Source organism: Balaenoptera ricei, chromosome 2, assembly GCF_028023285.1.
Source record: "Balaenoptera ricei isolate mBalRic1 chromosome 2, mBalRic1.hap2, whole genome shotgun sequence".
NCBI lineage: Eukaryota > Metazoa > Chordata > Mammalia > Artiodactyla > Balaenopteridae > Balaenoptera > Balaenoptera ricei.
Genome location: NC_082640.1, coordinates 66,194,605 through 66,266,693, shown reverse-complemented (window position 1 = coordinate 66,266,693; position 72,089 = coordinate 66,194,605). Strand labels below are relative to the sequence as shown.

The following is a 72,089-nucleotide window of genomic DNA, read 5'->3' as shown; positions in this document are numbered from 1 at the left end:
GGGCTGAGGGGAAGCAAGGGTTGGCCGGGCAGTGAGGCAGGGCCTGGTGAGCTTTGGTGTGGCCACCACAGGTTTTCTGGCCAACGAGTAGCAAAGTCAAAGCTCCGAGTAGAACGCCAGGTTCATAGTCTGAGGGTGCCCCTAACAAGAGCATGATGACGATTGGGGGAAGTGGGTGGTCCAAGTCTTAAAGCTAAGAGGATGTCTCCAGAGTTGTCTCCTTTATTCCTTGTCTCTTAGAATCACAGAAGCCCCAGAGAATGAGGGCAGAGTGGGACCTATCCTCGACAGGGCTTCCCATTCTATGCTCCTGGGAAGTCTAGTGCTCCAAAAGACATTGACAAATGTGCCACAAAAAGATCACCTCCTGGGCTTCCCTGGTGGCGCAGTGGTTGAGAATCTGCCTGCCAATGCAGGGGACACGGGTTCGAGGCCTGGTCTGGGAAGATCCCACATGCCGCGGAGCAACTGGGCCCGTGAGCCACAACTACTGAGCCTGCACGTCTGGAGCCTGTGCTCCGCAACAACAGAGGCCGCGATAGTGAGAGGCCTGCGCACAGCGATGAAGAGTGGTCCCCACTTGCCGCAACTAGAGAAAGCCCTCCCACGGAAACGAAGACCCAACACAGCTAAAAAAAAAAAATAAATAAATAAATAAGTAAATTTATTAAAAAAAAAAAAGATCACCTCCTCTAAGGGGGCCACAAGATGCTGTGTTATCATTGTATAGGCACATGGTACACGTGCCTTCACAACAACAAACAAACAAAAACAACTTGAACTTGAATCCAGCATTATCCAAACTTATTAGACCATGTAAACTCCCCCCAGTTTTTTTTCTTCTGAATAACAAATATTTACATCTTGTGGCATGCTCTGTTTTACAGAGTGGTTTACAGAATAGTGTTTGGAAAAACACTGAGATAACTCAATCCCCTCATTTGACTGTGGAGGAAAACCACAGACCAGAGAGGTGACTCAGCTTGTCCAGAGACACACAGCAAGAGCTAGCAGACACCCTGATTCCCTGGCTGAAGTTCTTGCTTCGACCTGGAAGAAATTTCCACTGCATGATTGTTGCCAAGCTATTAATGAAAATGAGACCTAAATTAGCTTCAGAAAATGAGGTTTTCACATTGGAAAGTTTTTGACTATTGAAATTGGGAGTGCAAATGAGTATATGTGCTAGAAATCAATCAGCAAGTAAGGAAGGGGCCCCACAAATTCTAGTCATTGCAGCTCACGCCCCCTCTTGGGCCTCAGTTTCCCCTTTTGTGAGGGGAGGTGGGCAGGGTCAGGCTAGCCAATTGCTAAGCTTCCTCCCAGATGTGATGGGAATCTGTGATTTCAGAGACAAGTGTCAAATAGCAGAAAGGGCTGGGAACTTGGGTGGGGGGACCTCTCAGGGCGGGGGAGACCAGCTGGCCCAGTGTCCAGTCCCTGGCAGGCTTCTCAGCTGCCCTCCAAGGAGGGTCCTTGTCCCCAGATGCAAAGAGCTCGTCTCACATTAGCTTGCAAGGCAGCACTGATTAGTAATTAAACGGCTTAAAAAAAAAAAAAAAAGGAAGCCATTAAAACTAATGCCATCAAAATCAGAACCTCAGACGCTGGCTCATAATTACGAGCGTACCTCAAGACCCACGGGAGAGGACATTTCCATTTTAACATGCACACTGTATAGCCATTACTATCTCCCCCCCCCCCCACCCCTGCTCCCACCATTAGGGGACCTGCTGCTGAATTCATTCGTTTTCCAGTTTTACTCTGGTCCTGGAGGAAGCAGGTCATCCTGCAGGAAGACAAGGGAGAGGAGTGAGAAGAGGCTTGGCATTAGGTTGGTGTTAGCCCTGCCATGCCTAGCCCTATCACTTTGGGCAAGTTACTGAATCACCTTGGCAAACCTCCCTTTGCTAATCTTTAAAATGGGGATAACAATGGGGATTAAATGAGTTGATGCATTTCTGAATAACACATAGTCGCCGCTTGATAGCTGGTAGTCATCGTTAGACCTGGTACCCAGTGCTCAGCAAGCGCTTACTCAATGTGTCCTGAATTGAACACCTACATGTGGCCAGCTCTATGCTGGACACTGCTGGGCACCCGGGAGCAGAATGTGGGGCTCTGGAGGAGGTTCATTCTCCCTGGGAGATGAGATGAGCAAACACAAAATCACTGGGCTCATCCAAACCAGAGGCTCTTGGAGGCTGGTCTGCAGTGAGGGATGGTCACAGCTGTAGCCCTGCAGACTGGGGAAGACGAGCTGGCAGCCCTGGAAGGACAGATGGGATTCATGGCACCTGGTTCCTGCCTGGCCTCATCTTGGGCGCTTTATACACATTATCTCATTTAATTCTCACAGCCATCTCCATTCCCATTGGACAGATGAGGACATTGAGGCTAAGAGAAGCCGGCCAGCTTATTCAGCATCACAGAGCTAGGAAGTGGAGGAGCCAATGGCCAGTGGGATCTGTGAGACCCCACAGCCCATTGTCTCTCCCCAACACTGGCTGCACGCCAGGCAGGAGTGATGTGAATCTACACTAATCCTTGGCATTGAGGCTGCAGAAGCAGAAAGGACAGATTTACGAGGCTCCCGAATGCCAGGCTGAGATGCAGACTTGGTCCAGGTCTAAGCAAGAAAAAGCAGCCCTGTGCTCACTGGACCTCGCAGTCTTGCATCTGAGCCAAGGCAACTCCCCTCGTCCAGAGCTTGGGCTGCCACTGGAAGCAAACTTCCTTGTCAATCATCCTGGCAATTTCTGTGGACGCCAGAATAGGGAATCCCCAGGCTCTCCCTTCAGCCTCTTGGAAGAGAGAGCCAGCTAACAGCCTGGTGATCTGACAGGCCTGCATTCTAGACTTCTAGAATGTAGTTCATTGCTGTGTGACTTTGGGCCAGTCACTTCACCTCTCTGGGCCTCTACTTCCTATTCTGTAAAATGAGAAGGGGGGAGGGGGGACAAGCCAAGTTCTGCTGCCCCTTCCAGCCTTCATTCTCTGATTCTGTGTGAATTCTCCCAAGCTTTTTAAAAACAAAATACCTGCCCTTGGTACACGGGCTTCCTGTGACGTTCACTCTCATTATTTCCCTCAGAGACTGAACTCTCTAAGGGCTAAGAAACAAAAGTTTGGGGGTCTTTTTAAAAAAACATAAAATATCAGGACCAGACAGGCCATTTTCAGACAGTCCCTGGGGCCCAGTCAGCTATTAAGGATGGAAATTATATATTCATAACACAGGATATTGCTGCTTGCTTATTTATAACTTGCTCCATTTCAAGAATATTTATTCTAGATGAGGAGGCTTGATAATTTTCATCCAATCTACTCCTCATAGCTTAGGGCAAAAGAAGGAAACAGCTCAATTGAAGGAGAGGCTTTCTATTATCGACAGGTAAGAAAAGAACACTGCTCCGCTTCCTGCAGGCCAGGAACACAGCCGGATTGGTGCTGGCTGCCAGCACCTCGGTCTGCATTGGCTTCCCAGGGCCCCCAGCCAGGACCTCACCACCCCTGGGCAGAATCCTGTCAAATGAGGCAAAACATAACACAGAAGGGGGCAAACAGCATGGGTGCAGCCCTCTCCTTTGACTTGGGATGAGGCTGAGGCCCAGAAAATGGGTATGTGGTTGCTCAAGGTCACAGGGAAGGAAGGACACACACACACACACACACACACACACACACACACACACACACAGCTGGGCTGTAATTCCAGTCCCCCTGAGTCTCAGGCTAGCACTGTTTCAAGGAGGAAAAGGCAAGTATTGAGTACCTAGAGTACCTACTATGTGCCAGTCTCTGGGCTAGATGCTTAATCAAGCCATCAAGATTTTATTAAGCACTGACCATACGTCCTGCCCTGTCAAGAGGAAGAGACAGACGTCTGAAGAAAGATCCCCTTTGAGAAGGTGAGAGCAAAGCACGTTGCATCAGCAGCCAGTCTGTCCCTCCAACTAGAACCTCCCCTCCCGTCCCCCTCCCCAGCTGGGTGGGTCATCGACATTATTCCCATTGGGCCCAGAAGGACAGTGAGGAACTGGTCCAAGATCACCAAGCTGGCAAGGAAAGGGCGGGCACTGGATTTGAACCCACTCCGGTCAGACTCGGACCCATTCTCTTTCTGCTATCCCCAAACCCTACTCTGGTCCAACCCCAGACAACCGAGGCTCTCCCTCGCCCCTTTCCCGCGGGCACTCAGGCTCTGAGCACGGCCAAACCCTGCAGCGCCTGGAGCAGAGCTGTATTCCAGGGAGAAAAACCAGACCCCCAGGAGCCATTGCACCATTGTTGGGAAAAGCCTGTGGGTTCAACCTAAATGCAGCCTCTAAGTACCATACACCACATGCAGTCACACGCGCACGTGCACACGTATGCTTGCATACGCCTGCCTGTAGGCACGCACATGCACACACATGCACACGCAAGATATGGTTGTCATTCTGCACTGGCTGAACATTCTCAATTACATTTTCCCTGCCTGCTCACTTGGTGAGGCTGGAAAACCTCTTCAGGGTAAGAATCACTGAGACTGAAGGAGTGTGTGTGTGTGTGTGTGTGTGCGTGTGTGTGTGTGTGTTGTGTCATTTATTCATTCTGTAAATATTTACTGAACATCTATCACACGGCAGGCCCTGGGCAGCCGTGTGGGTTCCACATAGAGCAGTGAGCAGACCTGACCCAGTCCTGCCCTCCTGAAGCCTGTGGCTTAGTGGAGGACTTGGGATTCATGCCTGGGGCTCTGGGAGCTGAGGGAAGGAGTTGACTGAGAGGTGAGCAGGAGGTTTAGGTCAGCCGGGTGGGGAGATGGGCGAGAGTGAGCCGAGCAGAGAGAACCGCACCTGCAGGGCCCTACAGCACGGGAGAGGCCTCCAGGTGTGGCCCCCGCAGGGACCGGCCCCCCAGGTCTGCATGTGCTGCCTTAGGGATTAGGGTCTCAGCATCAGAGCCACTGAACTAAGGAAAGAACAAAATCAGATGGGCTTTCGAAGAATGCCTGAGAGTTTAGGAGGAGGGGCAGGGGGAAGCTAGGGTTTCCTGCAGCTGACGTTTATTCTAATGCGTCCTGTGGTGTGCATGTGTGTTGACGCTGCCCTGCCGCTGAAGCCTCCGCCGCTGGGCTCAAGCGGGACCCAGGACCACCTGTGTCCGCACCAGGGCCCTGGAAGCTGATTGAAGTGCCCATGTCCAGGTCCAGGCTAGATCACCAGAAATTCTCGGGTGGTCTTGAAATCTGTACTTTATGAGCTCAACAGGAAACTTGGAAGCAGAGTGATGGCTGAAGACCTTTAATTCAGTAGTCTCTAGGAGGTTTAGTCTGTAGTGCCAGAGATTTTCTGGCTTCTAGGGTTGAGCCGTTCTCAACCTTCACTGTGCATTAGAGTGATGGGGAACTTTGAAAATGCAGATGGATGGACCTCATGCCCGAGATTCTGGTTCACTTTGTCTGGGGGGCCTGGGCACCATTATTTGTAAATGCTCCCCAGGTGATTCTGTGATGCAGCCAAGGTGAGAGAGAGAGAGAGAGGGCTCTGAGTCCTAAATCTGGGGCTGGGGAGGGTGGGGTCGGGCGGCTCCAGGCGCCCGGGTTCAGCTGATTCAGCCCTGCCTCTTCCTGCACGTGCTTCCACAACCCCGCTCCGTGCCAAGCCCCACGCTGGCACTGGGACCCTGGCATGCTTCTCCATGCCCTGGAGGAGTGTCCAGTCTGGAAGGGGGCATGGTGTGTGTGAGAGTTCCCGGACCGTGTCCCGGCTCCCACACACTTACCAGGGGCAGGAAGCTTGTGTGTCGAGAACGTCAAAGCTGAAGGTTCAGGGAGGAGCAGGGGCTGTCCCAAGGTCACCTGGTGTAAGGGTGAGAGATGGCTGAGCCCGCAACAGAGGCAAAGGGCTAGGCCTCCTGAGGGAGGCTGGAGCAGTGCGGGAACAGCAGGAAGGACAGCACAGGCATTTGGGGGCAGGGAGGATGAAAGGTCAGTGGGTAAACTTTCAGATCAGGAGGAAGACTGAACCTTCTCCAGTCAGAGCTCCAGCAGGATAGCTGAGTGTGCCAGTGGCCGTCGGGAACCAGGATTCATTTAGCCCTCACCCCTTGATTTATAATTGTGAGAACGCAGTCCAGGAGCAGGGGACATGCCCAAGGTCACACACCCACACTCACTCACATACACACAGACACAGACACATGAATACACATAGACATGCACACACTACACAGACTCACAGACACACATATACAACATACATATACACATACACACTGACACACATGAGCACACAGATACATTCACTCACACACAGAGACACACATACATGAACACAGAGACACACACGGCACACACACATACAGATGTACACACAATAGACGCATACATGCATATACACAGAGACACACATACAACATATATACATATATACACACAGAGATACACACAATATGCCCACACACAAACATACACACACTCACATACATACACACACACAGAGACACACAGCTTCTTAGTCATATGACCTCCAGAGCTCTTTCCACATATTGCTTTGTGTCTCAACCCAAGAGTAGTTTATTGATTCTTCGGTATTTCTTCGGTAATTCAGAAAAATTTATTTCTGTACTTTTAAAGCCACAGTTCTTGCTCAGGATATCCTAAACCTTAATATCAGATAAATCATGGTGACATGAGGTTTTGGGCGGGGGGTGATTTTCTTTTCATGTCCTTTTAATCAATAAATCATTTGTAAATAGAGATAAATGAAAACCAACTTTACCTTATTATAAAATTGGTATTTTCAACCTTTAAATATGGGGTTTGTCAGCCTAGGAGTCTATAGATTCTCTAACAACAGGAAGCTCCCCTTCCAGGAATGTAAGATTGCTTTGGCCTCCTATGGACCCCATCCAGGGCACAAGGTACCCTTTTGCTGTGAGTCAGGCAGTGTAAGCTCCCTCATTGGAGTTTACAAAGTTCTTTAAGACAAGGCTTTCCCTTTAGGCTCCCAACACCCCTGTGAAGAGCGCACAAGATATTTTTAATCCCAGCTCGGCGGATGAGAAAACTGAGGCCCCGGTGAGAGTGTGCCTTGGTCCAGGTCACGCCGACGATAAGTGGATGGGACCCAACGCAGGGTCTGTGATCTCCTGGCTCAGAACATTCCAAAGGGGGTCAGAATGGAGGTGGTATCTTCCTAAGTCCAGCCTGGGTGGTGTGAGGAGACTGACTGTGAGCCTGAATGTGGTCATCCCTCCTTTGCCAATGGTGCCACGGCCCACCCAGGGCATGGAGAAGGCAGGACCCATCATCACTTTATTCTTGGCATCTGCACAGTGCCCGGCACAGGGCAGGGGATCAGATCATATTTGTAGAATGGATGGAGGAACAGACAGTGGCTGGTTGGCTGGCTGGTTGGACACATAAGTTGACAAAGGGTGGTTAAGGGCTTTTGAGTTGTACAATCTTAAATTTTAATCTGCCCCCATCTTCTTCATTGTATGCCTCTGGACAGAACACTTAACCCCTCTGGGCCTCAGTTCCTTTGTCTGGAAACCAGGTAATGGCATCTACCTCATAGGTGTGAAGAAGATGATATTGGCAATCCATGCAAAGCCCATAGCATGGTACCCAGCGTGGAGACACGCTTCCACCATGGGAGTTATTTCTACTTGTTCCTGCAGGGGCTGGGATTGCCCACCAAGCTGCCCACCTACTTCAAGTCCTGCCCACTCTTTGTCTCTGCCACCCTGTGGGATCCCTGGCCAAGCCTGGCAGCTGGCCAGTCATTACTCTGGCCCTGTCTGACCTAAGTAGCTCATGGGCCAGGCCCTGGCTCCCTTCTCCTTCTCCCCACAGCACAGCCAGACCTCTAGGGCCAGAACAAGAACAATTATTGGATTCAGTCTTTTAGGATCCAGGCAACTGGGAATATCTGTGCTCTAGGGAAGACCTAACGCTGATTAGCATCAGGCATTGGAAGAGAAAAGGGAGGAAGATTCTTCCCTGTCTCTGCCCTTCTTCACCTCTACTCCTCCAGAAAGCTGGTGGGTGATGAGAAGGACCCATTTTATCAGTCAGGATGCTTCCTGCTGCTTAAAACAGGGAACCCCAACTCAACTGGCTTAAACAATAAGAAAGCCATGACGCCGGGAAAGGTCCCGAGGTAGGGCAGAGCCAGTGAGGTCTCCACATGGTCACAAGATGGCTGCTGAAGCTCCATACATCATACGTAGATGTGACAGACACAAGCAGTATGGAAGGTCATTTTGACTGTGAGAGAAAACTTCCCCAGAAGAAACATCCTCTTCCGTTCACAAACTCAGGCTCACACAACCCAGGCTGGCTATATTTGGAGTCTCCTTGATTAGAAGGGTCCATGGCCCCAGCCTGACCTGGGCAGTGGGCCTTAGGTAAGGACCCTGGAACCCTACTCCTCATAAAGGCGATACAGCCACTTATTATCTGCTCAATATGTCCTTTGATGGGGACGGAACTGCTGGGTTGGCCTGGAATATTAGCTGGGTTAATTGTCCCTTCAAATGAACAACCAGTTTAATCAAGGACTTAATGCCCTCAGCCATTCAATTATGCCTGCCTCTGGACATGAGATCCCATTACCGCCCCAGAGCCTTCCATGCAGGGAGAATGAGATTGGCTGGACTGTGTGTGTGTGTGTGTGTGTGTGTGTGTGGTCATTGCCCACAGGCATTTGTTAAGAGCAAACTGTAGGCTCAGAGCCCAAGCTGGCAGGCAACACCTGACCTTGGCTGTTGGCTACATGGTCTCATCAGGTACTCTGCCCAGCTCTGCTCAAGAGGGTTTCATAACAACATCTCACCTGCAAATGGTATGTGTGTGTGTGTGTGTGCGCGCGCATGTGAGAGAGAGAGGGAGAGAAGGAGAAGAGGCTCGATAAGATCTCTGTTGGGTTAGGATTGTTTAAATTAAATTATTTAAATCAAAGTCAACCCACAAGGACCCACATTTACACACACACACACACACACACACACACACATTCACACATCCAAATTCAGCCACTGTTCACTCTACAAAAACAAAACCAAACCAATAAACTTTACAAGTAAACTTTACTCAGAGTTTTTCATAGCACTATATTAGAATGTTCATTTTGCAACACAAAAACAAGATGTGGTTAGAAACAACCCACAGTGTCCATCACCAGGAGAATGGCTACATGTTTTATGGCACATCTATGCAATACTGTGCAACCATTCTAAGACTGACGTGTAGCTCTATTCACTGACATGTATATGACATATTATTGAACTGAAAAAAAGAAGATTGCAAAATTGCATGCTTACAGCATGATCTATTGTTGGAAAATTGTGCTTGTTTGAATCTGTATGTATATTTCTGGACAGAGACTTGTCTGGAAGAATAGGCCCTCAAATTTTCCTACCGTTTATATCCAGATGGTGAGTTTTCAGGTTATTTTGCTCTATTTTCATCTTTCTGCATTTCCTGGCTATTCTACAAGAGCATATATAATCAAATTAAAACAATGCAGCAATTTTTATTTGGGGACATTTTTTCACACCTTTCCAGAGCCCTATCCTAGAGGTAAAGATGACACTTGTCTCACCTCTTGAGAGGTCTAAAGCCCCATGTGGGACTCGGGAGACAGGTGTGGCCCCAGTTCTGTCACTCATTCCCTTGGGATGCTCTTGGACTCAATTTGCTCCTCCAGAAAATGGCAAAGCTCTTTACTTCAACGACTTGAAAGGACTTTTATTTGCTCGTAATGATAAGCATTATATATGCTCACTGATCAAGCAAACCTTGGAAAATGCAGAAAAGTATATGGAAGAAAACATTACTCATAATCAGACCAGCCAAAGATATCCATTGTTAACATTTTGGTGCATTTTCTTCTAGTCTCTCTTTCTAGGCATAATGGGGGTCAGGACTTGGAGGCAGGCATGAGCGTGTGTGCTGTGTGTGTAGTGAGACGCCTTGCCTCTGGACCCAGCACGGCCGCTGACCAGCTGGATGGCCTTGAGGTCACTCCATCCCTCAGCCCATTTCCTCCTTCGTACCCGGGGAATGACAGCCCTCACGATCTTCTCATACAGCATTCAATGAGATGACAGCTATAAAGCTCTAGCACTGTTCCTGGTACTGGGGAAGCATTATGGTTTTACTATAAAGGCTATTCCATCACCGCCCACCCCCTAGCACCTTATCAGTTTCTCCCATTTCAGAGGATGATATTCAGGGTAGTCAGTGGTTCCTGGCCCTGACTTCACACTAGAATCATCTGGGGAGCTTGTAAAATACCATGTGTAGGCTCCACCCCAGAATAATTAAATAAGAACCATGGGGGTGGAGCTCTGACATTGGTATTTCTGGAAAGGTCCCCAGAGGGTCCTAATGTGAACAGGGCTGAGAACTACGGGTGTGCATCAAAGTGCTTTAGAAAGGCCAGAGCCACAGGAGCGGAAGGGGGTATTGTTATGAATTGAAAAGGTTTCTCTGGAGGTGGAAATGTGTCCCCTGACTCCTCACCCTCACCTGATCTTTCTAGTGAGGCATGTTGGCAGAATCATACTGTCTTGCTCGGAGTGGGGCTTCAGGGATCGCTGAGCATTTTCTTATGACTCCTGGAGTTGGGGGTTGCGTGGCTTTAATGAGCGTCGGCTCTGTGCTAGACATGGTGCTAAGCTGAATGCTTAGATGCAGACCAAGGGAACAGCCCTACCCTGATGCTACAGCAACCTCTGTGCAGGGCACTTTGGCAATATCCACCAAAATCAGAATGAACACAACCATTTCCCTCCTAGACATATAATCAATAGACATGAGTGTTTTTACCCACCTCCCAGCCCCCGGCCATGCTGCACAGCATGTGGGATCTTAGTTCCCCTACCAGGGATCGAACCCGTGACCCCTGCAGTGGAAGCGCGGAGTCCTAACCACTGGACCATGAGGGAAGTCCCAGTGGACATGAGTTTTAAAATGTCTCCCCAAAGAATGTATAGAGCAGCATTGTTAATAATAGCTTAATACTGGAAACAACCCAAATGCCCGTCAAGAGTTGAATGGATAAATAAATTGTGGTATATTCATACAATGGAACACAAACAGCGATGAAAAAGAAAGAGCTGCAGCTAAACACAACAACATGCATGAGCCTCAGACACACTGTTGAACCAAAGAAACCAAGCTCAAAACTACCGGAGAAAACTCTAATTCGAAAAGATACATGCACGCCAATGTTCACAGCAGCACTGTTTACAATAGTCAAGACATGGAAGCAACCTAAATGTCCATCGACAGATGAATGAAGAAGATGTGGTATATATATATATATATATATATATATATATATATATATATATATATACAATGCCATAAAAGAGAATGAAATAATGCCATTTGCAGCAAAATGGATGGACCCAGAGATTATCAAATTAAGTAAAGTAAGTCAGACAGAGAAAGACAAATATCATATGATATCACTTATATGCAGAATCTAACAAAAATGATACAAATGAACTTACCTACAGAAATAGACTCATAGACATAGAAAATAAACTTACGGTTACCAAAGGGGAAAGGGAGAGAGATAAATTAGGAGTATGGGATTAACATATACACACTACTATATGTAAAATAGATAAACAAAAAGGACCTACTGTATAGCACAGGGAACTATATTCAATTATTTGTAGTAGCGTATAATGGAAAAGAATCTGAAAAAGAATGTATAACTGAATCACTTTGCTGTACATCTGAAACTAACATAATGTTGTGCATCAACTGTACTTCAATTAAAAAAAAAAGAGTACATTCTTTATGATTCCATTTCTACAAAACTCAGAAACAGGCTAAACCAATCCACGGTGATAGATGTCAGACTAGTAAATTACCTTGGAGGGTGGGATCAACTAGGACAAGGCATGAGGGGGTGCTGGAAATGTTCTATGATAACCTATCCCTTGATCTGGGTGGTGGTTACACGGATGTATACATGTGCAAAATCTATTGAGCTCTACACTTTACCTTCTGTAAGCTAGACTTCAATTAAAAACATTTTTAACGCAAATAAAATTTATGTATCCTTTGCCTCATTCATTCCACTTCTGGCAATTTTTTTCTATAGATGTATTTGAACATGGAAGATATTACATATGCATAAGATTATTTATTGCAACATTTATTGTAAGAGCTAAAGATTAGAAAAAACAAAATGTCCATCAATAGGGGCTGGTTAAATAAAGTACAACTCCTCTTAACCATGCAACATGATGCAGCCATGCAAAAACGGAAAAGATTGCCAAGATACATTCTGAAAAATATCAAGGTGCAGAGATGCATAAAGAGTGTGCTGTCGGGCTTCCCTGGTGGCGCAGTGGTTGAGAATCTGCCTGCCAATGCAGGGGACACGGGTTCGAGCCCTGGTCTGGGAAGATCCCACATGCCGCGGAGCAACTGGGCCCGTGAGCCACAACTACTGAGCCTGAGCGTCTGGAGCCTCTGCTCCGCAACAAGAGAGGCCGCGATAGTGAGAGGCCCGCGCACCGCGATGAAGAGTGGCCCCCACTCGCTGCAACTGGAGAAAGCCCTCACACAGAAACGAAGACCCAACACAGCCAAAAATAAACATAATAAATAAATAATAAATAAAAATTAAAAAAAAAAAAAAAGAGTGTGCTGTCTTTGGGGTTAAAAAATGTAAAAAGAGATAAAAAGGAAGAGAGAGAAGGTGGGGGAGAGATTAGTTTATATACAAATAAAATAAAATATCTCTAGAAGGGCACGTATGAAACAAATGTGATTGGTTGACCGTGGGGAGGGGAACTGGGGGGCTGAATGCCAGCTGAAGGAAATTTTTTACTGTATACCTTTCATGCTTTTTGAATTTTGAACCTATTGCAAATTTTGAATAGAAAAATGAAAATAGCCAGCCCCTCACTCACCTCCTTCAAGGTCTGTTGCTACGGGGTAGAATTTGAACCTTCGCCTTGGCCTGTAATATAACCCCAAACCTAACCGCCTTGCCCTTCCTCTGTCACGTCTGCCACACTGCATCTCCTAGTGCCTCTCAAAGGTGACATGCTTCTCACACTTGCCCTGGAACCGTGCACTGGTCATTCTCACTTTGGGAAATGCCCCTTCTCTGCCTGGTGTCACCTCCTCCAGGGAGCCTTCCCAGATTTCCCCATACTTCTAGGCTCCTGCAGTCCACGTTTCTCATGTAGCATTTCTCATGACCATTTGTCATACTTCTCATAATAATGGGTTTCCAGGCCTATGTGTCCTACTGTAATGTTGGCACACAGCCTGGTGCCTGGAAACAGGATTTGTGGAATGCATAGATGGATAATTTTTGCCAGAATGGGAACTGATAAGCAGCTTTTGTCTCTTACACACCTGTTTAGTTTCCAAATTCTGTGGAAGCATGAACTGTGCTTCAGTTTTCTCATCTGCAAAATGGGATTAAGCATGATACCTACCTCCTAGGATTACACTGTGAGGATTAAATGAGTTAATACATGTAAAGTACCTAGAAGTGTATCTGGTATCACTAGTTATTATCACTTCCATATCACTGTATTGTGTTGAAGAAACTATATTCCAGTAAGTTCAGAAGGCCATAGGGCAGCAGGCCTATATCCAGACCTCCCAGGTTCCATGACTAACTGTTCTTCTCTGTGAGTGAGTGTGGGGTAGGCGTGGAGCTGAGGGGTATGGGGGTTGTCACAGCACCTGGCCACCCATGCCCAGCCCCGATGCAGGACCCTCTGCATCCTTCTTCATGATGGGATGTGCTACACGGGTGGGAGGGAATTAGTACATGGGGGAGGGGGAGGAGGCACATTTCAAATGAGAATCCTGAGTCAGAGCAGAGCATCATTCTAATGGCTGGCTTGGATAGTCATATTTCAACCTCCACACCTGATGATGGGTGATAAATTGGGGGCAGAGACCTCTCTTTGCATCTCTTCAAGCCACCGCCTGTAAATGACTGCCTGAAATGAGCCTAGGAGAACGCCTTAACCTTGTTAAGGTCCAGTTTTCTCATCTGCCAAGTGGGCATAATTACTGTAAGGAAGAAAGGAGATGATAATTCAGTGAAACCATGTGGAAGAGAGCTTTGGAACCTGTCATGCATTAGCAGAGGTTGGCAAACAGTCAGCCTGAGGGCCAGACATATTTTCCTTTGAATTACGTTGGGCATAGCAGGACTCTCCAGTTGCCCCAGTCCCCACCACTCCCTATTGCCTACTCTCACTGTATTTACCTTGCCCCTGAAAGCATGTGAGTTTGCCACCCCCGCTATACAATATTAGTTACGAAGGTGCCTGCTTTTCTGCCAACTGCCAGCATGGAGAGCTGGCCAGCTGGGGAGAGATGGTGCAGTTCTTTGAATGCCTGGGATCTTTCTGCTTGGCCCGAGTCATCGGACTCCACTGAGGTCCAGGTCAGAGCCCCATCAATCAGTCCTAGTAGTTTTCCATGAGCTGAGAAAAAGCCAGACCCATATGAATCCTTGGACATGCCTTCCTTTAGCCTTTGGGTACAGAGAATAAATCTGCAGCCTCCTAAACATGCCAAAGTCCTGGTCTGCTGGAGCCTGGAAGGCCAGATGCTGCTTACAAGTCTGACTCCTGGATGCCTGAAATTCCACCATTATCAACACATTCCTCCCTGTTAAGCGTGTTGCCCTATAAAGTTGAAAGATCTACTGGGAGGCATAGGAAAGTGAGTCCAAACTAGACTGGAGCAGATCTTTAAGGATAACCTTGGTGGGAAGGCAGATTTCATAAGCTGAAGACAGAGCAGGTGAGAGAGGGGTTGAGGGGTGGCGGGAAGGAGAAGGAAAGAGGGGCGGAGAGGCGCGTGAAGATGAAGTTTCCTTTTAGAGGGTAGGAGTGACTGTGGAAGGGAAGGAGAAAGGGAGAAGAGGCTGGAAGCAGGATGGACACTCAGGCCAGCAGTGGCCCTGGAAAGAAGGCGTGGACAGCCAGCTCCACAGTGGTAGGCAGCAGTATCCTCTCTGAACAAACCTGCAGGGACAGAGGTGGATGAAACAGCCCCCCAAACTACTCACCCCTTCTCCTGCTGTCTTTCATCCCAACGCCCATAAACACAAAGGAATGTCAACCTTCCCCCTGCTGGGAGGATTCTGCTCCCACTGGCACAGGAACAAGGATGAATCAGATCCCTGGATCAGAACATATAATCTGGTCCATCTCATCAAAGGCAGAGGACAGGTGTACAGGACCCAACTCCCACCCCCAGAAAGAGCCACCTCCTTTAGGGTCAGTTCTAGGAGGGATTAGAGAGGGGTGAGGTAAAGAGACTCTGATGCCTCCAGATTCCTCAACTTCACTGTGTAACTGACTCTAGGCAAGACACTTATCCTCCATCCTCAGTTTCCTCATCTGTAAAATGGGGACAGTTATGATAACCGCTTCATAGGGCTGCTCTGAGGATTAAGTGAAGGGATTCTAGGGCTGGGTTTTGAGCTGAACCTTATGGGGTGTATCAGACTTTGACAGGTGCTCTAGGCAGGGAGCAAAGGCCAGGGAGTAGGGGTGGAGAATACAGGGCATATTTGGGTACTGGTAAAGAAGCTGGAGCATAGCCTCTGGTGGGGGAAACTCATTCTGGAAAGGCAGGCTATGGCTTGATAGTGGAAGGCCTTCACAGCCCAGCTAAGGACCCCGGGCTTTATGCTATAAGCAATGGAGAGCTACTGAGGGACCCTGGCATGTAAGAGAGACCTTCGATGGCCAGAGAAGTGATTTGTCCCAGGCTGCAGGGGACGCCTGGCTTACGTCCCATCTGGCCAAATCACACTCAGGAGGAGCCACCTCCTTTAGGTCAGCTCCTTACAGCTGATCCCGACCTCTTTTCTTCTGCCCTTAGACCCTTTCTTTTTCTACCTTGGGCGAGGACTTGACCGTGAAGTGAGATAGACCTGGTCTCAGACGCTGGTTCCAGCGCTACTAGCTAGGTAACCAGGTAAGACCCCGAACTATACAAACCTCAGTTTCCTCATCTGAAATATGGGGAATGGCATCGATTTCCCAGAGTTATGAGGGTGAAATGAACCGTTGCACGTGTGTGCCGGGCCCAGCTGGCTCCCGGCAGGTGCTGGCTGGGACCAGGCGTGTCTTCCTCCACCGTGCAGGCAGGACCTTCTGCAGGGGGCTGTTTACTCAGCCGCCTCGGGCAGCTTCCAGATCTAACTGCTCACAGCCACTCCCCTCTACGGCTTGAGAGCAGCGAGGGGGAGAGCAATCCGTGCCTGGAAACCTCGAGGCCAGGCTCAGGCCTATTGGAAAAATAGGAAACAATTATGAACCACGAGGAAACTGATTTACTCTGTTTGCTTTGGCAGAGAGCAGAAAACCCACCTCGAGCCTAGACTTAAGGTGGGGAGAGGCAAGGAGGAGCCCGCTATGCATGCCAAGGGTCCTGGGGAAAGAACGCAGGTTCTCTGTGGACCTACTGATGTGCTGGACACCTTCATCCATGCAACAGCGGTTCATCATGCCTCCTGTGTGCAAGCGCTGATGTAGGAGCAGGGACACAGCTGTGAAAAGACAGACAGTGTCCCTGCCCAGGGTGGGGTGGGTAGCAGAGAAGAGGAAGTGAAAACAAAAGCATAAATCATCTGAGGGATGGATGCTATGACAAAGTAAAGCAGGACAAAGGTGTCATGGAAGGGGCATATTCAGAAAGGGCTCTGAACAAGGAGAAATGACGTGTCAAAGAGAGAAGAGCATTTCAGGGAGCAGGACCTCTGCAGAATGCTCACCTGCATCCTGTCTGCTCAGCCTCGCCACAAGGCTGTGCTCTGAACACTGTCCCCATAGTACAGGTGAAGAAACTGAGGCTTGGGGAGAGAAAGTGTCTCACCCAAGATCAGGGCAGTGGGAGGATTTGAGCCAGCCCTTCAAAGCCCATGCTCTTCCCTGAAATCTGGTCCTCCTGCCCTGGACACAGGCCAAGGGACCCAGCATTTCTCACTCTTCCCAGGCTCAGTGAGGTGAAAAAGCGAGTATGCCTTTCTCCAGATCCCCTACAGGAATGGCCCATAAGCCCGCAGAGACCCGTAGCCTGGCACACTGCTATGGCAGTGCCCGAAGGTGCTGCCCCAGGAGCAGAGGTGGTTGATGTCAGATGTTCAGATGTTACCCTAAAAGGTTTTCCCTGGGACTTTCCCCGTGAGCCTGTGCGGCTGGAAGTCAGAGGCGAAAGGCAGCGGTGCCCATGTGCTTGAGCAGCAGAACCTGGGAGACCTCCCAGTGTGTACAGCCCCGTCTGCTGAAAGGCTCCCGGGAGACCCGCCGGTGCTCAGTCCCTGTGGTCCGAGAGGGGCAGGAACACCATGGGACGAGTGAGCTGCCCTCCTCGTTGCAGGAGGTGACAGGCTGAACAGGAACCCTGCTGGAGCTAATAGCCATCTCTCCTCCCACTCCTCTACAGCCCCCTTGGTGGGGTTAGTCCAGGGTTGGGAGCATGTGCTCCCACGGGGCGGGGGAATGTACAGAGGGCCCTGCAAACCTGTGGCGTTCAAGCTGTGGGTGAGGTGGTGGGTTCCAAGGCCAGGGGTTGTGGCCAATTTCTTCGACCTTGTTCATGCACTCACGCAAGGACAGTGGGTCCTATCACACAGCAATTTCATTTAAAAAATCTCTAACCTTCTTTACGGTAATGAATTAATCCTAAGGTATAGGTAATAATGACCTCATTCACATACACGTTCTCTCACGTGGGCATTTCAAAGTGGATCATCACAAGAGTAGTCTGACACCTAAGTGCATCCAAGGACCAGCAGCATGGGCGTCACCCAGAAGCACGTTAGAAATGCAGACCCTTAAGCCCCTCCCTAGACCTGGAATCAGAGTCTGCCCTTTAGCAAGATCCCCAGGTGATTTTTATGCACATGTGAAATCTTTAAAAGAAGGTATAATCACGACTCTCAAAAAACATAAAATGAATCTGGGTCAAAGATTTTTTTAAACTCATTGATTAACGAGGAAACCACTAAGATGTTCTAATCACTTACAGGAGGATGCAAAGAGTAGACGCAAATACAGGTCATCAGGAATCTGAATTAATTTACAAATAGATGCAAAACTGGCAAAAAAATCCATAGAGCAATAATCAATTGCATTGCATTGCGTTGGATATAATCTGCATGTCTACGGACAAGAATCGTTTACATTTCTATCAGTTTTCAACAACTTCCAGAGTTGTAAAATAGCTGAGATAATGAAAGATTGAGAAAAAACAAAAGCCAGAAGGGTACTCTGGACAGCATACCCAGTAATCCCTGCCTTTCTTTCCCTTTCTTTTTCTTCCTCCCTCCCACCCCATCTTAGTCTTTCACAACTTTTCTTGACACACAGTAAAGTTTGATAAGCCCTGTCCTACACCACTTCTGTCTTCTGGCATGCCTGGACACAGATAGTCTCTGCAGATCATAACTAGAGGGAATTTTTGAGCAAATCTCAGTGTTTTCAGGGCTCTGCTGGGGAATTAGCAGATGGGCCAGACCAGGTCTCAGGCGTCAAACACTGGTTCAAATAACAGAGCAGAAATTCAGAGGCCTACAGGATCTGCGTTGCTGCCTACTGCTGGTGGGGTTACTTTATGTTCTCTAAAATGCTTCATTTGGAAAGTTAAAAATGTGTGCACTTGTTAGTTTTAATCTCTATCCTAGGTCTGATCAATTGCACCAATTGGAAATTCATTTTCAGAGGCAGTGACTCCATGCTACGACTTCTCTGACCAGTATTAAGGTTTTGTTAATTAGTAGAATGAATGTTAAAAAGGGGTTTTCATTGTACATCGATAATGGAGATACGTGAGTTAGCTAGAATCTGGTGGCAACGTTTCCAGCCTGAAGGAGATATGAGAATGCAGCGAGTCTGGGAAAGAAAGGCTCCCCACACTTGGTTCCTAAATGGTCTGTGTGCAGCTACCGACTGGGCAGATTCTTCTCTGGCTGTCCCTGACCGGAAGCATAGCAGACTTTTACTATTACCACCGTTAACTCAGGTGGACTTTCATTGGCGATGCTATCACAACACCTAAAAAGACAGAGACCCAGGTCTTCACTGAGCTCACGGGGGTTGTCTGGCTGTCTGGGTTACTTGCAGTAACTGCCCATAGGTGGGACTCCATTTTGCCCATGCCTCATTTTCACCGAGCTTGGTGTTGAGGCCGAGGGAGAAGATCTAAGTTCTCACCTGCCCCTTAATTGTTTGCTATCAGTATTTACCAAAAAGAACTCCTCGTTGTGTATCAGCAGAGTGGCTTAGGGGCCTGGAGAATGGAGCAAATGGTTAGGATCCCCATGTCTGGATGGGTCCTCGCTCTTCTGGGGTAGTTCATCACAGAGGTTGAGAAGCAGAACGGCAGCATGCAGGTCTGGGGTTGAATCCTGGCTCCACTCCTCCGTGGTCCTGTAACTGAGCTGCTTGTTTATCCCCTGCAGGGCACCAGGATTGGGGCTAGGGGCTGTGAACAACTCAGTGGACATGACGGACAGGGGGTTCATGGAAGAAGGGAAGGGGCATGAAACAAAACATCACAAACATTGTTTTGTAAGTTACCATTATGATAGCACCATGGAAGGAAAGTCTATTGTGCAAAGGAGTGTATAGCGGAAGACCTTTCCTTGTCTGAAGAATTAAAAAGACTTCCCAGAGGAAGCTGAGACTTAAGAATCAGTTGGAGGGGACTTCCCTGGCAGTCCAGTGGTTAAGATGCCATACTCCCAATGCAGGGGACACAGGTTTGATCCTGGTCGGGGAACTAAGATCCAGCGTGCTGCACGGTGTGGCCAAAAATTAAAAAATAAAACAAAACAAAACCCCCAAAATTGGAACCATCTAATTAAAAAAAAAAAAAGAAGACTGAGTTGGAGGTAAGGGGTGTTAATCAAGCGGAAGAAACAGCAGGGACAAAGGCCCTGAGGTGGGAGGTGTTTGGTCCACTCTAGAGATGCAAAGAGGGCCCATGTGAGCAGTGGCTCTCAATTGTTTGCAGGTTGGCAAACTACCTGGCACACTGCTGAAAATGTGCCTTCCTGAATCTCACCTCCAGAAATTCTAATTCTAAGGGTATGGGGTGGGGGCCTATGGGTCTGCATTTTTAACAACCTCCTCAGGAAATTTCAGAGAATAACATTGCTTTGGGCTACACTTTGAGATATATTGTGTTAGAGCCTCGTGAGAGTGACATGAGATAAAGGCAGGTCATTTCACTTCTCGAAGCAGCTTAGTTCAAGTCCGACATGGGGGTTGTAAGATGGCAGGAGGATTAAAGAAGAGAAGCGGCATCCAGTGCCCAGCACAGAGCCTAGCGTGTGGCTGGTGCTCAGCAAATCACTGCACATCTGCTACTGACCTTCTACGGTCAAGCCTGTGGATCTCTGATGTTCTGGAGGAGTGAACACTGGCTGGGAGTCGAATGATCTATGAGGAGTCGAATGATCTGTGCTCCAACCTCAACTGGGCCACTGACGTGCCACCCCACCTTGGCAAGCCCCTCTCTCTCTGAGCCAATAAACCACAGTTTCCCCACCTGCAAAAGAGGAAGTGTGATCAGGTGACACCTAGTCCTTACCCAATCGGCAGCTCAATCACCATCTGCCATCTTGAATTGCTCACATCTAAGAGCTCAGGGCTCCCTCACCAAATTCAGTGATCCTTGACCTGGCTGCCCATTAGAACCATCAGGGATGCTTTAAAAGTACCAGTTAGGAGCAGAAGCAAGAAGAACTACAATCCTGCACCCTGTGGAACGAAAACCACATTCACAGAAAGACAGACAGGATGAAAAGGCAGAGGGCTATATACCAGATGAAGGAACAAGATAAAACCCCAGAAAAACAACTAAATGAAGTGGAGATATGCAAACTTCCAGAAAAAGAATTCAGAATAATGATAGTGAAGATGATCCAGGACCTCGGAAAAAGAATGAGGTCGAGAAGATGCAAGAATTGTTTAACAAAGACCTAGAAGAATTAAAGAACAAAGACCTAGAAGAATTAAAGAACAAACAAACAGAGATGAGCAATACAATAACTGAAATGAAAAATACACTAGAAGGAATCAATAGCAGAATAACTGAGGCAGGAGAATGGATAAGTGACCTGGAAGACAGAATGGTGGAATTCACTGCCACGGAACAGACTAAAGAGAAAAGAATGAAAAGAAATGAAGACAGCCTAAGAGACCTCTGGGACAACATTAAATGCACCAACATTCGCATTATAGGGGTCCCAGAAGGAGAAGAGAGAGAGAAAGGACCAGAGAAAATATTTGAAGAGATTATAGTCGAAAACTTTCCTAACATGGGAAAGGAAATAGCCACCCAAGTTCAGGAAGCGCAGAGAGTCCCATACAGAATAAACCCAAGGAGAAACACGCCGAGACACATAGTAATCAAAGTGGCAAAAATTAAAGACAAAGAAAAATTATTAAAAGCAACAAGGGAGAAACGACAAATAACGTACAAGGGAACTCCCATAAGGTTAACAGCTGATTTATCAGCAGAAACTCTACAAGCCAGAAGGGAGTGGCACGATGTATTTAAAGCGATGAAAGGGAAGAACCTACAACCAAAATTACTCTACCCGCAAGGATCTCATTCAGATTCGATGGAGAAATCAAAAGCTTTACAGACAAGCAAAAGCTAAGAGAATTCATCACCACCAAACCAGCTCCACAATGAATGCTAAAGGAACTTCTCTAAGTGGGAAACACAAGAGAAGAAAAGGACCTACAAAAACAAACCCAAAACAATTAAGAAAATGGTAATAGGAACATACATATCGGTAATTACCTCAAATGTGAATGGATTAAAGGCTCCAGCCAAAAGACACAGGCTCACCGAATGGATACAAAAACAAGACCCATATATATGCTGTCTACAAGAGACCCACTTCAGACCTAGGGACACATACAGACTGAAAGTGAGGGGATGGAAAAAGATATTCCATGCAAATGGAAATGAAAAGAAAGCTGGGGTAGCAATACTCATATCAGATAAAATAGACTTTAAAATAAAGATTGTTACAAGAGACAAGGAAGGACACTACATAATGATCAAGGGATCAATCCAAGAAGAAGACATAACAATTATAAATATATATGCACCCAACATAGGAGCACCTCAATACATAAGGCAACTGCTAACAGCTATTAAAGAGGAAATTGGCAGTAACACAATAATAGTGGGGGACTTTAACACCTCACTTACACCAATGGACAGATCATCCAAACAGAAAATTAATAAGGAAACACAAGCTTTAAATGACACAATAGACCAGATAGACTTAATTGATATTTATAGGACATTCCATCCAAAAACAGCAGATTATGCTTTCCTCTCAAGTGCACATGGAACATTCTCCAGGATAGATCACATCTTTGGTCACAAATCAAGCCTCAGTATATTTAAGAAAATTGAAATCATATCAAGCATCTTTTCTGACCACAACTCTATGAGATTAGAAATAAATTACAGGCGAAAAAAAAAATACCAGTTAGGGATTTCCCTGGCGGTCCAGTGGTTAGGACTCCGTGCTTCCAATGCAGGAGGCACGGGTTCGATCCCTGGTCGGGGTAAGATCACGCATACCGCACAGCACAGCCAAAAACAACAACAACAACAACATAAAAAAATAAAAATACCAATTAAATCAGAACCTCTTGGGGATGAGCTCCAGGCACTGGTAAGTTTTCAGCTCCCCCCAGCAAATCCAGTGAGAACCAGTGATCTAATTCCTTGAGTCCCCCTTTTTTCCAGAAGAGTTAAAACAAAGGGGCCTCAGAGGAAACACTCTCTTCCCTGCTTCTGGTCTAAAGCCTCAGGGAGCAGCCCAGCCAGGAAGAGCCTTAGATATTATCCAGCACCCACCCCACAAACTCTGTTTTTCAAAAATAATTTTTGATAATAATTTTTAAGAATCTTGCCTGAGTAAAAATGCCCATTGTTTAAACAAAATCAAATAATACAGAATGGCTTTTCACCTGCCATCCCCAAAGGTCACCGTATTTAGTTTAATCAGCTATACTGAGGTATAATTTACATACCATTAAATGCACACATTTAAACTGTATGGTTGGATGAATTTTGACAAATGTATTTTGCCTTCCCTTCACCCCACTTCCCACCAACTCCCATGAGACAACACTTTAAATAGGTTTCATTTTACTTTCTCTGGTAGTTTCCCTATGTCACATGTTTATACTGATACTTTTTGATTTATCTATTTTAGATAAGGTGACATATCATTAACCCTCAACCAGCAGACTGTTGAAAGCAAAAAGGAACAGAATTAGTAATCCCACAGGACAACAGGTGTAAAACAGGACTGTCCTAGGCCAATCAGGGTATCTGGTCGAGCGAATGTTCTCCATTTATGCCTAGCCTTGATGGATGAGGAGTGGATTTGTATAACCCATCACTAGCTCTCTTCCTCTTCCCAAGTGTTGCTAATTCTGTCCCTATTTTAGTTTGTCTGTTGCTTAACTTTGTAAGTTTAACTAATATTTGTAACCCCCTACTGCTAGGCCCATTTTGTAAGGATATCCCTATTTTCCCCTCCATTTCTGTTCTCTTCTACCTCCCAGTTTCTTATCTCTTTTGTCCTTGTGTTTATTTTGTCAAGGTTGATAGCATCTGCTTCTATTTTGTAGTCATTATTAAGCCGTTCCTATTTTGTCTATAAAAACCCCAAAGCCCAGTGTTTACATTATGTTGATGATGTGACTTTGTTTCCTGTGAGCCTACAGTGTATATTGTGAGTGATCATAGCTTCTCCACGTTTACACTATGATTATCCCTGGGGCTCTCACAGGAAAATGCTTCCAACATCAACATTAAATGAATTTTTCTTCCTTACTCTCTACCAGTTCTTCTAAATCATGTCAAAATTTAGTTTCTTTCATATTTGAGTCATTGATTTCTGGTTGGATTTTTTTTTCTTCCTCCCTACCTATTGGTGTTTCCTACTGTTTTGTTTCAGTAGGAGAAATACATGTCACTTCACCATGTTCCTAAAATCTTCCAGCCTCCTTTTATATATCACTTGGAATCCATTCCTTTCTTATTTCTGATTTTATTCCACCTGGGTCCCTGAGTCTCTCTTCTTACTTGTTCTGAGGATTTCCTGGGTTGGCTGTCTACCAGTCATCCTGGAATTCTTTTACATTAGATCACTGGATTAATTCTACCAGTTTTTATCCTTCACAGTTTCCAAGTTGCTTTGCTGGAATACATGTTCAGATGACTTCTCAGAAAGGCAGCACAGGAGGTAATTTCTGAGTCCTTGACTCTCTGAAAATGTATACTTTGCCTTCACTCTTGACTGATAGTTTAGCTGGGTACAGAATTCCAAGTTCAAAACCGTTTATACTTAGCACTTAGAGAGGGAATATTAGCAAAAAGGTTAAAAACTCAGTCTCTGGCATGAGACAACCAGGGTCAAATATTAACTTTACCATCTACTGGATCCAGCAAGTCACTTAATCTCTCTGTGCCTCAGTTTTCTCATCCAGAAACAGAGATAAAGATAGTGCTAACTTATGGAGTTGTGATGAAGATTAAATTAATTTATGTAGGTAAAGTGCTTAAAATAGTGCCTGCACATAGTAAGCTGCTATTCTTCTGTCTTCTACTGAAGCTGATGAAGATTACAATATCAGGCTGATCCTGCTTCATTGTCAGTCAGAGAACCAGATGTTCTGTTTTTTTGTAAGTCAATGTTCTGGTCTCTGCAGAAATGTGCAGGGTTTTTTCTAATCTTTGATATTTTTCAGTTGCTCAATTCCATGTCTGCTTGGCATTCTCTCAGTGTAAAGACTCAGTGTCCCTTTTTGTCTCTGGGGATTTTGTAAGTGTTATTATTTCTATGAAAATTTTCTCTCCTCCATCCATCTTTTCTTATTCTGGAACTCCTACTGGTAGTTGGATGTTGAACACTTGGAATTGATCCTGTTTGAATATTTTTTTCTCTCTGATATTTTATGCCATTTGCTCAATGTTCTGGAGATTTTCTTGACTTTGTATTTCAAACTTTCCATTGATTTTTTTACAACTTTTGCAATAATAATTTTAATTTCCAGAGTTCTTTCTCATTCACTGATTGTTTCTTTTCCATGGCACCTTGTTCTGACTTTTGGAACTCCATTCCCTCCGCTTTTCCATCAGCCTCATGATCACCTCAGAGATATCTTTGTGGAATTCTTGGGCATTTGGAAACATAGTTTAAAACTCTCTGTCATATGCATTTGATCAATAAACTTTCTTTGAGCACATGACCAGCGCTAGGCACTGAGCTGGGTGCTGTGGATATTACAAAGAGGACATTATGAAGTTATGGTCCCAGTCTTCAAGAGCCCAATTGTTGCAGAGACAAATATGGAAATAAATAATGACAGTACGACAGGGGTACAAGAGGTCCTCCCGGAGGAAGGAACAACAAACAGCCTTCTGGAGATCAAGGAAGACCTCACAAGGGAGGTGGCACTTGAGTGCCTCTTAAGGGATGATTAGGTTTCCAGACAGAGAAGAAGTAAAAGAGCATCCCAGGCAGAGCACACAGCTGGGCAAGGTTAGGGAGGCTGAGGGAACATGTGAGGGAGAACCCATATATCTAGAGCTGAGGTTGTGAGGCTGGCAGGCACCAGACCATGAAGACCTTGTGTGCCTTCAAGGGGGTCTGGAATGGGCACTTTGGGCAGTAGAAAGTCATCAGAGGGGCATTAGCAAAAGAGTGGCATGGATGGGATAGTGTGTTAAAAGGTCCCTCTGGAAGTTCTGGGATAGGTGGATTGGAGGGCATCTCCTCATCCGAGAGCTCTCAGACAATCTCCCCCCAACTCCCACCCAATACTAACTTCCCCAGCACTGAGGAATATTCCTTATCCGTCCTCAGTGAAAGTCTTCTGGGTGCCCCCCTGGCAAGGTCTGAACTCCACATACACACTATACTTTAGTATTATCGCTGCTGCTAGTAACAGTTATAGGCCCTTATGAACACAGGTTGCTTTTAGACGACAGTGTTCTTACATCTATCACCTCACTTGACTTTTCCAGTGGTTCTCTAGGAAGGAAGTCAGATTCTTTCTCTGACTTTTCAGAAACCCTCTGAGGCAGGTACTATAATTATCCCCATTTTACAGATGAGGAAGTAGAGGCACAGAGGGATAAAGAAACTTGCGCAAGATCCCAGCACTCATAAGAAGGAGAGCTAAGATGTGAGCCCAGGAAGCCAGGCTGGAATCTGTGTGCTTACCCACCGCACACACCCTGTCACTTTGCTCTTCTGCATTTTCCTGCACACCTAGGAAAGATCTGGGCACATAGTAGGTCCTCAGTGAAATGCACTGAAAAGGAGGCTGGAGGATGGAGAACAATGCAGGCAATGATTAAACGGGCACCTACTTATGCTAAGCATTTAACAGGGATTATTTCATTCAGCCCTCCTGCCAGTCGGGTTGGTCTTGTTTTATTTCCATTTTGTAAGAAGGACCCTACAGCAAGGAGGTGGCCAGAACCTGGACTCAGACAAGACTATCTAATGTCTTAACTCCCAGGTCTGACCCTCCTCTCTGATCTCTCCAAATGCCCCTGGAGGTGTATGTCTACAGGGGACACCCCGAAGGCATCCTGGACCCCTTTCTCCCATTGTCTTTTCTTGACTGCCCATGTGGGTATCGGGCTCCTTGGGGTCATTCTCTCCTTCTGTCTAGCCCATCCTCTACAAGCGTGGCACGGACCCAGCCTGCTGGCTGCCCCCCAGGATGGTACATGGGAAAGACTCAGGTGCTGCCTTGGCCAGAACGAGTGTTCACTAAGGGTCAGGAACCACTGTTCTTGCTGTGACTGAATTTTGCTTCCCAGGAACGGGGCGGCCGCAGCACAAGGAAGGGTCCGGGCCTGGGTGGGAAGATCTGGTGGACCCCCAGCGCATCACTGGTTGTGTAAACGGCTGCCTGAGACCTCACGTGGAGAAAGATTGGGAGACAGAAGAGGTGGGAAGGGAGCCCACAGCTCTGGGCCCCAACGGGAAGCCCAGCAGGCACATTCAGATGGAAACCAGCTATAATTGGGTGGTACCTCTGGGGGCCACTTGCAGGGTGGCTGGCTCAGTGGTGAGAGGCCCGTGGCAGGAAGACGAAGTGGTGACGAGGTGACAGACAGGAGGCCTTGCAGGCGGGTAGATGGGTGTGTGGTCACAGTGCGTGCTTCATCAGCTACTGACCGAGGATTTGCGTAACTTTCCTTTGCTGTCTCAGCCGGTAGCTAGGTTTAAAATAAATTCCAGGACATCAAGCTCAGATTTCCAAAGCAGCATCCCCAGGGCCCAGGCAGACGTCTGGCACAACGGTGTGATGAGCAAAGTTCATCTCTGGCAGCCTTACCTTCTATGCCCGCCTCCCCTCCCTCAGAGCTCTCACCACTAAGATCTCGGGCATTTCCTCGTATTCTCCCAGGAGCCTCTGTCCCAGCAAATCCAAGTCCTTCTGGGCCCTGCTCCCAGCTGCCAGCTTTAGGTCTGTTCAGCATCTTACACCAAAGCAGCACAGGGCTGGGGCGGGGGGGGCAGCAGCCATGGAAGGGCCGTGTATAGAACAGAACTGATGTGTCAAAGCTCGTGGCTTAAGGTGTTACCATCCCCAAAGAGATCCGGGGACCCCGGAGGGCAGCACACCACAAGGAAGCAGTCAAATCACCTAACGGTGGGACATCCAGCAGCTGGGCCATCTCTGCAGGAAAAGACTCAGGGCACAAAGCATGCCTGTCCACGAGAGTGGGTCCCAGAGGTAGAGAATTCCAGAGCCGGGAAGAGCCTGCAGGCTGTCCTGTCTCACTCCTTCCTCTTTTACAGATCTGGGAGCCAAGGCTAGGGGAAGTGGGGTGACTTGCTCTCTCTCACACAGCTAGGAAGCTGCTGAGAAACTGAGCCAACACCCAGTTTCCTGAGGTGTGGCCCTGCCCCTCCACGGCCAGCAAACTGAGCAGGGCCGGCTTCCCCCAGGCGGGGAGCCACCAAGAATCCCACGCAGGCCGCCCCCGGATCCCTGGCTGCCGCCTTCCCCAGCCAGCTCCACCTCAGCCCCGACCTGGTGGCCTTGGCCGCTTCCCTGCCAACTCCACTTGGAGCTGAGCAGTCTGGGTCCCCAGTCATCGCAGACACAACAAGGGCTGCGCAGTTCCACTCTGGCTTGCCGGGGGGGTTTGCAGCCAAGCCGTGCTCCTCCAGGGGCAGAGGGCTGACCTGGGACGGCGATGCTGGGGGCATCAGGCACAGCTTGCCTTTGGCCGTCCGCAGGGACCTGTCTGCCTCCCCAGCTCAAACCCCCGCCCTCACCCCCGCCCTAGTCTCCTCTCCACCTGGACCTACCCACCCCCCTCCAGGCCACGCTGTTGCTTTAACCATGCAGCCACTGCTCCCTTGCTCTGTAACTTATGCTTTTGCCGTCCCCTCCAGCTCTTCTTTCTGGGTCACCAAATGTAGTAGTGCTGTCCCCCCCTCCTCCATTTCAACCTCCGCCTTCAAGTTCCACTAGCACCTTGTATATTCTTTATAGTAGCTTTAGTGCTTTGTCTTACTTCACACGCTCTGTTCTTTTTTTTTTTTTTCTTAATGATCTGCATTTACTATTTTTTTTTTTTTAGTTTATTTACTTAATTTATTTATTTTTTGGCTGTGTTGGGTCTTCGTTGCTGTGCACAGGCTTTCTCTAGTTGTGGCAAGCAGAGGCTACTCTTTGTTGAGGTGCACAGGCTTCTCATTGCGGTGACTTCTCTTGTTGCAGAGCACAGGCTCCAGGCGCACAGGCTTCAGTAGCTGTGGCACGTGGGCTCAGTAGTTGTGGCTTGTGGGCTCTAGAGCGCAGGCTCAGTAGTTGTGGCGCACGGGCTTAGTTGCTCCGCAGCATGTGGGATCTTCCTGGACCAGGGCTTGAACCCGTGTCCCCTGCATTGGCAGGCGGATTCTTAACCACTGCGCCACCAGGGAAGCCCACACGCTCTGTTCTTGGCTGTGAGCTGTCACTGTGATCTGGCTTCAGCCATCATTTGCTCTTCAGAATCTAGCTCACTGTCTGAGCAAACCTACTGTTTGGTGAATGAGAAGATAGATGGACAGAGGGATGGATGAATGAATGTTGGATGGATGATGGATGGATGGATGGATAAGTGGATGTCAGCTGGCTGGCTGGCTGGATACAAGGATGACAGAATGAAAGGACAAATGGACGGATGCTAAATAGATAAATAGGTGCGTAGATGTTGGATGGATGGATGAATGGATGTTGGCTAGCTAGCTGGCTGGCTGGCTGGCTCAGTCGATAGATGGTTGGATAGAGGGAAGGAAGGATGACTGGATGAATAGATGGGTGAATGGAAGAAAGAAAGAATGAATGAATGGATAGATGGATGGATGGATAGAAGAAAGAAAGGAAGGACGAGTGGATGGTTGGGTAGTTCATCCATTTGATAGGACAGCCAAAGACCTCTTACCTCTTATATCTGTGGGATTTCTATTTTCCCAGTGCAGAGCCCTGACCACTGAAGGTCCAAAGTACAATGTATTATGTTGCCAGAGAATCTCTCTGTTCCTCAGGTCCTCCTCAGCCAATTCTGAGAGAAACAAAGCAAGAGTTTTTGGGCCCATTTAATGGATGAAGAAAGTGAGATCTAGAACTGTTTAGGATTTTGTTCATGGACACCCAGATAGTTTAAAGCAGAGTGGAAATCAGACCTCTGGCTTCTCGACTCTGAGTTCTGAGCTATGTGATATGTAAAGAACACATCTCAGGCCTCTGTTGGCTCCCTCTAAGGAGTGGACTGAAGTTGGTCCCACAGACCAGTCCCAGCTCCTGCCCAGGTCCCCCCCTTTGGCATCCCAGAGGGCAGGTGAACCCAGCCTTTCTACACAGGCCGTGTCTGACCGGGCTCTTCAGTTCCGCCAGGAAGGAAGTGGCATAGAGAGAAAAATTAGGAGAGATTAGGTGCCATAGAAAGATCTCTTTGCACCCCTGCTGGGCCAGGGCTGGTCTTGTAAGTCTATGTCTACACTGAAGAGGCAGGCTGGGGGCACCACTGCGACACCCCTAAACCTCCGCGAATCCCTAACCCCGAGTTGGCAATGCCCAGGCCTCCCCCGAGATCCTGGGGGAGGACAGCCGGAGGGAGATATTCTTGAGGAAATGAATACACAGTCATTTGGAATTACCAATTAGATGAGTAAGAGCAATTCCTGATACGGAAAAGTCCTACTAACTTTTTTCCCTAGTAATTTTTAAGTTTTAAAATTTTATAAAATATTTTGGATTTTTAAAAATATTGCAAAACTAATATAAAGAAATCACCAGATGTTATTTTACTACATATGCTTGTTTGCTTTATAATTTCATTTATAATTTTCTTTCTACAAATATATGCATATAGTATGTATAGATATACATATATGCATGTATACGGATGTATGTATACATATATAGTCTTTCTGAAGCTTTTGAGAGTAAATTTAGAGACCTTTGCCTCTAAATAGTTCAGCATGTTTTTACTTAAAAAGTCATTCTTTTATACAACCATGGTATAGTTATCGAAATCAGGAAATTAAAAATTCTACAATAGTATTTAGTCTACAGACCTTATTCAGACCAATTGACCCACTAATATCTTTTTCTATCCAGGGGCCAATCCAGGGTTCTACGTGCATTTGGTTGCCGAGTCCCTTTAATCTCCTTTAGTTGGGAATAGTTTCTTGGCCTTTTAAAATTTTTCATGACCTTAACATTTTTGAAGAGATTCAGCCAGTTATTTTGCAGATGCCCCTCAATATGGGCTTGTCTGATGATTCCTCTTGATGAGATTTGGGTTATTCAACGTTGGCAGGCTGCCACAGAAATGATGCTCTCCGTCTCAGGGCGTCGTCTCAGGAAGGACGTGATGATTCGTCCCCTCACTGGTGATGTTAACCCTGGTCACCTGGTAAAGGTGGTGTCTGCCAGTTTTCTCCAGTGCAGAGTTACTCTCTTTCCCTTTGTAAAATGGTAAGTATCACATGAGAAGATATTTTGAGACTACATAAATATTTTGTTTCTCATGATACTTTTGTCCACCAATTTTAGCATCCGTTGGTGTTTCTTGCCCGAAACAGTTATTGCTATGGTGGTTGCCGAAAGGTGATTTTCTAATTCCAACATTCCTTCTACATTTATTAGTTGTAAGAGCTTTTTCTTCTCCTCATTTATTTATTCATTTATCTATATCAGTATAGACTCAGGGATTCCTCCTTTACTGTGTGTTATAATCTATTACTATAATTAATTAACACTTTATTATGAAATTATTCTAGATTCCCAAGAAGTCGCAAAGATAGTACATAAAGGTCCTGTGTACGCTTCACCCAGTTTCTCTCAATGGTTGTGTCTTACATAACTGTAATGCAGTGTCAACACCAGGGCAATGGTGTTGGTGTGATGCATGTACATAATTCTGTCATTTTATCACATGTGTACATTCATGTAACCACTGCAATCAAGGTACAGCTCGATCATCTCAAAGATCTGCCTTGTGCTATTTTTCTACAGTCACACCTCTCCGTTTCCCCAACCATCCCTTGTTCCTGGGAATCATCAATTTGTTCTCCATCACTGTACTTATGTCATTTCAAGAATGTTACATAAAAGGAATAATACAGTGTGTGACCTTTGGAGACTGGATTTTTTTGCTCAGCATAATGTCCTTGAGATTCATTCAAGTTGTTATGCGTCTCAAAATTTCACTCACTTTTATTGAGTAGTAGTTCATGGTATGGATGTACCAAGTTTGTTTAACCATTCACCTACTGAAGACATTTTGGTTGTTTCCAATTTGGGGCTAGTACAAATAAGGCTGCTATGAAGTCACATACAGTTCAGCTTTTTGTATGGAGATGTTTTCATTTCTCTGGGCCAAGTGCCCAGAAGTGCAATTGCTGGGTCATATGGTCAGTGTATGTTTAGACTTTTAAGAAACCACCAAACTTTTCCTGAGTGGCTGTGCTGTCTTACGTTTCCCTCAGCAGTGTATTAATCTTGTCACTCTTTTTTATTTTAGCCTTTCTGATAAGTGTGTAGTGATATCTCACTGTGCCTTTAATTTGCATTTCCTTGATGGCTAATGACGTTGAACATCTCTTTGCCATCTGTACCTCTTCTTTGGTGAAATGTCTCTTCTTGTCTTTTGCCCACTTTGTGCTTGGATTGTTTCCTTTCTTACTGCTGAGTTTTGAGAGTTTGTTATATCTGAGTAGGAGTCCTTTGTCAGATAGGTGGTTTGCAAATATTTCTCCCTCGTTATTTATTTTAGTGATGAAATTGCCCTTGTTGACTTTTAAAAGAAAGTTTTCATTTCTTCATCTGACAAGTTGTTTTCTAGACCCTACTGTGTGCTTGCTGGGCACTTGTCTAGGAGTTAGGAATAGATAAGACAGATAAGGCAGGGTCCTTACCCATGAGGGGCTCAGAGTACAGTGGCCAGGAGTAGAGTAGAGAAAAAACCAGATCATTTCAACACAATGCAGTCAATGGCACAAAGAGACATGGATGGGGTGTGTGGGAACACCATGGGCCAGGGAAGACGGGCAAGTCAGAAGGATGAGTCTGGTCCTGTGGGCGGGCAAGGAGTCACGGGCATCCTGAGCAGAAACAAGAGCTCACGCGGCTGTACTTGGGTAATTCAAAATTCACAGCAGCAGGGCTAGGAGGCCAGAGGGCACTGTGGGGCCAGTGCTTTGGGGAATTCCTTGGAATTGGGTTGGCATCTTGGAAGGCACTCCCCGGTCGTGTGACCCTGGACAAGGTCAGTTAACGTCTCTCAGGCTCAGTTTTCTCACGGGCAGAATGAGCTTGTAGTACCTACTTCCCAGAGGCTCTGGGAGGATGAGAAATAGTGAACATGACGCAACTAGACCAGTGCCAGGGAGGTAGGATTAGGTGCTTGATGAACACTGGCCTTGGAAAAGCCATTTGGAAAAGCTGAGCAGGATTGGCTCGCAGGAGGGAGCTCCACCAAGGTCCTGCCCCTTCCCGAGGGTCTCTGCCTTGGGCCCGTCCCTACCTGTGGCTCATCCTGCCCGAGGGAAGGAGGGAACTTCATCCTGTCTCTGTCAGATGCCTCTCCCTGTGCCCAGGACCGCACCCTGGGCCCAGGGGCAGTCTCCACCGATTCACACACACTTCCTTTGGCTCCTCCCAGCAGCCCTGAAACCTCCCTGGGCCACCAGCCTAGCACTCTCTTTCTTTCTCAGCAGCCTTTCTTGGAAGAGCTGTTTATTTTCAGTGTCGCTTCCCTGTCACCGTTTCACTCCGTGTGGTCTGGCTCCCCGCTGCCCGCACCCCAGGGACTTCCCTTGTCAAGGTCCTCGTGGCCTCCGTGACCCTGACAGCCTTCGCTGTCTCACCTGATTGCCCTGCAGCATCCGAGAAGGCTGACCACTTGCCTTCTGGAGCCACTCTTCTGGCCTGGCTCTCAAGGCTGTGCCCTTGCATGACTTCTCCCGTTGTCCCCGGGGGGAGCTTCTGCTGATGTCCTCAGCAGGTTCCTCTCTGTACCCACTTCTGACGTGAGGCGTCTCCAAGGGTTGTCCCCCAGCTCTCTGTCCTCCCTCAACACGCTCACATCCCTTCCTGGTGCTTACCTGATCCCTATTCAAGTCTTCCGTTAGTTTCTTCAGTCTGAAGCCTCTAGGGTCTCTATCGTGAACTCCAGACCATGGCATCCAACTGGCTAGTCAATATCCGTCTACACCTCAAACCCATTCTGAGTACCATCGCAGTCACCCTCCTCCCCAGACCAGCTTCTCCTCCGCAGTATTCCATCTTTCACTGAGCACTCCACAGGCTTCCAGCTGTCAAGAACAGGATGCGAAAACACAGGGAAAGGGATGGTTGGAGAGGTGAGCGATGAGTTTGGTGTCCACTTACACACCAGGGGACGCTGGGGTAGGGAGGCCAGGGAGCGGCTGTTGGTGTGCAGCTGTAGTTTGGGAGAAGGATCGGGCAGGAGACATGATTTGCTGAGGTTCCAGCTGAGCCAGGGGCAGACCTAAAGCCTAGCTGGAAACCACGGCCCTTTCCCAGGCGTCCCTCAGCCAGGTCACCCTTGTAGGCTCAGGTCTCTCACCTCTAGGCTTGTGGGTTGGAGGGTGTAATGATCTACAAGGGCAGAGAAGGAAAGAAGAAAGGAAGGGCTCCTCTTGGTTAAGCAAGGGGAAAGGAGATAGCCAAGAAAGAGGGAACCGGGAGGCTGGAAGTGACAGTGGCTCTGGGGGATTGGGGTCAGGAAGCACAGGGTTAGGGGCCAAAACAAGAGGTGAACTTGATGTGTTTATGAGGTTTGGAGAGGAAAGACTGAGTTACCCTGCACGCCACTCACTCCTCGTTGTCAATGTGTGAATTTGCACTTCCTGCCTTAATCTGAGAAAGGCGGGAGGGAGGGACCACTAATGACAATGGTAGGATAAACAACACAAAAGATGGTAAATGAAAACTACCTCTGACTGGTATAGAATGGAAGAGGGATATTTGTGAGGCAAAAAGAGAAAGCAGGCACTTGTCCTACCTTGATTGATACACCACAGGCATTTATTGAGGGCACACTAGTGCTTAGCCCTTCAGATACTTGTCACATTCTACCTTCATTGCCATCGTGTGCAGCATACGGGTTTATCCCCATTGTACAGATGACAAAACTGAGGCTCAGGAAGATTACTCAACTTCTTGCTGACCACACAGTTAAGAGGTGCTGATGTCTGATGCTGACCCCCATGTTCTTTTGGTTGTAGTTTTGTTAAGTACTTATTTTATCTTTCAAAATAAAGTGATATGATCATGTAGTTTAAAAAGTCAACGAAAATAAATAAATAAATAAAATAAAAATTAAAAAAAAAAAAAGTCAACGAGTTCCACAAAATTTGTTAAGAGAAGAGCATTCACCAGCCTCCCTCCCTCATACACAAGTACTTGCAACTCTTTTAATGGATTCAGCATGAAGCGTATAAATGCATATAAATGTTCTCTTATTCCTTGTTTTCAGTACAGACCTGCACCCTCAGCTGTGTCTCCTACCCCTCATCTCAGCACAGAGATTCTGTCTTATCTCCAGGCTTTGGTCATGGGAAGAAATGGACGGTTGCTGAGCTGTAAGGAGCAGAGGCAAGGATCTGGAGTTCTTATTGACTCCAAGTGAATTGCTTTCACTCTGAAATCCTTATTTTTGCCCCTCCCTTCACTCACTTCCAGAAGTACCTGTTGCTTTCAGTTCCTGAGGCTTTTGAGGGTTCTGCTGTGTAAATCAAGTTGGCTTGCGGCTTTTCCCAATACCAGCTTAAGGATCCTTGATATTCTCCTGCTGAGATGGTTGCCACTTGTCCACCTGCTTTCCAGCTCCCCAAATTTTGTGACTCTTGTCTTCTCTCATTCTCCACATCCTTACGGGTTTGTGTCTTCTACCTTCAAGCTCTACCTTTACCTGGGAATCCAAGGCTGCTGCTCTCTCCCCAGACACAGGTGTCTTGTGCTGATTGTGGGCAGGTCCTGTAGACATGGGTTACTTCTCAGCCACAGGAGTCTCTTAGAGAGAAAGGAAATGAGCTTCTTGGTGTGAAATCAGCACATTTCCCACACAGGAGTCAAGACACCTAGACCTACACTGACTTGGTTACTATCTTCCTGGGCAAACTCGAGCAAGTCATTTTACCTTTTTTTTTTCCCCTGGATCTCATTGTTGCCATCAGTAAAGCAATACAAATGTCACCTGCAACCCTGAATGAAGATAATGAGAATCAAATGAGATGCAGAAATACATGGGAGATACAGTTCTCTGCATAGTTTCAGGCAACACAGATATCTGAGATGAACATTTCCTGTCTTTAATTCAGGAGGCATTGAAGCTGTGCCAGGTCCTCCGGATTCAGAGATGGGAAAAGCAGGTCCCTTTCCCTGGAGAAGCTCATGGCACAGCAGAGGAGACAGAGGAATAAACAAAGGGTTGCTGTATTGTGAGCTAAGCAAGAATGCAGGTTGTAGATGAGTGCACAGTAGGGGAAGAAACCAACTCTGCCCACTGGGGTGGGGAGTAGAGAAGAACTTCATAGGAGCTGGGAAAGTCTGCACCATTCTGAGAAGAAGAGGAAGGTGTTCAAGACAGAAAGACTAGTACGAGGGAAGGAAAAGAGGCATGAATCCGCAGGGCAAGAGCAGAGAGCTGTAGTGACTTGGGGCTGGGGCTACGTGGCTGGAGTGGGCCAGCTTGTGCCTACCATCTATGCCGTGCTCTTTCTCTGTGAGCCAGAGCTGGGGTTTCACCTGGGCAGTGGCATGGTCGATTCTGCCTGAGGGAAGGTTGCCTCTGGCAGCGAGATGAAGGGGGGCCCAGAGAAAGGCCAGTTGGAGCTCAGAGGTCTGTCAGGATGCTGTTCCCATAGACCAGGGGAAGAGTGATGTGGCCTCAAGTAAGGCAGGAGCAGGGGAGATGGAGGGGAGACTATGAGCTTCAGGAGATCTGTAAGAGGCCGAATCATCAGGACTCGGTAATGAACTGGGTGTAGGGAAAGGTTGAAGAGTCTAGACTGACCCTTGGGCATCCAGCTCTGATGGCTGGCTGGCTAGTAGGGCTGTCCCCCAAGCCAGGGGCAGGAGGGAGAACAGGCTGGGCAGAGGAAAGCAAGAGAAGGCAAAGGGTTTCGAGGTGGGCACTGGGAGTGTGATAGGCCTGCAAGACACAAGAGGGGATGACAACGAGGGAGCTGAAAGTGCGATTCAGGAGACAGACTAGAGCGAGCAGCCGTCTGGGCACTAGTCATCCAAGCAGAACCAACACCATCATCATCACCAGTATCCCCATCGCCTTCGTTATTACCAACATCACCACCCTCATTGTGACCATCATTTCCACCACCATGACCATCACCACGATCACCACCTCCACCACTACCATGTCCATCACCATCCTGTTCTTTGAAGATTAGTTCCCTTCCCCCAACTTCCCAGAAATTATTGTCTCTTCCAGGACAGAGATAAATCACCTGGGCCCATGCCTGCCCATGGCGGACATACAGAAACTATGAATATTACAACCAACTAGTGACTAGTGGACATCAGTGTCAGAAAAACAGAATCCCTGGCTCCTTGCCCACCTCATCCAGCCTGCCCAGGGTCTCATCTGAGTGGTTGGTGCATCTGCCCTCAGCCAGGCCCTGAGTCTGCAGAGGCTGCCATCTGCTGTCACCCCAGCCAAATATACTGGGCCAGGACCCACCTTCTCAAAGTGGCCAGACTATTGTGTCCCGTGCCTGTTTTAATCAGTCAGTACCCAGTGTAGAAGTCTCCCACTCTGCCATCTTTACTACAACTTCACCCGCCTCGGGCTCTGAAATTCTATCCCCTGCTCCCCCAACAGCTCTCTTGCCCGTTCCTCCTATTCGAGGTACCTCAGCGGTGGTGTGTTTGTGTAGTGAGCTCCTGGGTCCTCCTTAAGCTTCTCTCAGATCCCTCTGGCCATAGTCATACCTCGTCTTCTCAAAGAAGCATGTGCTCACTTCCCTTTTGGAGTCAGTCTTCAACATGCACTAGCTGTGTGACCATGGGAAAACCACTGACTTCCCTGAGTCTCAGTTTCTTCATCTGTAAAATGGGGGGTAATACCTTCTCCTTTACAGGGTTGTCATCAACCTTGACTGACATAGCATAGATGAGTCGGCTGGGACCTTGCCTGACCCATCCTAAGTGTTGTGTCCATTTTCATTACCTCTTTATTTTTCTACCCCACAACCCATTGCCTCCAGATTTCGCTTTTGTCGTTGTTATTTATGGCCTTGATTAGCCTATCCTTATGTGGCATTAGTTACATAAGAGCAGAGTCTGCATCGTATATGTCTTTGAATCTCCTGCAGCTCTGTGCCCATAATAGGTGCTCCATAAATGTCAGTTGAGTGACTGAGTGAATTGATTTAGCAGCTATTCAGCAGCTGCAAATTAATGCTCATCTGGGAGTTTAGGCTTAAAGAAACGAGAAGGTACATCTTACATCCTTTTGTGCATTCTCCAGCCACACGACACTGGTTTGGGGGATATTTGTACCCTGCTCCCATCCAGCTGTGTGGATACAGCAGGGCTGGCCAGATTTCAAACAGCATCAATTACTGAGACAACATGAGCTGTTTCCATTGGGTCCTTCAGTGGACCTGCACTAATCAGGGAAGGCTTCCTGGAGAAGTGATGATTAGACCAGAAGTTCTTTGAACCCAGCTGTACTTCAAAACCACTTGTGGGATTTAAAAACCCAATGTCCACAGGCCAGACCCCGGGCCAATTAAATAAAGTTCTCTGGGGACGGGAGCCAGACGTCAGCAATTGTTATAGCTCCCAAGTGACTCTTGTGCAGCTCAGTTTGAAAAGCTCTGGGTTAGAGGCTGTTTTTGAAAGACTCAGGTAACGGGAGGGGCAAGAAGCTGTTGGGCCTGGAGGTCTGATGACATGCCCAGGGGTGTCGTTGCCCTGCTCTCCTCTGCTGCCTGTGTTCTCTCTGCCTTTTTTTTTTTTTTTTTTCCCCACTCACCTCCAGCTCACTTTCCCTGCTGACGTGATGGAACATTTCCTTCCAGCGCCTGCATTAATAACATCGTGTATCCCCGGGGAGATTATGAGTCTCTCTCTCTCTCTCTCTGTTCACAGCCCCCTTGCCCATCAAAGGCTGAGGGCGCAGGGAGGGGACAGGCGGGATTTACACTGGTAACTCCAATTAAGACAAATGTCAGCTCCCTCTCCGCAGGCTGCCGGCGCTGGCGCCCTGTCGGGTGGCATAGGCTCGGAGTGGGAGAGCAGGAATATTTTGCTGTAACTGTCAGGCGCTGACAGAAGCAGCCAGAAGGAAGCAAAAGGAGAGCGTGAGCAGGAGGGCAGTCCTGGCCCGGGTATCCGCTGGGAGGCGGCTCACAAATCCCATCCCCACCTTGGAAGCATCCCCGAAGGAGCCACTTTGGAAATACAGTGGGGCCCGCAGGCCCTTGCTATGGGGGTGACACCTAGAAGCAGCTCCCAGCCCCAGGGACCCCAGGACTGGCTGTTCGCTTGTCCGAGGCTGCGCCAGGGTCCCCTACCTGCTGAATGAAACAGTCCCTCCTGTGCCAAGTGACGTCTCTGGACCAGCAGCGTCTACGTCACCTGGAGGACTGCAAGAAAGGCAGAGTCTCAGGCCCACCCAGCCCTCCTGAGTCCGAACCTGCAGATTAACAAGAACCCTAGTGATTGGAACACACGTTAACATTCGAGAAGTGCTGGAAATGTGGACCTGGACTCGAGGGAAGACAGAGCAGTGGCGTGGTGTGGACGGGAAGACACTGTGGTGTCAGGGGTTCGAGGCCTGGCTCTGCCCAGGAGCTCCTGGATCTCCCTGGACAGGTCATTTTGGCACCAGTTTCGCAGTCTGTACAATGGAGACAAGGAAACCTCCACAAAGGATGCGCAATTCATGGAAATGCTTACAAATGTAGGTCATGATAGTGATGGAGGAACAAAAAGTAATAGTGATAATAACAAGCATGTAGTAGGCACTTCAGATGTTCCTGGACTGTGCAAATAACTTTATGTAAATTATCTCACTGAACTCTCATATATCACTGAAACATTATTATTATCCCCATTTACAAATGGGAAAATGGCGACTCAGGAAAGTAAAAGAATCTACCCAGGTGTACACAGGTAGTAAAGGCTGGAGCCACACTGGAACCTATATGCTTAACCGTTATGCAATCACTGAAGCTTTCCTCCCAAAGCCACCCTCTACTCCCGCTTTCGCAAAAGCAAAGAAGTCTTCCCTCTCCTGGGCAACACTGGGCTGCCTCCAAACTGTAGGGACACCACCATCGGTATTACCGAGTTCTCCCAATTACAAGCCAGAGGGCAGCGTCCTAGACCCTGCCTGGCCCCCTAGTAGCCTGTGACCCTGGTCACATTACTCCCCCTATCAATGGGCAGGGTTCTGTAATCTTGGCCTCTTATCTTCCTCACAAGCCTTCTTGGGTCAAAAGAGAGAATAACAGTGTGAGTCTTTTGAAAGCTACAGAAGTAGAGCCATGGAAACAATGAACTTTGGAATCAGAGAGAACAGGGTTCATATTCCAGTTCTGCTATTTCTTGTGACCATAGGCAGTTTACTTTATCTCCATGGGCCTCAGTTTACTCTTCTGTAAAATGGGAATAATAACAATCTGCTTCCTAAGGTTTTTGAAGAGATTAAAGATGGTTTGTTTTAAAGGCTCTAGCGCAACGCCTGGCATGTAGTAGGCACTCAAGAAGGAGTAACTGCTCTTCTTTACCATCTTCATCAAACTCTTCCTATAAAGGAATCCCGTGGGTAAAACGGGAAGGCTCTGGTATGAAGGACATCACAGAGGGATTGAGTCTGCTGAGTCAGCCGACTGTCTTGGGGCTGGGGGCCCTCAGCCAGGTGCCTGTAGCTGTGTCTGGGTGTGACGTGGGCATGGGGTTTTGGAAAGTCCTGCCACCAGTGGCCGCCTAGTTAGCACAATATCAGAGAGTCTTGTCTGGAGAAATTATCTAGAGAAAAAAAGAATCGTTGGCTTTTTTTTTTTTTTTTTTTCTTTTTGGTAATTTAAACCACTTCAGATGTAAATTACTTCTAGAATTTTTTTTCTCTTTTCTCTTTCTTGAACAGAGTGCCCCAAGCCTTTTCCTGGCGACTTGCAGTCACGCTTGTGAGCAGTGTCGGCTGCTCTGTGCTGTGATACGGGATGCCCTCGGGGCCCCGGACTGAGGACAGAGCCCCACACGGCCACAGGTGGCTAATAGCAGATCCTCCCCAGCTGTGGCCTTGTGGTTCAGACACAGAAGGCCCCTGTTAAAATGGAAACATCTGAGCGGGAAGCACATTAAGACATTGTGGTCCATGACCTCCTCCTCTGAGCGAGCAAGAATTGATTTCTTGGATTAACAGCAGGTATCTGGCAAGGCCCCAAGGTGAGGGTGGTCTCAGTTTGAGAAGCAATGAGAAGGGAGAAGGACAGGACTTGGCCTTGGAGCTTCATCTGGTGCAGACAGGAAGGGATTCAGACCTGCCCAGGGGATCTGCTTGTTTAGAGGACGCCACAGTCAGGGTGGCTGAGGGGTGAGCTCCCCTTGTCATCGCCGAGAACACTCGGGAGCCAGGGGCAAATACAAGTGCAGGTACAGCAAAGGCTTAACTGCTGATTAAGGGCTGTGAGCCCCCTGCTTCCCACAAGATAAAACCCCATTGCTCAGCCTTGCACACAAGGTCCCCTCTTGCAAAGCAGCCTATATCTCTATTTTTATCCGTATAAATAGCTTTTTTAAGCCAGCGATTTGGCCGAAGACATGGAAAGCATGTGCACCAAATTTGCAGATGACTCAAAGCTGGAGGGGATGAGAGAATTAAGGTTCAAGATGATCTCGACAGTCGAGAATGCTGGGTCAAAAGCAACCAGATGAAATTTAACATCAATAAATCTAATGTCTTGAATGCAGTTTCCAAAAATCAATTGCACAAGAACAGGATGAGGTAGACCTGGCTTGACTGCAATTCACATAAAAAAGATCAGGAGGTTTTAGTCGGCCTCAAGTTCAACATGAGCCAGCTGAGAGAAGAGGCGGTTTGGGGAGGGAAAAGGAACACATCCTCGGGCTTAGGCGGCATTAACCCTTGGTGATGAGGGGAGAGGGTGCTGGATGACTACATCTGAGGGTGTCAGGCCCAGGAGGGATAGTAATGAGAGCTAATACTCAGCAGGTACTCAGGCCACAGCGCAGTTGGTACATTCGCTTGCTTAAGTTCACACAGCCAGTGGGTGGTGGATCCATGCTCTTGACCGCTCCACTCTGCTGCTTCTCCATCAGACAACAGCCTGTCTACTTTCTCTTCTGCATTTTACAGATGAGGAGACAGGACCGGAACCGAGAGCACGCCTTATCCACAGTCACCCAAGGAGTGAACTGCAGACTTAGGCTCTCCTGGGACCCTCTAGTCAATGCTCTTTCCCTCTGTCACGCTGGCTGACTGCCATGTCAGAGTGGCTGAATGCTTACCTTTAAAGCATGAAAGCCTGTGCCGCATTTTGTGTGGTACTTATTCCCCAGCGGACTCCACACCACCCTGCCTTATCAGGCGGGGTAATGCACAAGATTTAGCTTTTTCTTTGTCAGCAGGAGTCACATTCAAGGTTAACTGATTACCGTGCCTAATTCAACCACAGCGGGATATGTACACTGCATAGAACCTGAGATTTTGTATCAAGTGTCCCTGTTTATGTTCCCGTGTTTGTTTCTGCAATTGTTTTCCAGTTAAGCTGCTCAGGGCCTCACTTCTTTCTAATTTGCCACAATCAGCCAGGCTTTCACATTAACCAGACCTAAATTGAGTTTCTGCCCTGGGCCAGGCATATTGTTGGGTCTTTCACATATATTATCTCAGTTAAACATCATGACAACACTGTGAGCTAGGTTATTCCTCATCTCTCAGTGAGGAAACTGGCTTTACAGGGTGGCTCCCAGTTTGCCTGAGGCTGAGGGGTCTCCCAGGACATGGAACTTGGCATTTTGAAACAAGGACAGTCTGGGATAAATGGGGCCGATTTGGTCACCCTAGGCCCAGAGAAGTTAAATAACTTGTCTGAGGTCACACAGCTAGAAAGTGGCTGAGCCAGGATTCAAAATCAGTTCCCCTGATACCAAATAAATCTTGGTAGAAATGAATGTGAAGTAAGAGCGAATAAATTCTGGCCAACTCTCTGATGTCTGACTCAGACTCCTAGAAGACTTGCTTTGCTTCTGACCGGTTAGGATGTATGAGCATGGTAAGAGAAGGTGACCTCAGTGGTGAGAGGCCCACAGACGAGGTCCCCCGGAAATGAACGAGGGACCCGAGAAAAAAGAGATAGTAGAAGAGAGGCAGGGAGGCTGACTTTGAGCCATCAAAAAGCTCTCATGGGAAAGAAGATACTCAAGCCGTGAGGTCCTGGAGGCCCATCCAAAACCAAGGAGCAAAGTCACTGGGAGGCAATTGTGGCCCCATGTCAGAACTTTCCAAAGATTGAGTCAATGGAAGGAGCTTTCTCAGAGGCTGATGATCTTCCTTGCCCGTGCTGGAGGCTTGTAAGGAGAGGCCGGGTGATCCTCTGCCAGTGACTCTGCAAAGGGTATTCCTCTAGCACATGTGAGCCTGGACTGCATAAGCTCTCAGCTCCCTTCCAACTCTGGGACCCTCTGGCAGACGCGGGCTCTCTTCCCTACAACTGTAAATATTTGTGCATTCCCAAGTTATAAAGTGGAGCTCTTGCCCTACAAAGGTCAAGACGACAGGCTCGTTTGGGGAACAGTTTGCTTAGTGTTTCTTTAGGCTGTGTTTCCAAGACTTCTTGTCATCTGTGTTTGGAGTGGACACAAGAGGCAGGATTTTTTTTTTTTTTTTTTTTTTTTCTTGGTGAAGGAGGATTGTTCAAGAGGAAGGGATGCAAATGGAGATCATTCAATAATGCCGAAGCAAAGCCGAATGGCAAGGACACTTCCTATACGTGGCTACAGCGGAGACACGCTCCCACCCTGCCTCTCTCGGTGCAGGATCAGCCTGGGGGTCTCTTGTCCCATTTCACAGGGCTTCCTGGGAGGGGAGCTGGAAGGGTTACCCCACCCACTGCAGTGAGTTTGGTCCATCACCTGTTTATGGGTGAGTGAGGAGGTGACCTGTCATCAGGTTTTGACGCTCATAGCTGGTGCGGCTGTTTCAGCTCCTTCCCCAGGAGCTGCAGAGGCAGAGATGGGGAGATACTAAGATCACGTGTTGGTTGAGAGTTGGAGGGGAGTCTTATTTTTCTGTGTGGGTCACAGCGTGCTTTTTATTGCTGGTCTCCTATTCTTCACATTCTGGCTTCTCTGCCGCGTTGACATCCCCTTGAAAACACAGATCTGAGGTGACCGCCTTTCCACACCTTTCAGGGGAGCTCCTGCCTCTGTCCATAAACCCGCCCCACTTTGTCACATGTGTGTCCTTTCCCACATGCTGTTCCCTTGGCCTGGACTATTCTTCCCCTCTCCATGCTTTAGTTTCCATCTGAGAAAGGGGGCAGAAATAGTATCTGTCTCATAAGGTCGTTGTGGGAATTTGATGAGTTAATATAAGCAGCGCCCTCAGAATAGTGCCTGACATTCCAGGGTAGCTGTTTCTGCTCTTATTTTATTTGATGGCCCACTTCTATTCATCCTAGGAGAGCCCGGGTCGCCTGCTCTGTGAAGTCTTCCTTGTCTTCCCCAGAGGTAGCTTTGTTTTTCTGTTGATTTTCAGGTTTGGGGTTCTGGGTTTATTTGGGGGCTCTGTGACTTTTTACTCATTGGGACATTTCATTGTAATGACCAGCCCACATGCTGGTCTCTCCCACTAGATGGGGGCGGGGGACCCCCAGGCCGGTTGTTTCCAACTCTGTGCCTGGTACACAGTGTCTGACACATGGTAAGAGCTCCAAAATTGTTATTGCCCAAATGAATGGAAGGATGAGTAAATTAGGAAGAATGTCTGGTGGTCCTGAGAGCTGGCCCTGTTTATTCCTATTAGGGTGATGTTGTCTTAACCCCAAGAGACCCTGTTCTCTGCATCCCCACTCCTGCCCCACTCTCCTCCCCGCAGTGTTGGACAGACATCTCATTTTCCCACTTCTCTAAAACATTTTAGGTTAGGAAAATAGCAATCGTTTAGGAAAATGGGTAATGACTGAGGGCTCAATCACGGAAAGCATGTAACTCCTGGAGTCTTTAGTGAAATGTCAAGGACTTGATTAGAACAAGCCCAGTCCCTGGTGATCTGAAAAAAATATGATCTGTTTGTCCTAGAGGGGGAAGAAGGATCGCTCTTTATTTACAAACCAGTCTGGCTAATCCCTTCTGACAATATGGGAAGTCATTCTGCTCGGCTGAAGTATTATTTCAGGGCTCCCTTAAGGAAGAACTATCTTCTACTCAATTAAAGCAAAGCCTGAACTTGCTCTGACCCCGTCATTCCGTGGACAGGAAAGCTGGCTTGGCTCCTTCCAGCGGGGCAGCTGCCCGGGCTCTAGGCCGAGTTCTTTTACATCAGGACGTTTCAAGCATTTATTGGGGTGAGAAACAGGGGAGGGGAAACCATCTCTCCCCAGTTCCCTTTAGCCCGGCCCGGGGTTGGGTGCTGGGAAAGAAAGAGGTTGCTGAAGAAGGAAAGAGACCAAGCCTCCCAGCACTTTGGTCCCTGGGGGCCACCCCTGCCGGCCCAGCTCCAGGTGAGGGCGCAGAAGTCAGAAGTGATGAGCAGCCCCCCCAGTGGCAGGTGAGGGTTCCTCAAAGCCCTTTAAGCCCCCACCTGCCTTGCAGGAGAACCCAGCTTCCCCTATCCTGTTCTATGTAGGTCAGTGCCTCCAAATTAAAACCTGCCTGCCAAGCCCCGCCCCTGTCTGCAGGAATGAGCAGTCTCGTTATTTAGTGGAGACCAAACCAAGATGCATGATCTCACTGGAAAAGCACACACTCAGAGAGTCTCACCTCCCCCTTCCCCACGCCTCACCAACCCCTGGGGAATCAGGAGGGAGAAGGCTTAGCAGGGCCAACTGCTGTAGGAAGGGGTATGTTAGAGGAGAAGATCGTCTATGTGGGAAAGTGTCGTTTTCTTCTTGCTCTTCTCAATTACCAAATAATAAGATTGTTAAAAATCCAATAGCGTGAATGTCAATGTTGGCAGGGGCACAGCCACAGGAGATTTAATTGCACGATGGGTGCCAGTTAAAGATGGTATGTGTTCTTCTTGGCTTTTCTTAATTCTAATTAAGGTAAAATGTACTGATCTTACAGACCCACAAACAGAGGCTTGTCACCGGGCCAGGCGTGGGTCCTAACAATGTTGGCTTCCTTTTCTGAGTCCCTGGCCTCTTCTTCCCCTTACGCACCGTCTTTGAATGGGGCTCTTCGCTGGTTGTGAACATCAGCTCTCCAGTTTCTTTGCCATGTCAGAGGACCAGATGTTTTTTATTTGAGAGCAAATTGACACATTAAATTACACTGTGCAAACATTAAAGCCAGCCGCGGGTAAACAGGCCGGGATTCATTGAATTTTACGGGTCACAATAATGTTTATGTAATTTAACAAATTCCTGCCCTGCTGCTGAGTCTCTCCAAGAGGTATTAATTGAAGAAAGATGGGGCCTGCCCAGAGGCTCCCCATGCCATCCACGCCTCTTGCTGAGGCCTAGCACATTTAGATCTGGGCATCAGAAGTCCCTGGGCAGAGTAAGGAACCACTGCTAGGTCTCACTTTGTCTTGAAGACATCTCCTATTTCCATGCACATGGAGCCTTATGGAACCTCCTTGGTCTTGGACATCTGTTGGATTTGCCTGTCCAGGATCTACCTATTCTTTCTCTTGATAATAGCACTGTGATTTTTCTCTAGGAATCATCATTTCTATCTTATTATCAGTTTCTAAGATTCCTTTAGAGGCAGAACTCACGCTAGAGTCCTAGGGATGTGGGCACATGATGTACTCCATTCAAGGCCTGGCCAGTCAGAGCATTCCCTTAGCCCCTTGGCCTTGTGATTGGTTCAGAGAAGGGAATGTGGTCAAATCCAGGCCAGTGAACATCGGTCGGCCCCAGCATTTTTACAGAAACTGGCAGACTAAGGCGCTCTCTTTCCACTGGTTTCCTTAAGCGGCAAAATGTATGTCGAGAGCTGCTGGGCACCGTTTGCCACCAGTTGGGAAAAGGCTGCCTGGGAATGAAGCCAACACAGAAGAAGGCAAAAATGGAGAAAGGCAAATTCCTATGAAATTTTTTTGAGCCGCTGGATCCAGTTGTGGTTGAAGTCTACACCTGGGCTTTTGGGTTATGTGACTTAATAAATCCACTGTATCTTAATCCACTGGTTAAGCCAGGTTGAGCTGAACTTCTGTGACATTGCATATTCAGGGAAGCAAGAGATCACCCGGTACCTCTCTGTAGGGAATAGGACCTCTTCCCCACATTTCCTGCCACACTGGCATCAGCTCCCGTGGGTCCCCCTCTCATCTCTGATTCTCCAGTACTCCCCTAGGATACCCGCCACCCTCCACTCCAGCCAGGTTCTGTTTCTAAACATGTCCTGCTTTTCTCTCCTCCCTCCCTTCTTTTATTTTCCTCCTATTGCCTTCAGTGCCATTTCCCCCCACCCCACCCCCCCATCTACCTGTCCATCCTTCGAGGCCAAGTTTAATTATCCCCTCCACAAGGAAGCCACCCTACCTATTCAGAACTCCCTGCTCTGAGATCCCAGATGCCCTCAGTAGGCTCCACACCTTTGGGCCTTTATAGGAATTAAAGATTTATTGAATTTTTTTATTGCTTCTTGTATTATATGGTTGTTTTTTTTTCCTCTTCTGTTCTCTATAGCCTAAAAAATTCCTGGTACAGTGCTGGGCACGTGAAATCATAGATTATTCATATTTGAAGGTATATTAGAGATTATAAAGATCACCCGGTCCCCACAATTTACAGTTGAGGAAACTGAGGCCCAGAGAGCTGAATTGACTTGCCCAAGGTCACACAGTTAGTTTATGGCCAGGCCAGGATAAAATTCCAGCTGAATGTTCTTTTCACAACACCAAGCTCCATCATTCTGGTTGATTTATTTTCTGGTTAAGTGTATGTACACCTTGAATTGGCATCGTACCATCTGTTAATGGTACTGAGTCAGCACCTGCAGAAGGAAGAATGGTGGACTTGCCTGGATGAGAAGACCTGGTTTTAAATTCCAGCTGGGCTGTATGACCTTGGACAAGTCCTTTTGCCTCTTTTTTTTTCCTTTTCACAACTGCAAAATGAGAGTCTTGGCCTAGATCTGAGGACAAGTTTTATTTGTGGCCTTCTCCTGGTGATTGGTGGGACTGCCCGCAGCGCTGTGTGGGAAGGATCTGAAGTGGCATCTAGCTCAGTAGGAAAGAGGGCCATGACCTGTTAGCACTGGTTCTCTCAAGTTCAGGAGCATGGGTGGGGGCATGTCAGCGGGCACACGGATATTTGTCCCACCTAGACGAGATGATTTCTGAGGTCCCTCCTACTCTGTTATCCTAGGTAGTTAAGTCCTGGTGCAAACGCAAACATGGAGCTCATATCCATCTTGGGGCCCCCGTCAGGTCCCATCAGCTGTGGGCTGCCTCTCTCTGTAGCCTTCCCATGCACATGGCACCATGAAACTTCTGGACTCCAGGATCCACACCTCCACCCAACAAAAGTTCACTTGGACCTTACCCTAGATCCACTGAGCAAGGAAATTTGGGGTGTGAACTTGGTAGATCCAGTGGGTCAAGTGATGGAGAAGAGGCATGAGGTTGTGGAGAAAAGCTAATGGTCAGGGAACTCTGGGGGTCTGAGGAACCTATTTCCATTTTTGCAGTGTTTTCCTTCTGGTAACAGACATCCTCCCAACCCCCAAGGGGAAACAGGGGCCTGGAGTGATAAACCATACAACTCTGGTGTGGGTTCCCCTGGAGGGCCAGGGGCCAAGAAACAGGGGTCACCTGGGGGATCTTATCTGTCAGCCTGCTCCTGCTGGAGGAGGCCTGCCTACGGTCCAACTTCTGAAATGTCAGAAAAGTGCCCAACTGGAAGGTTCACATGCAGTCCTGTATCTGAAGGGCTGGCTTTTCACTAGGACCCCTTTCTTCCTCACTTTCCCAATCTTTCTAGTGGAGATAGTAGTCCTAATACGCAAAATTGTTATGAAATAATCCACTGAAATAATCTATGTCAAGTGCCTGGCACACAGGGCCAGGTAGGTGCTCGGCAATGTACCTTCCTCCCCAACCTCAGCTCCATTCCCCACCAGGCTAAGGAAGTTCAGACACTCATTTAACAAGCCTGCCCCTGTATGCTGGGTGCTAGCGGTGCAAAGACGAGCAAGACATATTACTTGGCTCTCTTTCAGTCACAGGTAACAGGAATAAAATCCAAAGTAGATATAGCAAAAAAAAAAAAAAGAAAAAAAGTGGGATGGCGATCTTCTGGCTCATAGAAGTAACTACCTTCAGGCATGGCTGCATCCAGAAACTCAAATGATGGCATTGGGGCTTGACCTCTCTCCCTCTTTATCTCTCAGCCTAGTTTTCTGCGTGTCACAGGCAGGATGGATATCGGAAGCCCCTGTCAGTTTAACAAACCCAGAGCAGGTGGAAGGAAGGCTTCTGATCGGCCTGGCTTGAGTCATGTGCCCATTATAGATCCAATCACTGTGGTTAGGTAAGACGGAATATTCTGGTTGCTCAGGCCTGGGTCATGTGACCAGGGAGAAGGCAGGATCAGTCCCATCCAATCCTCATGGAAGGGGTTCCCTCTGGAAGGAAAAGTTCTTCTCTCAGGAGAAGCTGGATGGAATAAGACCACAGGTGTCTTTATAGCGTGGCTTTTGGACAGGGGTGGGGAAGGGGAGGGCATTTCCTCTTTTCCAAAAATGATTAAGATGCGCACTGGATTCTTTCTGGCCTTCCCTTGGGATTTCATACACAGTGGGCCCTCCTGTCCCCCTCGCTGAGCAGGGTTGATGACAACTCCTCATTGGCACCTCGTCCCCCGCCTGCTGCCCTGTCCAGAGACAGGGAGCCAGTGGTAGTGTAACCAGAGGTCTCTGGGTCTCTAGTTTTCTCCAGAGAACATAATGACATGATGCTGACCGCACAGGCCATGGACCGGGGCCTGGCGGCAGAAACTTCTGAGGATTGCGGTTTGGTTCCTGCCAATGTCAACTCCTTTCTGCCTAACTTTAGAAACCCATGGTTGGCTTCCCTTGCATCAAAGAAGTCAAAGTGTTCAACTCCAGAGGGTGTGTATTTTTAAAACAACAACAACAACAAAATCAAAACAAAACCAGAAAGGGAGGGAAAAAAAAAAATCCAATGATCTTTCAGAGCCAAAGAGACTCAGCACAGACAGCCCTGAGCTTCAGGGAAATGCCCGGTGACTGTGGTCAGCCCAACTTAAACATATCTACTCTGTTTTTAAAGCTAAAAAAAATTCTAAATGACCTTTAATTAGTAGACCCACTTCTTTGCTTCCCATCAAAGCCAAGTGTTTCAGGCAGAACTACATTTCCTAAAAAGGCCTGGGGCTGGAGGCTAAGCTACCTCACCTTGCCCATGGTAATGACCTGCAGACAGCATTCCCTTCTGGTTTCATGGTTCACGGCTATGCTGAGTGGGTGCTGGTGCAGGAGCAGAGGGGTAGGAGAGTGCCCAGGCCATGAAACCTCAGTGAGGAGGCCTGGAGATCCCCAAATCTGCTAAATCCCCCCTCTGCTCTTTCATTAGCTGTGCAACCTTGAGCGAGTGTTCTAAACTCTCTCGTCCCTGTTTCCCCTTCTATAAAATGGGGGGTCCTGATACCTGGTAGCCCACCTTAGGACAAAAGATGGGGGCTTTATGAAAAGCCCCAGACCCTCTACAAAAGGATGAAATTGTTGCAAATCTATCAAATGCCTTGACTCCTCCTCCCCCTTTTCTTCATCTTCTTCTTTTTATTTAAACATCCCTCCCCTTTTATCTGTCATGGCCCCTCTCCTTGTATCTTCTCTTCTTTCTTGGTCGCCTCCTCCCTTGTCCCATGGGGACATCATCCGTCTTGTTTCCAAGCAACAGGAAGCTCAAAGGTGATGCCGGTACTAGGGAAGAGCGGGGTTTCCCGAAAGGGTCGAGCTGGATTTGTATAGGCGTCATCACCCGGACATTCTATTTGTCCATCCTTTCCAGGTCATCTGGCCTGCTCCAGCCCCTTGGACACAAAGCTGTGAGAAAGCGTTCATCCTTTTAGACCCAACTGGTGGTGCAACCCTCCAGGAAATTTCCCTCTGCCGTCTGCCCAAGTTGGCCAGACAACTTATCCTCTGACTGGGGGTCACACATCATCCCAAGAGAATGATTATTTTTTTCTGAAGGCTGTGGCAGCAGAGGGAGAGGGAGGAGGCTTAAAATAAAACACACACACACACACACACACACACACACACGGAAGTCCAGTGTATAACACTGATGCACTCACACAGACTTCAGGATTAATTTATAGATGCTTCTTAAGCTGAAGTGACTCATTCAGGCAGCTGGGACAGGCCAGGCCACGCCCCCTGGGCTCTCCATCCGCTGAACCTTTCCCTCCTCAGCCCCAGCTAATGCAGAGGAAGAAAAGCACTGATGCTGGTCACACACCCCCATGCGATCAAGCCCCAGGTCTCTGCACTCAAGCCTCCTGGAATGGCAGAGTCCTAATGAGTTTTTAACTTCCTTAGTTGTTTTCTTTTTTTCAACTGAGGCAGTTTACAGAGAGTGCAATGTACCTATCTTTAGTGTGCAACACACTGACTTCTGATGAATGTATATACCATGTCAGTCACGTTATAGAACATTTCCATTGCCCCAGAAAGTTCTTTTGTGTCCCTTCCGGTTACACCCACCCCAAAGGTATCACTCTTCTGATTTCTATCACCATACCCGAATTCTGCCTTTTGTAGAATTTCATGTCAGAGGCATCACCCTATATTTGTTCTCTAGTGTATCATTTTTTCACTCAACCTAACGTCTGTGAAGTTCAGCCCTGCTCTTGTGTGCATGAGTACTTGAGTCCAATTTCCTCTGACTCCTATCCCAGTGCTTGAACACATCACTGTTTGTTTATCCAGTGCCTCTGTTCATGGACATTTCTGTTGTTTCCAGTTCGGGGCTATTGTGAATAAAGCTGCAACAAGCATCCACGTACAAGACATGGTGTGGACATATGTTTTCATTCCTCTTATAGATAAACACTGAGGAGTGGAATTACTGGCTCATAAGGAGGCAAATATTTAAATTTAGAAGAAATTTATAATTGAAGTGGTGGTGCTATTGACACTCTCACCAGAAATGTATGAGGGCTCCAATGCTCTTCAGCCTCACCAACGTTTCATGTTGCTAGTCTTTAATTTTAGCCACTGTTGTGTGGGTGGAATGGTAGCTGATCGCGGTCTTCATTTGCATTTCCCTGATGACTAATGATGTTGAGCACAGCTTCCTGTGTTTATTGGCTGTTCATATACCCCAAGGTCACATATAGTTTCTCCTAGATCTTCTTCTAAAAAACTTGATAGTTTTAACATTTACCGTGGTGTCGATGATTTAGCTCAAATTAATGTTTGTGTGTGGTGAGAGGTTGAAGCCTAAGTTTATTTTCACTATATATATCCAGTTGTTTAATATATTTGTTGCAAAAACTTTCTTTGTCCCATGAAATTGCTTCAGCACCTTGGTTGAAAACCAGTTCACTGTATATATATGTCTATTTCTGGTCTTTCTAGTCTGTTCCGTTTATGTCTTTCCTTGTGCCAATGCCACACCGTCTTGATTATGTAGCTTTACAATAAGTGTTGACTCAGGTAGTTTAAGTTCTCTTCTCTAAATTTGTCTTTCTTTTTCAATATTGTTTTGCTTATTCTATACCTTTGCTTTTCCGTATGAATTCTTAATAACTTGCTTCTTGTCATTTTCTACAAAAACATCTGTTGAGATTGTAATTGGGGTTACTTTAAATTTGGAGAGAATTGACATCTTAACAATATTGAGTCTTTCAATTCATCAACATGGAAATCTCTTCATTTATAAGGTTTTTAAAAAATGTCTTTCAGCTGTGTTTTGTCTTTTTTATGACAAATATTATTCATATTTTGTTAAATTTATTCCTACATATTTTGTGCATTGGGATATTAGTGTAAAAGAACACTTAAAATTTCATTTTCCAATTTTTTGCTGCTAGTATATAGAAATACAATAGATTTTTGTATTTAGACCTTGTGTCCTATGATCTTGCTACATTAACTTATTAGGAGTTGCTTTGTCGGTTCCTTAGAATTTTCTATGTAAAAAATCATGCTGTCTGTAAAGACAGTTTTAATTCTTTTGTTCACATTTTAATGCCTCTGTTTCTTTTTTGTTCAGTTTTATTGCGTTGTCTGGGATCTCCAACACAATGCTGGACGGAAGGGGCAAGAGCAGACATCATTGCCTTATTCCCATCTTAGGCGGAAGCATCTAATATTTTATATCTAATATTTTGGTTACATTTATGGTAGGGGTTAGTTTTGTATTGATACCCTGCATGAAATTGAGGAAGTCCACCTCTATTCCTAGTTGCTGAGAATGTTTTATTATGAATAGATGTTGAGCTTTGTCAAATGCTCTTTTAGATCTACGGCCATATAGTTTTTCTTCTTTATTCTATTAATATGGTGAATTACATTGTTTGGTTTTTAAAATATTAAACCAACCTTGCATTCCTGGGATAAACCACAACTGGCCATGATTTATTACTTTTTTTATATGTTTCTAGCTTCAGTTTGTAAACATTTTATTAAGGAATTTTGTATCTGTGTTCATTAAGGATATTGGCCTGTATCTTAGTCCATTGAGGCTGATATAACAGAAATATCATAGTCTGAGTGGCTTAAACAAAATCATTTATTTCCCATAGTCCTGAGGACTGGAAAGTCCAAAATCAAAGCACTGGCAGATTTGTGTCTGGTGAGAGCCTACTTCCTGGTTCACAGATGGCAGCTGTATTCTCTCTGTGTCCCCACATGACAGAAGAGAGCTCTTGGGCGTCTCTTTTATAAGGGCACTAATTCCATTCACGAGAGCTAATGAACTAATCACCTCCCAAAGCCCCCACCGCCAAATACCATCACATTTGGGGTTAGGATTTCAACATATGAATTTTGAGAGGACACTCAGCCTCTAAGTGTCTGTAATTTTCTTTTCTTATGTCTTTGTCAATTTTGGTATCAGGATTATGCTGGCTACGTAAAATAAGCTGGGAAGTATTCTCTCTGCCTCTATTTTCTGAAATAATTTGTGTAAGATTGAATTATTTTTTCCTAAAATGTTTGGTGACATGTGAGTGAAACCATTCGAGACTGGAATTTTCTCTGTTGGGAGATTTCTTATAATTAAGTCAATCTCTTTAACAGATACAGAACTATTCAATTTTCTATATTTTTTATATGTCAGTTTTGGTAAGTTGTGTTTTTCAAATAATTTGTCTATTTCACCTAGGTTGTAAAATTTGATAGTAATAATGTTTTTCGTAACATCCTCTTGTTAACCCTTTAATTTATACCAGACATTGTGGGTAAGACATTGCAGAAACTCTGGATTCTATTATCTTCTTCTGAAGAATGTTAATTTTTGTTATGGCTGGAAGTTAAGTTACCGGATGATCACTTTAAACTTGTAGAGGTTTGAGTTTGTACTTCCTTAGGGCATGTAATATTTTCTTTCCCTTAGTTTTAGGGTAAATCCCTTAGTTCTGGGACATAGATAGATTTTATTCTGCTAACTTGGTGAGACTCAAATCCAGATTCTCTCTCTGCATCTGTCGCTGAGCCACAGCTGAAATCTCTGCTCAGCTTTTCCAGCCCCCTAGTTAGTACTTCCACCGGGCTTCTTGATGTCACCCCCATGCGTGCACAGTTCAGGGGTCGGTCAAGGATTTGAGGGCAGTTTACATGCAGATCTGGGGGCTCTCCTCTTAGAGGTTCTCCCCTTTCCAGGATTTCTCTCCTCAGTTCCAGCTCCTCTGGCAGACTTGAGCTCCAACCTCTGACACCTAAGATCAGAAATACTATGGTTTTCTAATTGAGTTCTGGCTATCCCATGCCATGCAGACAGGGATACAGTACACTCGGGGGAAGATTCATATAAATGTGAATCACCCGGTAGTGTTGTCTTCTTTCAAGGGCCAATCCCACTCCAGTCTCTGCTTGGTTTTGGCAGCCTCCCAATACTTTCAAATACTTGTTTTGTATATTTTATTCATACATTAAAACTACATTATGTGGGAGAGTTAGTCCAACACAAGCTACTCTGACATTACCAGCACAGGAACTTAACCACTTTAATATTAAAGTTGGGGAAAGTGATGCCCAGAGAAGAATAGTGACCTGCCCAATATCACATAGTTGTTATTGGCTGGGCCAGGTCTCAAAGCCAGGTTTGCTGGCCCCTCTTGCTGTATCTTGGTGCTAGGTAAGCTTTGACACTTCACAAGGGGCTAGTGAATGAAATTCACGTAGCCTCAGGGAACCTCACTGCAGGCATCAGGTGGAAGACAAAAAGGAAAATGAGAAATTATGAGGTCAAGAAATTATGAGATTATTCGGGGCCACCAGAGAGTCAAGTAGTAGGTCTTAGAGGCAAAGGCCCAGCCCACAGGCAGGCTGAGAGGACCAGGGATTTCACAACAGCTTCAAGTACAACCTGCCCAGTTTTACATCTGTAGCCCAGACCCACTGGCACCTTAGACTCAATCTGTCCAGAACTGAACCATCATGGTTCTCTCCATCCATGATGTATTTTCTCCTGTGTTCCCTAGCTCCGATCAAGGCCCTACCATCCATCTCCCTGGGTGTCCACCCCAGAATCTGAGAACTAGTCCTTGACTACGTCCTCATGCCTTGTAGAGATTCACGCAGATCCCACAGCCTGAAAATCCCAGGAGTCCCTCTCCTCCCTTTGACCTCTCTGGTTTTCGTTCAAGGTTTCTTCCCTTCTCCCTGGTTTGCTGCTGTGAAGTCCTGACAGGTCCCAGCTCTGGTGAACTCCTATACTCATCCTCCCCTCAATTCCTTTTCTTCCAGAGTTTTTGTTTGTTTTTTCCCCCTTAAACCAAAAATATGATCCTTCCCCTCCCTACCAGTCAGGGCACTCACAGCCTAGTGGGGAAAACAGGCAGATTAACATCTGGCTAGGATACAAAAGATAGATGTGAATAGTAATTGTGAACTTGGAGAGCGTCACATCCCTTGTATGGGCCGCCCTCCCCTCTGCCTGAAGAGGACTTCTGAGGAGACACTAAGGAAGAAAGAGGAGTGTTCTCGATCATCCTGGGCTCCACGCCGCTCCCACCCCACGCCCCACCTACGCAAAGTCAGGAGGTCTAATATTTAACATTTTGGCTTCAATGGGGAAAAAAATCCCCAAGCTTGCATTTTCAGAAACATAACCAATAAAGAACAAAAGAAGCAAAACAAAAGCAAACATTTAAATGAGGTGTTTAAACATCTGTAATAACTGCTGCTTTATAATAAAATCAATTTCTCAAAACTAGGGGTAAGAATTCCTCCTAGACGCACTCTCCAAGATTCTCATTTTAAAACTAAGGGTAAAGATTGACTTAATTTTTCTCAAACTTCAGAAAGTGAAAAGGGCAGAAAGCGAGATGTCGGACAAGATAGAACTTCTCTGCACCCTCCTTCCCTCCTCTTTAGGGAAGAAAGTGATCATTATCATCCCAGACAGCTCGCAGGTTTGCTGCTTGTTGCAAATTAGACAACAAACGTGAAGGCCCTTTGAGAAATCAGAGTACCGTGACACAAGGAATTACTATCCCACACACATTTATGTTCATTTTGCCTTCCTTCCCTATGAGAAATCCCTTGCTTCAGTGCTCCCAGGCCAATTAATATTCCAGAGACACAAAATAACTTGAAGAATTATGGGTAGGGACAGGCCCAGAAGGTAGAACTCTGATATTTCCAGGAGACAATGGGAGTCGCCACTATTTCTAGGAGGCAACAGGACCATACAGGGATCCTCCTAACCTCATTTGACCATCCACGATGGCAAGTGCCAGGCAGACCATGAGAACTGGTGGGGGGTTGAGACCTGGGCCCTCACCTAGTCCCAGTACAGAGCCCCGGGCAAGGACCACATGTGCATATCAGAGGGAAGTGTCTTGGTTCCACTAACTCTCCACTGTGCCATGTTGGGAACATCACATCTCTCCTCTGAGTTCAGTTTCTGACCCTGCTCGCCACTCCTCCCCACCCTGTTCCAGAGTTGCTGGGAGGGCGAGATGAGATCAGGGATGCAGAAGCATCCCTGGTAAACTACATGAGCTGCATACATTTACACTGCTGTTGTCAACAGCATCCGTGCGGCCTGTGCTTTGGTGGAATAAGTCCATCTGTGCAAGCAAGGCCTTTGAAGGTATCCTAAGTCTGGCAGCCTTCAACCTAAGCCAGCGATGGAGCGTGGTTTGCATCAGGAAAGCTGGCAGGAGACCAGACGCCACGTAGCCTGCGAAGCCTCAGGACGCAAACCCTGCCCTGCCGGGCGACCTGGTCCCCAGCCATCCCAGCCTCCCGTCCAGGCCTTTTCAGGGCCCAGTTTCCACGTGGCACTGACTCTTGGGGTGGCCTGCGCAAGGAGGTATTTTCTTTCCTTTCTTTTGCTGGGGACTCTTAGGAAAGGCAGAGGGATTCAGATTCCCAACTGGAACCCCAGGCTGTCCCCTTAATTGATTTCTTTTGTTTCCTTCAAGTCCTCAAAAACGTGTCGACATCCATTTGGAGCTGCCTTCCGCCCGGCGCACGCTGGCCAACTTTCTTCAATTAATGAGCTGAGACTGGAATTGAGAGCCTCAGTTTTCACAGCCACAGCGGGGACTGACCCTGCTGAGGTGATAAGATAAAAAAAAAAATATGCTGTCAGTGCTACATCCGTGCAATACAAGTTATTAAAAAGCGGACACGCCAGCTCACATGGACAGGGCATTCTCACCGGCGACTATTGTTTTGGCTGTGGCTGGGCTTCCCCCTTGCCTCACCTCTGAACTTGGCTGGCTTGCTGCTTGTGCCTTTGCTCAAGCCTGTCCCCCACCTAGCACTCCCAGTCTGTGAACTTTTGGCTCATCAAAACTCAGCCAGCCTTCAAGGCCCAGTTCTTTGGAGTTTTCATTCACTCAACCAACATTTGTTGAATGCCTACTGTGCACCAGACGCCTTTCTCATTTATTCATTCTATAAAATTTCTTAGATGAGAAAGATAGATGCTGCCCTTATCTTCATGGAGCTCACGGACTTGGAGGGACACAGAAAATGTAAAGGGTGACTCTAGTATGACGTTTTGGGTGCAGGGCAGTGACAGATATGTGTAAGGGGTGTTTTGGGGTACTGGGAAGGGGCACTGACTTCTGGAGAAAGTGCTGTAATTTTAAAACTTTTTCATAATTAAACATTTCAAATTTAAACAAAATCGTATTACAAACCCCTACGTACCCTGCTTTAACACCTATCATGTCACAGCCAATCTTTTAACCTATACTCCTATCTACCTCCCCCACCGAAATCTTGTGCTGTTTCTAAGCAAATCCCAGACAGCACAGTATTTTGTTCACGAATCCACAGCCCTTCTTATCAGCACCTCTCATCGGCTCTACGGCAGCATTATAGGCATTATAGCTAGGGAGCCACCAAGATGTTGAAGGAACACTTACTGGCCTTGGCATTAAATACACATGAGTTCAAATCCTGTCTCCCATATACCCACATGCTGTGTGATATTGGTCAAGTTACCTAACCTCTCTGGGTCTCACATTCTCCATCTATAAAATAAGGATAATATGACTAGCTCCTAGTGTTGTTCTGAAATTTAAATGAGATAAAGTATGTAAAGTGCCTAACACGATACCAGACACATAGTAGGTGTTCTGCAAATATTTCTTTCCTTGTCCTGGTTTGCCCTGGATGAATATGAAAGTGCAATAAAGCGGCTGAGTATGCTTGACAATGACACTTCACCTATGATGTTCTAAGATGCTACTGGAAGCTCCCAGAGGGCAGACACCTGACCATGCACAGTGCAGACCCAGCCCAGACAGCTGCTACTGAGAGGAAGAACTCCTCTCTGATGTCAGCCTCCCTCACCTACTCTTTCTATCACGTGAACCGTTCACCAGCCACACTTCCATCATTTTATGGTTTCACCGAAGACAAACGTTGCGGTAGGATTTGTACAGTTCAAGTCAAGAAGTTGGCCATTACCTTCACCTCTCTTAGAACGCTGGGGTGGAGGGGGCACTCGGCTAAGGGGAATGTGTGCACCCAAACCAAACCCCCTAAGCTTGCTTTCAAAAAGCTCGACCTGCTTCTGGCGACTGTTGCCAGCACCAGACTCCTCTCTACTCTGGGTGGCAGCCGGTGATAAAGCCCCAAGAACTCAGACAAATGTGGCTGTCGCCAGAGAGGAGTCAAGGGCCTGGCTGTGATGTCTGGGGCCAGCTTGGTCTTGGACCTCGCTGTGTGTTTACAAGTCTCCCTTTGACAATTCAGTTTTGAAGATGGGCTTCATTAAAGGGCAATTATAGGTTAAGTAACTTGCTGGCTCCCTGCCTAATGTGGAAAACTCGACTGTGACAATCAGATAATTCTGAGATTAAGCAAGACAGCAATTGCTACTGAAAGAAGAAGCTTAGCAAGAGCATAAAAGACTCTCCCCAGCCATGACCTCATTCCAGCTGCCCCGTCTGAGCAGGAAGTCTGAGTCCAAGGAACCAGCAGGCTCTGGGAACCTCTGGCATTGAGGGTGAACTCTTCTGGGAAAGGGGACCACAGAAGGCAAAGTGCTTTCCCATCGGAGTGGCAAGATGCCCCCCTTCCTCTCAGGTTCAACTCTTCTAGAGGCTTCTCACTGGGTACTGAGGGCCAGCCTTCTGGTCTCTGCCATGGCCTCTTGCTCTTCCCCACCACACATCTCTGCTTATATTGTCCAGTCTCCCAACTCTACACCTAGAAGGCTGTCTCCTTTCACTTCTCTGACTATCCATGAAGCTTCCTAACCCAGAAAGGATGACGCACTTCAAAATTCCTGGAACACTTTGTATCAAATGGGAAACTTTCTATTACATGTCAAAAAAAACCTCACCCCAACATACAACTTATGCACAAAGGGGGATTTATTGACTCATGTAACTGACAAGCCCAAGGATTATTGGCTTCAGGCATGGCTGGATCCAGGGGCATTAAACAAAGCCCTCGCCTCTGCTTTTCTCTTCTAGGCTCCATTTTCAGAGGCTCTTTCCTCACTGTAGCAAGATGACCATGGGCCATTCTAGTCCATCAGAAAAAAGCCTTGCTTCCTAGTGGTTCTGGCAAAGGTCCTAAGATCAGACTTGACTGGACAATGTAAGTCACATGACTGGGTGGACTCAGTTCCCTGACTGGATGTTCCTGAGGCACATGCTTTACCACAGAGCCAGGTGGGAGCCTTATCAGGAACACATGCCCTCAGAGTGAAGGAGACATAGATCTCCAAAAGGAAATTTGGGTGTTGTTATCAAAAGAAGAAATAGATACTGAGAAGCCCGAAACCTAACTAACATACTTGTGTTCTCTGCCATGCATTTAAATGTCAACTCCGTGAAAGCCCTGGCTCCCCAGAGAGGTTTTTATTTCCAACCAGGCAGTCGTCCTGAAAGAGTGGTCCCCAACTCCTATAAAGCATCACCTAGGAAGTTGTTAGGAGGCACTTGTTCTGGGGTCCCACCCCATACCTGCTGAATCAGAAACTCTGGGGTTGGGGCCCAGGAATCTGTGTTCTAACAAGCCCTCCAGGCACCTCTGACGCTGTAAAGTTTGAGAACCACTGCTGTAGGGCAAGAACTGTATTTCATAGTCCCCTTGTCGTTAGCATTCAATGTTCACTCTATGAAATAAGCAAATAAATGAATGTACAGAGGGAGGCCCTGAGCTGCCCCTTTGAAGAAAGGCATTCACTCCTCAAGGTCCATTTGGTTGCCAGCAACAGAACTTACTCTGGCTAATTTAAGCATGTATTTAGGCTTCCTTCCCTTGTTCTACTGGCACATGGTAAGTGCTTGAAAAAACAAGTTAGCTGTTTCGATTCCTAACTTAGCACTGTGCTAAGTTCTGGCCACGGGTGGTAACCAAACACAGACCCGGTCTCTGTCCTCTGGAGCCGCAGACTAGCAATCAGCAAAGAAATCAGACAAATGAATGAAAATGGGCCATTCTGGGAAGTTCCCAAAAGGAAAGATGCTGGTATAGCACCAGGGTGTATCAGAGGGATTTGATCAATGCCAGGAGATAAGAAAGGCAGAAACTGGATTTGTTGGAAACCTCTGGAATCAAAGAATCAAAGGAGATCTGAGCTCCTGGCCTCAGGAAAAGCATAAACAGGGCCACCCTGAGCACCACAGCAGCCAGGGCCGGTGGACTCTTTGTCCTGGGCTCTGCCTTTAAAGGGACACGCTGTCAATGTTTTTTCTCAAGGCCCTCCACTCAAGCGTCAGATTCTAGGGAGGAAGAAACGGCTTGGCCCACCCTGAGCCAGGTGCTCTGTACCTGGGACTCAGCCGCAACTGGGCAGGCAGGAGAGCACCCCAGAAAAGGGTCTTGGGCCATCACTGAGAGCCAGTGTCACAGAGTGACCAAATCATTCTGATTTTCAGGGACTTTTTCAGTTTTAGCATGAAAGTCCCTTGTCCGGAAACCTCTCATTGTCTGGCTCCGCCCAAGCTCCTGAAGCCCCCTTGGGCTGGAGGCAACCTGAGCCAAGGTCTCCATGCCTCTGCTTCCGTGGCCAGTGCCATCCTGACTCCACCCAGGTCATATTCATGAGGGCAGCAAGCAGGGGGTGATGGACAGAGCTGTGGTCCAGCCATGATCAGAGCCAGAACACGCCCAGGCCCTGCAAAACTCAGTGAACCTTCCTGGGCCTCAATTTCTTCCTCTCCAAATGAGAGGCTAAGGAGTCTGGACTCTGGAATCCTCATTTGGGTCTGCAGAACTCTCTGCATGACACTGAGCTGAGACTGGGTCAGATAGAAAAAAGAAAGGGTGGTTTCTGCCCTCCTCTCCCCCCATCCCCCCGTGTTTACAGTCAAGTTACATGCAGAACAGAGATTTCACTCACGTGACAGAAAACCAAGTCAGCTGCCCACACTTCCCAGTCTGGGTGCAGGACACAAACATGGGTGACCCTGTAAGCACCAGGATACCCGCGGGGGCTTCCTGGAGGAGGGGCTGGATTTAGCCCGCATGTTGGGGAACATCGGTGAGGCTCCCTGGCTCTCCCTGGTTTCTTCCCTCACACTTTGTAAAATTTTGCTTCTTCAGCCCCAGACAGCTGAAGGCCTGCTTTGTCAGACTGTGTGCTCAGAATTACATCTGGATGGGCACAGGGATTGGATGGAGGGGGTGGTGAGTGTGATGCTGTGATTAAGTCCACCTTTGAGGCTGGACCAACCTCCCGAGGCTCAGATCCCAGGCCATTTGCGTGGTATTTAAGAGGAGTTTGGAATGTGGATCTGGACTGTTGAGGGGGGCCTGGGAGTATTCCCTAGGCCAGTGCAGGGAGGGAGAGGGAGGGTGGCATCTCCCATCAATCTGGTCATTCGTTCCATCGATATCCAAACCTTCACTGAGCTCGTGCTTTGGGTCAAGGCCTATTCTGGGCTCTGGGACTGCAGAGGCTCCGTATGTTCTGCAGTCAATGCTGGAAATTTAGAGAGTGTCTCCAACCCCTCATTTTACAAATGAGAAAACTAAGGCCAGACCCAAGGCACACAGGGGGTCAGTGGCCTGCCCAAGACGTGTCAGGAACAGGCATGTCCTCACTAGCAAAATGGGAATGACTCTGGGAGGTTGGGGCCCTAAAGGACCCAAGCGTCAGCGGGTAGGAGAGGGACGCAGGGACAGGTGCTGGGGGTTGGGTGCAGCTTCAGGGGCTGGGAGGGGCTGATAAAATCAGCAACAGGTGAAATTCAGACAGTTGGCCACAGCGCAAGCTCAGCATCCTGCTACCACAGGACAAAGGCTCCTGGGAGTCTGGCTGGAAGCAGGTTGGAGGTAAAGAGGGCACTTTACTGAAAGACCCAGCTTTGTGATTAAATTCTGGAGGGGCCAGGGTTCCAGCCTTGGAGGCACTGAGGTGCTAGGCCTGGTCCTGAATGAGAAAGGTGGGGCTGTGGCATCACAATATCAATAATAACAAGAATGACAAGAAAAAGCTTCCCCAGTACCTGGTACGCATTGTCTTGGTAAATCCTAGCAACAAGTATATCCCCATCTCACAGATGAGGAAACTGAGGCACAAAAAGGGTAGATTCTTGCCCAAGGTCACACAGCTAGCATGTGGTAGAGCTGAACTTGAACAGAGGCAGCTAGATTCTAAAGCCCATGTCTTGATAACATTCCCACCTCCTTCCTTTCTAGGTCCTAACTTTTCTAGTATGCACTTTTCAAACATACACAGAAGTGGAGAAAACAGTTATATTGATCCCAAGTGTACCCATCACCCAGCTTTAATGTCGATCCACATTTTGCAATCTTATTTAATCTACAGACCTACTATTTTTAGGAGGGGGCTGGAATATATTAAAGCAAATGGCAGACATCATATTTCAGCGCTAAACACTTCAGTATGGGTATCTAACGGACAAAAAATGTTTCTTTCACATAACCGTGATGCCATTATCCCACCTAACCAAATCAACATTGACCTCTGGAGGTCATCTACTGCAAATTTCTCTGATTAGCTCAAAGATGTCTTTTTATCATTGGTTTGTTCCAACCAGGACCTAAGTAAGAGCTACCCAATGCATTTAGTCGCTTGCATTTATCTGATGCTAGTTTCCCCTTCTCCTTTCCCCGTGCCAACGATTTGTCCTTCCTTTTATAGGCGGGAAGCTGAGGCAAGGTTCAACGGGCAAGGCCAGGACTAGAATTCAATGGACTCAGGTTCACATAGCTCTCCGCTGACAAGTTAGACCCCCTCTCATTTATTCTCTTCTATTTTTGAACCAGCAGAGAAGTTAGGGAGAACGGGCATCCTCAAGCGCTGTGAGTTCTCAGAATATAATTCACTTTAATCTTTTAAGCATTTGACAGTATTTGCTCGAAAGAAGGAGCAACAAGTACATAATTATTGCACTAATTAAGCTGCCAAAAACACAAGCGTGCGGCAAGAGCACCTTTGAAACGGGGAGCCCACGACGCATTAGCATCTGCTGTAAGCTTATTAATCACCTAACAGGCAATTAGCAAGCTGTTACTGTTTGAGGCTGCTATGTAAATAAATTCTTGGGTTAATTTCTTCCTCTGATAATAAAGAAAACATTATGAAAATTAGCTAAGCGACAATGTAAATGATCTTCACTGTTAATTATATGACGGTGTTACATATGCAAGGACCCCAGTGCTGATAAGGGCCCGGCTCTCTCCCTCCCCATCGCCCACCCACAGCCCCCACCTCGGCTCTGCCGCTTTAAAAATAAAAGTGTTGACACAGGTAATGGGGGCGGGGGAGCCTTGGGGACTGGAGTCACAGATGTTTGCTTGCAGCTTGCCCAGAGCAACTGCCAATGCTGCAGATCAGGACGGGGCTGTTTCTTCGAAGGAACCTGAGGTGGCCCTGGGCTGGCCTGTGACCCCACCTGGCAGCAGGGGAGGAGAGAAGGGGCAGAAGACCAGGCCTGGGGTCCTCCCCAACACAGGGCGGCCTGTTCCTAGAGGCTTCCCTGCAGTGTTGAATGAAAGCTTCCTGGGCTCTTGTCATTGTCACCCTGTGGCAATTCCTCTGTATGTGGCCTCTGGTAGACTGGGACCTCCTGGCTCATCCATCTAGTCAAGTGCATAGTGCAAGGCAGGTAGGACCCCTTGGCTCCAGAGTTTAAATTCTGCCTCTACTACTCAGAGGCTATGTGACCTTAGACCAACGACCAAACTTCCCTCGACCTCAGTTTCTTCATCTGCAAAATGGGGATGATGGTAATAGCACCTACATAGGGTTGCTGTGAACAGTGAAATGGGATCCTCAGAAAGTCTTTAGCACAGAGCCTGTCTGTAGTGAGTACCCAATACATGTTCACTATTATCACCATCATTGACCTGATTGTGTGCCAAGTGCCAGGAGCCCAAGAGGAAAGGGCGGAACTGCCACCCCAGGATTGAGACAGCCAGGGCATGGGTGTTAAAAATAACCAGCCCAACAGGCTGCACAGACCAAAAGCCAGAGGAGAGAAACAGACAAGAACTGACGGTTGCGGCCAGAGGGGAGAGAGACAAAACCAGTGTCCAGCTTCCTGGGGGTTGGGTCTTGGGCACTGGTTCTAAACAAGTCCGGTGGGGTATTGTGTAATGGAGCAAGGATGGCCTTTGGAATCAGGCAGCAGTTTGTCTCTCTTTGAGAAAGTTCTCTGCTTGAGCCTTGCTTATGGGGTTACGGGGATGGAGAGACAGATGGGACAGGCTTACGCAAGGCCTGACACTGGTGGATGAATGATAAGAATGGGTCCCTTAAGTTGTAGGATGGAGGGCAGCCCAGAAAGCCTTCTCACGAGGCTCAGCCCCTGAGAGCTTCAAGGTTCCCTGGGCAGAGGAGAGGGACCTTGTCATACTGTTGAAAGTTGCCCAGATGTCAACATCTTGATGACCAGGTTCTGATGCCAACTGTCTTACACCAGCCTTTCCCAAGCTAGTCCTATGAGATAGTCAAGGGAGAAAAAGGACTTATGGTCCATTTAGTTAGGGAAACACTTGGCTACACAGGTTTCATTTACTGTGGGACTTTTCTGAGCCCTTAAATGCTTATATGTCCAAGTCACAAACAAAGTATAATTTCTTCCACACTTAAAGAGCCACTACAATCAATAATAAGACTAGAAATGCAATTTTTAAATGGGTGAAGGTGTACTTTCTTATACCCTAAAAACGCATATACCCCATGAGCCAGCAATTCCAATCCTTGGTACACACGCTAGTCTGGAAAGTTTTGCCCCTGTGCACCGTGTCCCAGGATCACGCTTCCTGATAAAGTAAGAGCACAGAAGTCCTCTGCCCCAGGCTCTGCTCTCTGGGGACTCGGGCAAAGGCAAGCCCTTTTGTACCTTTAGATTTGTCCCATGTGATATATCATACATCTATACGTGTCTAAATGCTAAGATGCCTTTGAATCTCCAAGAGGGAGGTTGATATAATATATATACATTTTCTACTCTTATTTGACTCTGGACCCCTCCTTTTTCAGGAGACACCTGTTAACCTCCTGGCATTCCAGGGACACAGTTGGTAAAACCACAACATGCCCCGTGCTACTTGTAGTACCAGCTCTGTCCTCTGGGGCCACCCCGGACCGGCCTCTCCTTTACCCCATGACAACCTCCTTGTAAACGGAAGGCCTCGCTCATGGCCCTTATTCTTCTCCCCTTTTTTTCCAGTTAAGGGTCTTCAGCTCCTTTAATAAGGTCTTTGACTGGCTCTCCCAGGCCCTTCGACAGCTCAGCCACGCTCCTCTCAGTAGTCTGCAAACCTTGATACGCCTTTTCATCTGGGACACGTAGAAATAAACAAATCTCAAAAAGCTGCCCAAGAGCACAGAGGACGGTGAGGCAATCACTCCCCAGGGTGTTTTGCCTTCCAGGCTGTCTGTGTAAGAGGCGAGACTTCCCTGCTGGTGGCTGGATCACGCTGCAGGCTTCTACTGACCTCATGGTCAACAGACGCCACCACCGCCCTCCTCACCCCAGCCCAGGTCTTTTACACAATACAGCTGCGAACCAGCCTCCCTCGTCCTGTACTTAGGCAACTGATTCTTCTGAACCTGGAATGTAAGGTGTCACATTCATCCCTGTTACGCTCTGTCCTGCTAGAGTGGCCTCTTGGCAAGGCCTGCAGCATCATGCAAATCCTAAGTTGGTCAGCACAGGGAGGTGGAGAAGGTTGCCCTTGGGCTGGCTTTGCCACCAACCAACGGCGTGACTTTGATCAAGTCCTGTCTCTTCTTAGAGTGAGGAATGGCTCTGAAACACCTGGGTTGCCACTGTCCCTCCCAGCTGTGTGACAGGCCTGCTTTCTGTGTCTGCCCCCATCTAGCTGCTGGCACCTGCATGTCGACGAGTTCAGGACCCAGGAGGAGAGAACTTGAAGGCCACCAGTGACCTCCCTCTGGGTCAAATGGAACCATCCGTCAAGGCACTGGGGTTACGTTTGTTCCTTGAGCCCCTTCCTGATTTACGATCCAGCCTACGTTTTGGTCCATCTTCTGTTTCTTATTCTGCCTTTTCTCCTGCATTGGTTCCTACCTGTGGAAACACCTAGTGCAGTGTCTGGCCTGAAGGCTAAGCAAAGTATGAGTCCGTTTGTTTCTTCTTCCTTCCATCTCAACCTTGCTATGACAATGGTCTCTGCTTCCTAAGTCCGGCCTTCTGTTATACCCGATAATCATGGCTTTGAGAAATGGGATGAGGGCTCTGTGGCAGACATGTTTCTTCAACTGACCACTAGGGGCTCACTGAGTGGTCCTGGCTGGTTCCCAGGGGCCTGACCTCGAGGGGCGGTGGGGTAGGGGACTCCATATTAACACCCATTGATCTTGGAACAAGGGAAAAAATCACTGAATTGTTTTGCCTTAGTCTTGGGTTAGGAACTGGGTTTTATTTCCACTCTCTGTGTTACTAAATCCTAACCCCATTGGAAGGACCATTCTGAGCACCTCAGGAACCCTTTCTTTCAGGGACACGGGAACCCAGATCCAGGAGTGATGCACTTTTTACAAAATAAAAATAAAATGGAAATGTATCCTCCAATACATTGATCTAACAGGTGAACAAAATATACTAATGTGACTAAAGAAAGAGATAAAAGCATTAGTCCTTTTCCATGAAAGGGACAAAATTGTCTCACTGGGTTATTGGGCTGTTTAAATGCAATAGCCGATGTGGTCTGTCCCGGCACGTTATAGGTATCTCATCTTTTGCTTTTTCTGTTGTATGTCGGGGATATTGGTTCCAGTTATTCTGGTGTTAGAGCTGGAGGGAGCCTTAAAGATATGCTAATTAATTCTCTTCTTACACTAAGACCCAGGCAGACGGGCTAGTGGCAGAACCACTTGTAGCTCATCCTTCTCCTGCCTGGAAACTTTACACATTCATAAGTTGATAACAACAGCTAACATGCATTGAGGGCTGACTACATTTAAGCACTTAATTCTACAACAACCTTATGAGGTTATTTGATAATAATTATAAAAAATTATTATTTTTCCAACTTTGCAGATGAGGAAACAGAGATGCAGAGAGGTTGAGAGACTTGCTCGAGGTCACTCAGCTAGACGTGGCAGGGCAGGGCTTACAACCCAGCAGGCTGGTCTCAGGACCTGTGCTCTGATCACCACACACACTGTCACCTCTTTCACAGCCTCCGAGGCTGCAAACTCTCCAGGACCCAAAGGGCCAAAGCATTGACTGGGAAAGAGCTGCTGGGTTCCTGTTTCTCCTCTCGGCCTCTGCAAGTTACTCTCCACGCAGCTGTCGGCACTGGCCCAATAGCCCTTGGGGGTGGGAGGAAGGGAACACAGCAGTCCTTTCTGTTTGTTTCTTTACTTGAGGTAAAATTCACATCATATAAAATTAATCATTGTAAATGTGCAAATCAGTGGTAAACACCACGATGTTGGTGCAACTATCACCTCTATCCAGTCCCAGAACATTTTCATCAGCTCCAAAGGAAACCCCGTGAAGCAGTCCCTCCCCATTCCCTCCTTCCACCCCAGTCTCTGGCAATCCCTTTCTGTCTCTATAGACTTGCCTATTCTGGACATTTCATTTAAATGGAGTCATAAAATACATGCCCTTTTGTGCCTGGCTTCTTTCACTTAGCATTATGTCTTTGAGGTTCATCCGCGGTGTAGCGTGTGTCAGCGCTTCGTTCCTTTTCGTGGCTCTATAATATTCCTCAGCAGCACCTGCTAATCAAAATGGAAGGCAAGGGTCCATTCCACCTTTGAGCAGGGCTTTCCCTAGAGCCAGGCAGGTGGATGCAGGTGCACGTGAAAGGAATTCAAAGAGGGAAGAGGGAGAGGGACAAAGAGAGAGAGAGAGATGAAAAAGAAGGAGGAGGAGGAGAGGAAGGGAGGGAGAGAAACACATTTGAACAAGGATGGATGCAAGTAGCAGGGCTCAAGCAGATGCAGCTTTCAAGCCAGGAGGGTGTATTTTGGTGACATTCAAGTGTCAGGAAATAGTAGTTCGGTGCCCCGGCTGGGCACAAGGCCTCAGAAATCACAGTTCGTCCTGTATTTCCCCGTCCACCCACTTTTCTCACAACCTTCTCTCCTTCTTTCACACGTGTTCTTAGGCATGGCTGGCATCTGCAGGCCTGTGAAGACAGTGGAAGTCCCCTGGTCCTCCGACTCTGCCCCCGGATTTGGAGCGACCTTCCTCCTTTCCTCTGCTCGGGGAGGCTGGGTGTGCGGGTCAGGGTCACTGCAGGAGCCGGCGGGACTGCCTATGGTCCCTCTGCAGGGATCAGAGAGGCCGGGACGCCCACTACTTAGCTGCGGCCTAGGGCTGGGGCCCCACCCCCACCCCCAGGACTCAGGAGACAGGCCAGGGCAGGGATACCTCACACACTAGGCAGGGAGGTCGGGGGGTGGGGGGGGCGGTGCGGGAAGTGCAGCTCCCTCACTGCAGGATGCAGGACGGGGCTTCCCTGGGAGGGTTCAGTCAATACAGAGACCTTTGCTCTCCCTGGAGCTCGGAGAGCCACCTTCTCACACCTGGGCTTGGCTTCCTGTTAAGCCAGGGAGCCGGACCGACAGAAATATTGACTCATGTCAGGTTCGAAGGGTTTTGATGTCCCAGATTTGTTTTAGTTTAATGGTTCAGGGAACTGTAGATTCCCTTCTGATTCAAACTGGTTTGCTAAGGGTCTCTCCTTGCCCCTGCCTGTTCTGTTTTGAACGTAGGTTTGGAAAGTGGCTCACAAGAGAAATTCCTATTTGGGTTTGGTTCAAGGATCAACAAGTGGGTGCAGTTAGTTCTGGCCTGGGCTTGGGCTTTGGTTCAGAGAGGACAAAGCCACTGTTCACATGGCAGGGGAAGGACACAGTCACCACTGCCCGTTCTCAGCTACCCCCAACTGCAGGTTGAGCTCCCCTGCCCTCGTGCGTTGCATTTAGTCCAGGAGCCCTGGCCCTCAAACCCCAGTGAGTCTCCAGAGGGCAACACTTTGATTGATTTTGAAACTGTGACAGTAAAATGGTTAATAAAAACCCGATAGATCTGTATAGAGGTGCTTTCCACACGATGCGGGCCCTGCTTAAATGAGTGCTATTCATCATGGCTGGGCACGGGTACCCAGAGCACCTGAAACAAAGGAGGGGGTGAGTAGTCACTGCCAGGCTCCAGTAGGGACCCCCAACTTCCCCTGTCTGCTTCAGCCTCCAGTGAAGACGGAAATGTCTGTCCCTGGTGACCTAGCTTCCCCTTTCTCTAAGGCAATGGTTCTCAAAGTGGGGTTCCCAAACCAGCCGCAACATCACCACCTGAGAACCTGTTAGAAATGCAAACTCTTGCACTCCACCCCTTCTTGGGGACCCCCAAATTCTGGGGGCGGGTCCAGCTCTTGTTCTAATCTCCTTCAGGAGATTCCAATGCAATCTCCATCTGAGAACCCCAGCTCCACAAAGCACCCTTCCCACCGCCCCCCCACCAGTCTTCAGACACCCTGGGTTTTCAAACCTTATATTTCCTCTCTGTCAAAAAATACCTGACAAATTCAGATAACACTAGGGCTGAAAGTTTCCTCCTTTATGGACAGGGGTTTCCAAGAGGACAGAATACTGAATCTCCCGCCCTGGAGACTGATGTGTCCACTGACAGAGAGAGGTCCCTTTACGGGGTGGGGTGGGTGAAGGAGCACCTCGTGGCCCCAACTCTTCCTGCTGGTTCAGAGAATTGGGATCTGAGAGGTAGAAAAGCACAGAGGCTAGAAGTGTGTGTTCTGGAGCCAAAACACCTGGGTTCAGGCCCCAGCCGGTCCCGGTGCTGGTTGGGCAACCGTGGGTAAGTCATTTCCTCTCTACCCTTTAGTTCCCTCACCTGAAAGCTGGGGATGGTAATAGGACCTATCTCATAGGGCTGTTGCGAGGATTAAAGCATCAGTGTGTGTACAAGTTCTTAGAACAGGGCCCGGTCCCTCGCCCAGGGACCGCAGGGGGCACTCTCAGCCCCCTCCCTTGGGCCCAGGGCTCCGTGCTTCTGTAGATGCCCCCATCCGAGTGCTCCTGTCCTTGGAGAAGCAGAAAACCCAAGGCAGAGGCTTGAAGATGGCGACGCGGCTCTGTCACTGCCACTTTCGGCCTGAATGGAATAGCAGGTCCTGGCGGTTACTGGTCCCCTGTGGGACCGGTGTGATTACCAGAGGCGGTGGCCCCAATAAGCTGGCCTGCTCCCCAGAGGAGAGGGCAGAGGGCCGTGGAGAAGCAAGAAAGGACTCCAAGAGGGGAGACAGAGGAGAAGAGATGAAGACAAAGGGAAGGGACACAGAGAAGGAAAAGAGGGGGAGGACGGGGGGAGGGAAGATGCACAAAGACAGGGAGAGAGGGAATGGGAGACAGAATGGGGAAGTGGCCAGAAGGCGACTCTAGACAAGACGTGCACTTTTCACTTCCCCTGTCCCTCTGCAGCACATCACTTAGCCAGCTTGCGTCTGGGAGCGAAAGCTCAGCCTCTCGGGGGGCGCCCAGCCTTAGCAAGACACAGGTGAATCCACTCATCCCCGCTCTGGAGACCCAAAGGCGGCCACTCCAGCTGGGGGGCTGACCAGGGAGCTGCTGAGGGGCTGGCCATGCGCGGCCCACACGGCCAGACCCTGAGTCCCCAGTGAGGAAGCCCTGTGGGTGCGCTGACCCAAGGCTGGTCTCCCCACCAGGAGCGTGGTTCACGCGGAGTGGAGAGAGTGGGCCTCGGGCTGCCTTTCCTACGGCACGTGCCACAGCCTGGGACAGCACTGTCGCCCCTCCTCCCGGCTCCACCCTGGCTTTCACCAGCTGCTGGGGATGGAGAAGGATCCTGGCCTTCTTCTCTGCCCAGCTGGCTGCACCTCTGGGCTCTGCAGAGGGGCTGCGATGCGGTTCCTGACATCCCTGCCGGTGCCACTGAGACGCACGGGCCCGTGACTGTCGCGTGTCACCTCCACTTTAAGCTTTGCCTGCAGTTTGTGGATCAAGAGGTTGTGTCCTCCGAACAACAGCAGGTCATGGGGAGCGTGCCCCGGGAGTGCCAGGAGTCAGGCCTGACCAACGCACACACTTGCCCAGCTGGGTCCCATACAAGGGCCCCAGGAAGGGGATCCATGGGGGCAGCTGCGCTCTGCTCACCAAACGGAACGTCCTGGAACAGGCTGCATCCGCCCTGAGGAAGGGACCCTTTCTC

The 72,089-nt window shown here is 47.8% G+C and overlaps 1 long non-coding RNA gene across 1 annotated transcript; it reads left to right on the top strand.

The window, feature by feature from the left end:
- The first annotated feature begins 14,723 nt into the window (after positions 1-14,723).
- LOC132360404 (uncharacterized) lies at positions 14,724-66,835 on the top strand. Its single transcript, XR_009501088.1, has 3 exons — positions 14,724-14,800; positions 15,890-15,985; positions 66,748-66,835. It is a non-coding gene; the product is annotated as an uncharacterized LOC132360404 (long non-coding RNA).
- The last annotated feature ends 5,254 nt before the right edge of the window (positions 66,836-72,089 follow it).